The 60,948-nt window shown below is 48.5% G+C and overlaps 1 protein-coding gene across 1 annotated transcript; it reads left to right on the top strand.

The window, feature by feature from the left end:
- Window positions 1-16,438: 16,438 nt before the first annotated feature.
- Window positions 16,439-19,407, top strand: LOC147122862 (protocadherin-16-like). The gene has a single exon (XM_085961443.1). It carries the CDS (start codon window positions 16,847-16,849, stop codon window positions 18,818-18,820), a length of 1,974 nt encoding a protein of 657 aa, XP_085817569.1. The 5' UTR covers window positions 16,439-16,846; the 3' UTR covers window positions 18,821-19,407.
- Window positions 19,408-60,948: the final 41,541 nt, after the last annotated feature.

Here is a 60,948-nt window from a genome sequence, read left to right as displayed (position 1 = left end):
ATAGCCCACCAGTACGAATTGTCCCCTCCGGTCAATTTCAATATCTATTCTTGAGTTGTCTTGCTCCAAAACATAAAAATGCTTTAGGGGGGAGTTCAGTCACATCACAAGCTCACTGAAGCCCTCAGACAACAGGGGAGTGTCGTACCCAATTGTGCCACATAAATGTGCAGCTCATACTCAAGTATCTAATTTACTGTCAGTTTCACTTGAGCAAGGGTTTTGATATTGAGTAAAACGTGTTGGTTGAGGGGACAGGTCCTGTTAGACCCGTAAAGCATGGTAGTTGTGGTATATTGTGCCTGAGTCCATTTTATCATTTCAAAATGATCCAAAATCTAAACAGTGGTATTGTTGGACTGACAGGTTTTGTCAATGTTCAATTTCTTATTTCCCCAAATACTTTCTTCCTTGATACCCAGCAATTGGCAGGACCACCTAGACTGCTCTCAACCAGTTTATTTTAATGAAAATGTAATTATCCTGTTTAACTTCAGGTAGATTTACCCTTCTCGTATCTTATCAGCTCCAATTTCAGAAACAAGTGATTCCCAGGCTAGGTGGTTTACATGGTGTTTTAACATTAGCGACAGAAGTGCTGCAATTGATTTACAAGGTAACTTCCATATAACAAAAGAAGAGAATTCATTGTGGCTCTGCTTAAGAGCCCAAGGGGTTAATTTGTCAAATCATAATTTTCCTTCTGTCACCGTGAGGAAATATTCACTTAAAATTAAGAAACTTAAATTTAATAATGTCCAATATCTAAATTTCATTCATCGATACTAAAGTTGTTGCTTCGTGAACTTAAACAGCCATCAGTGAAAAGGGTTAACTCCTTTGCAGGTTTTTAAGAAGGCGGAGCAAATAGTCAGACGCACGCAATTGCGTCACTTCACGTAAATTTTAAACTCTTTCCCGATCAAAACTTTTTTTTCCAAGTCTATGAACCTTCAAAACTTCCTTAGCAATTAAAAATCCATTAAAACAGCAGAAATCATTAGTAACGCTGTCATCATTAACTTTAAATAAAACATTCTTATCAGTGTGGCCACAATGTAAGTCGGGTTTTTATAATTTAATAGTTAACCTCAATAATTCCAATTTATTTCTTTGTTCTTTCTTCAGATGCCTTTTCAAATGGCTGTAAAAATATTGAATACAACTGGAGAAAAATGAGTTTTCACATTTAAACAAATCAAACTGTTTTGGAAAATTCACGATAGCAACCGCAACTCCAAGGTTAAATCTTAGACTGAAACTTAATCTTTTGTTAAACAAACTCTTTGTTTTCCTCAGTTTTTTCACACCAGCTTAACTTAAATTGTAGTTCAGTTTTTTTTTCCAATTCTAGGTGCACAATCTTATTCACACATTCTTAAAACTTCCAAAATCCAAGACAAGACTACAAAAGGTTAAATGGCTTTGAGCTCTATGCACAGCAAAGTGGGTGGAGCTAAAACAAACATAACAGACACTTGAGGCTGGATTCTGCCAGTGCGCTTAGTGCAGATTTGGAGGTAGGTTCTCTGTCAAAATAGCAAAGATTGTCAGTGGGCAGGAAACCCGCTGTCAACCCACCTCCACGCGAGTCTTCTAGGTGTCGGTTCTGTCAGGCGGAGAACTGACTCGACACCAAGCAGTGGGGGAGACACAATTGAGATCATTCAATGGCTTGTAAACAGCCAACTTAATGCTATTTTGAGGCTTCCTTCCAATTTTACGTGTTCCCCCACGGGTTACCCGCTGCTCGGAGAACACGCCAGCTCATCCTGGCGCGAGTTGAGTCTGCTCTGATGTATCTGATAAGCTGACAGCTGCAAAAGTGGTATAAAGGGTACCATGTTGCAGATGGTCAGTTTCAGAGAGCAGAAACTGTTGGTTACTGCATTTGTAAGACATATAGAGATTTCTTTAGCTTGCAAGTGTTTAGAGCCAACTGTATGTCCAGTGGCACCTCATTGGAATAACCTCTCTCACCACTGACAGATCACTTCTGTCATCTCACCTGCAGCTGCCATCTATTGTAGCAACATCGGTGTCCTTGAAACTATCTCACCTTGCTCCTCTGATTCCTTCCATGATCAGCCCCAACACCAACATCACCAGACACACATGCAGCACCAACAACACCACCAATCTTCTCCACCATCACCTGATGCTGCACAGGACACAGGGCATCAACCCCTGACAACATTGCTGCCTGGGCGGCCAGCTATTGCATCACCATGACCAGATTCACTTGATGCTATAAACCATATGATGCACCAGGTTGACAGCATCCCACACCAGCACCCCTTTAATGTCCAAGCCATTCCATGCACACTCATCACTATAGCAGGGGGTGGGGGAAGTTGTGTCTCAACATTCACTGGAACTCAGTAAGACACTTCTCAAGGGGCACACACATCTGTCCAATAAGGTGAATTGTTGAAAATATAGATTTCACTGTATGACAACACATTACCAGAGACTTCACATGGACATTGGCTAAACCTCTCAAATACCAACCCTTATGTGTTGTTAGTTGGTATGCTTGCAGAAGGATGAGGGTCAGTGTGAGGGGTGGTGAGTGAGATGGGGAAGTGATAATGTAGATAGAGAGGGATGGGTGGAGGTGCAAGGTAAGTTGGTGTGAGTAAGGATGTGCAGAAGGGTATGGAAGGCAGAGTGATGGGGATGTGATGAGTGGCACAGCAGGGTGAGTTTGAGTGTGGCTTTGCAGTAACATTTCATGATCCACTGAGATCATTGAAAGGTTGGCGCCACTGCAGCCTGGTCCTCCTGTCGACATCCTTGCTTTTGCCCTCCTGTGCAATGTGCAATCAGACGGCGTTGGTGTCCTGGGGAGGTCTCTTCTGCCCTTGGAAGGGAAGAGAACCTCCTGGCGTGCTGTGACTCCCTCCATAAACATATGGAAGGGGTCTTTGGAGAGCCTGGGTGCAACCATCCACCTTTGTGCAGTGCTTGTCAGTGTTTGCAGCACCTCAATGCTGTAGGACACTGACAGAACAACTGTCAAACTCAATGTGACCGTGGTCCCTTTAAGGAAACCAGCTGATGACGTGTCATCAGACCCGCTTCCTGTTAATTGGCCGGGAAGCCCACAGGGCCAATCAAGGAAAAATCCCTTTGACAGAGTGGCTGCAGCCGGGAGAGGGACCGAAACCCGGCAACCAGCTATCCCGCCACCGCAGAGAAAATCCAGCCCTTGCTTTTAAAGACTGACTTTCAGACAAAAGAAATATTGTAACTTCTTAAACATTCATACTGAAAACAAAAAAAAACCTGAAGAACAGCAGAAGAGAGACATGATCTTCCCTTTTCTCCTTTATTCCACCAGAACTATTTTATCCTTTTTCCCAGAAGCCAATTTTCAATTTCTGATGTTTTCTACTGAATCGCATTCTGTACTGATTACTGCCATTGGGAATCTGGGAGAGTAGGGTGGGTGTCTCCCGAACTAGCAGGGCACACGCGAGGATGACTGAGCTGAATTTGCGATAGTCATCTGGTTTTCTAACCGACCAAACTGGGGAGCTGGTCTTGAACATGCCTTTGCGAACAACACTAAATGATTTGGATGAAAATGTAAAAGGTATGATCAGTAAGTTCGCAGATGACACGAAAATTGGTGGGGTGGTAAATTGCGAGGAGGAAAGCCTCCGGCTACAGGACGATATAAACGGGTTGGTCAGATGGGCGGAAAAGTGGCAAATGGAATTTAACCCTGAAAAGTGCGAGGTGATGCATTTTGGATGGACAAATAAGGCAAGGGAATACACAATGAGTGGTAGGACCCTAGGAAGTACAGAGGGTCAGAGGGACCTTGGTGTACATGTACATAGATCCCTGAAGGCAGCGGAGCAGGTAGATAAGGTGGTTAAAAAGGCATATGGGATACTTGCCTTCATTAGCCGAGGCATAGAATATAAGAGCAGGGAGGTTATGATGGAGCTGTACAAAACGCTGGTGAGGCCACAGCTGGAGTACTGTGTGCAGTTCTGGTCGCCTCACTATAGGAAGGATGTGATTGCTTTGGAGAGGGTGCAGAGAAGATTCACCAGGATGTTACCTGGGATGGAGCGCCTCAGCTATGAAGAGAGGCTGGACAGGCTGGAGTTGTTTTCCTTGGAGCAGAGAAGGCTGAGGGGGACCTGATTGAGGTGTACAAAATAATGAGGGGCATAGATAGGGTAGATAAAGAGGAACTTTTCCCCTTAGTGGGGGGGTCAATAACAAGGGGCAGGAGATTTAGAGGGGATTTGAGGAGGAACTTTTTCACCCAGAGGGTGGTTGGAATGTGGAACTCAATGCCTGAAAGGGTGGTGGAGGCAGGAACCCTCACAACATTCAAGAAGCATTTGGATGAGCACTTGAAATGCCATTGCATACAAGGCTATGGACCAAATGCTGGAAAATGGGATTAGACTGGACAGGGATGGATGGGCGGCGCAGACACGATGGGCCGAAGGGCCTCTTTCTGTGCTGTAAAACTCTATGACTCTATAACACTCTGCTTTAGCTCCAAGGGAAGGGATCCTTGTATAGTTGTCTGGATTGAATTGTCAAAGCCCAATAAAACTTGGGGCACGTTCTTTGTAGGATCAGGGTGGGGATCGTGAATGATGGTGGCGGAGAAGCTGGAGTCAACTAACATTAATTGTTGACGGCCTCCAGAATCAACAGTGCGACTACCGGTCTCTTACTACCATCATATCGGAGAGGGGACGTTACCTCCCCAAAATGCCTGCAGGAGTCACAGGGGAGTCGTTGGCTCGGGTTGCTGATGCACCGCGGCAACCGGTTGAGCCCCCTGACCAATCTGCATGGCCCCTATAGCTGCCTCCATCTTCTCTAGTCACTGCTTGATCAAGTCAGGACTGGTCTGTTTCGGAGGAGTGCGGCATTGACGGGCATAGTGTCCTAGGCAATTGCAAAGATAGCAGTGTACCGAGACACTCTTCTCTGGTGTGGGGGCTTTAGAAGGCCCTGATTTCTGGCCAGGCAATGGGCCCTCGACGGCTGCTACTTTAGCAGGTACTCTAGGGATATTGGTGTGGATCTGCTCCCAAGCAGTCCTGGAATGGGTGTGTATTTGCTCCCAAGGGGTGTCTTTGGAGACGTAGATGTACAGCACATTATGGACCAATGGTTGGAGACCATTCAAAAAGAGGGTTTTGAAGCCCGGGGAGTTAAAGTAGTCACCTCCGTCATCCCTAGGTCATGGAGCTTATGAACGAAGGCATTTGGGCTTTCGGTAGGGCCCTGCTTGGTACTAGCCAGGAGCTGGTGGAAGTCGATGTCCTCCCCCGCTAGTGTTTTACATAGGTCCATCTCAATATCTTGTATCGCGCCCTCCTCCAGAACATCCTGATCCATCTCGTTTTAATTCTGAGGAGCATGCAGCCAGGAGGACCTGTTTAAGGTCGTCCCTTTCTAGTTCTGGATGAGTGACCTTAAAAATCCTCCACTGCTGCCTGAAGTCTAGGGGGCCGGTGTTCATGTCCACCGTCCCTAGGTCATCCTTTAGTGCCCTGACCTCAACGGCGGTAAGGGGCCTATGCGTGGTCATGGTGACTGTTTCTCCACCCCCCCCCCCCCCCCCCAGTCATTAGTAGTCGAGGAGGTGGGTTGGATGCTTCCCACCTCCTCTTCAGTCTGGTGCTGAGGCTGGCAGGCAGCATTGGCCTGGGTGACCACACACACTGGTATTGCCTTGTTTGCCTCACCATCCTTGTACAGTGGAGGCGGAGCAGAGGAGGTGGCGTCCTCAGCTATGTTGTCTCAACAAGGGCCAGGATCTCTTGGTTTGATTTTGGAGACAGCTGCCACTACTGCCCGCTGTTGGCCGATCTGTGCCTGAAGCTGTCGGATTTTTGCTAAACACGGTGCGTGGTCTGCTTCGGGGGAGGCGATGGTTTGCCGCCAGTCTAACTCCATCAGAGGCCCCCTTGCATCTTCTAACTCCTCACCTTCTCTGCCTGTAACTCGATATTTCGTTCTAATATTTGTTCCAGCTTTTCCTGTTTATAACGTGCCTCGTCATGCCCTTTCTTTTCCCACCTCAACTGATTGTGCAGGATGGCAATGCTTTCCTGCCAACCTTCGCTTTTTTCTGTAGCTTATCTGCCTGTTCTTTTAACTCTTTTGTTTTTTTTGTTTAACTGCAAGGCACACAAGTGTGCTCCGTAGGCTAACTTATCTCGGCCTTTTTCCAGCCAAAGCTCGCATTTCTGGACATCCTCAGAGAGTCTGTCAAGAATGCAATTGTGGCGGATCGCCACCTAAACGGGCGCAATCCACTTTTCCGTCCGTGGACAATAAATCGGGCACCTTGCCTTTAAGAAGCATGCTGCCTTTAAGGCATGACAAAGGAGCGGGCGTCGCCCTCAGTGTGTACACAAAAGCGCGGGCGTCACCCTCATGCTGTTTTCGGGTTTAGCAGAGAGAAGAGCTGGGGCAGCCATCTCTCAAGAGAATGTAATAAAAAGCCATGTGTTCCTCAGATCGGTTCGGCCTCCATTCGTGTTCCGCGGCAGCCTCAACATTGGTGACCCCGATGCTCAGAACGTATTCTGAGCACTGCAATGGCGGACACGAATGCAGTTTTCGTGAAACTGCCGGAGTTTTGGGAAAACCAGCCCGAAGCCTGGTTCCTTCAAGCTGAGTCCCGATTCCGGCTGCGACACATCACCACAGATGGGATGAAGTATGACTACCTCGTCGCATCACTCGGTAGCTCCACAGTCACGAAGGTCTGGATAGCGCTGCAGAACTCACCAGAGGAGGGCAAGTATGCACATCTTAAGGTCGCGCTCCTTAAAAAATTTACGACCTCGACATACCAGCGAAACTGCCGCCTCCTCGACGTTCCAGGCCTCGGTGACGCCTCACCGTCAGACCTCCTCTCCCACATGCTCTCACTCACCGACGAGAGCCCACCCGGGTCCCTCTTCCACACGCTGTTCATCCGCCAGCTACCTCCCAGCATCCGCCCGGCGATCGTGGCGTCCGGCCTCACGGACCGAGAAGCCCTGGCCAACGAGGCCGACAAGCTGCTGTCCGCTCACTCCAGCCGTGACGTCGCTCCGGACCTGGCAGCCACAGCCTGGGCGCGCCCCTCACCGGCCACCACGCGGCCACAAGGCCCAGCCATGGGGCCCACGGGGCCTTCGCGCCCCACAAACCCGGGCTGTTACTACCACGCACGGTTCGGCACCAGGGCACAACGGTGCACACCTCCCTGCTCCTTCAAGTCCGCCCCCGTACCAGCCCCCACGATGGCCGTGGGCCACGCGGGCTCCCTGCTGTACGTCACGGATGACAAAACCGGCCGCTGGTTCCTGTGCGACACTGGAGCTCAGCACAGCATCATCCCGGCCTCCGCCCTCGACATCCAAGAGGGCGAACGAGGACAGGCGCTGGCTGCTGCTAACGGCTCGGACATCCGGACATACGGCACCCGCACAGTTACCCTCGACCTCGCTGGTCGCCGCTACCGATGGGAGTTCATCACTGCCAAGGTATTCTCCCCTCTCATCGGCGCAGATTTCCTGTGCGCCCATGGCCTACTGGTAGACATCCCTCGACACCGCCTCGTGGACATGAACACCATGTCCCCCATCCTGGGCGCCATGGCCCCCCGTCAACCCGCCGACATGGCGTCACAGTGCCACGCCCGGGCCACGGATGACTACTCGGCCCTCCTGGCTGAATTCCCGGCCCTCACCAACCCGACCTTCTCCGCGGAGGTCGCCAAACACGGGGTGGAACACTTCATCCCCACCACAGGCCCCCCAGTGTACGCCCACGCCTGCAGGCTGGACCCGGCCAAACTGGAGATCGCGCGGACCGGGTTTGCCACTATGGAACAGCTCGGCATCATCCGCCGCTCCAACAGTCCCTGGGCCTCCCCACTCCACATCGCCCCCAAACCAGGCAGGGGTTGGCGCCCCTGCGGGGATTACCGCCGCCTCAACGACGCCACCACCCCTGATCGGTACCCCGTGCCGCACATTCAGGACTTCTCGACTAGACTGGCCGGCTGCTCAGTCTTTTCCAAAGTTGACCTGGTGCGCGGCTACCACCAAGTCCCCGTCCACCCCGCGGACGTCCCCAAGACGGCCGTAATCACCCCCTTCGGGCTTTTCGAGTTCCTGCGGATGCCCTTCGGCCTCAAAAACGCGGCCCAGGCATTCCAACGGCTCATGGACTCGGTCCTTCGGGACCTGAAGTTCCTGTTCGTCTACCTGGACGACATCCTGGTAGCCAGTTCCTCCAAGCAGGAACACCTCGAACACCTTCGCATCCTGTTCGGGCGCCTCAGCGACCACGGGCTCATCCTCAGCCCAGCCAAGTGCCAGTTCGGCCTGGACAAGATCGACTTCCTCGGCCACCACATCACCCATGCTGGGGCCATTCCCCTGCCTACCAAGGTGCAGGCCGTCCAGCAATTTCCCCGCCCCACCACCATCAAAGGACTCCAGGAGTTCCTCGGGATGGTGAATTTCTACAACCGCTTCATCCCCAAAGCGGCGTCCCTCATGAGGCCCCTGTATGAAGCCCTCCGGGGCAGGAGCGGCAAGATGGCGGTCGAGTGGACGGCAGACGTATCAGCCGCCCTCAACTCCACCAAGACCGCGCTCGCCAACGCCACCCTGCTCGCGCACCCACGGCCCAATGCCAGAGTAGCGCTCACCACGGATGCCTCCGACCACGCGGTCGGCGCCGTGTACGAGCAGTGGGTCGACGGCGCCTGGCAACCACTTGCCTTCTTCAGCCGCCAACTACGCCCCCCGGAGGTCAAGTACAGCACCTTCGACCACGAGCTCCTCGCGCTGTACCTGGCGGTCCGCCATTTTCGGTTTTTGCTGGAGGGCCACCCCTTCACTGCGTTTGTCGACCACAAACCCCTGACATTCGCAATGGCAAAGACAACCGACCCCTGGTCCACCAGGCAGCAGCGCCAGCTCGCGGCAGTGTCCGAGTTCACCACGGACATCCAACACGTCTCCGGCCGAGACAACGTGGTAGCCGACTGCCTCTCCCGCCCCGCCATCCACGCCGCACACCTGGCAGTCGACTACGCTCAGCTCGCAGCAGACCAGCTCACGGACCCTGATCTGCTCTCCGCACCTACCAACCTACCAGGGCTATGTCTGGCCGACGTCGCCTGCGGCCCGACCGCAGTCACGGTCAAGTGCGACATATCCCTATCTCAACCTCAGCCCGTCGTCCCAGCGCCGCCGGGTATTCGAGATTCTCCACAACCTCTCCCACCCCGGCGCCCGCGCATCCATCAAATTGGTAGCCAACCGCTTTGTTTGGCGCGGCCTTCGCAAGGATGTGCGTACTTGGGCCAACTCCTGCCTAGCCTGCCAACGGGCCAAGGTGCAGCAACACACGAAAGCACCCCTCGAGGAGTTCACCATCCCTTCACGTAGATTCGACCACATCCACGTGGACATCGTCGGGCCGCCGTCGCAAGGCCACACGCACTTGCTGACGATCGTCGACCGCACCACGCGCTGGCCCGAGGCAATTCCACTGACCTCTGCCGACATCGCCAGAGCCTTCGTCAGCACCTGGGTCGCACGGTTCGGCGTCCCCTCCGACATGACGTCGGACAGAGGTCCGCAATTTACCTCTGAACTCTGGACCGCCATCGCACGCAATCTCGGGGTGACCATTTACCGCACCACAGCGTACCACCCCCAAGCCAACGGACTGTGTGAGCGGTTCCACAGATCCTTGAAGGCATCTCTTCGAGCCAGCCTCCAGGACGGCGCCTAGACCGACCGACTCCCGTGGGTCCTCCTCGGCCTGCGCTCTGTGGTTAAAGAAGACCTCCACGCATCGGCAGCAGAGCTCGTGTACAGCCAGCCACTGCGCGTACCCGGCGAGTTCCTGCCAACCGCCACGACACCCTGGTCAGCCGACCAGCAACGCCACGACTTCGCCTCACCGGCGCTACAGTTCGCCCCGGTGCCCATTGCCCGGCACAGCGAATCCACCTCACACGTCCCGCTAAGCCTGCACCAGGCACGGTTTGTTTTCGTCCGGCACGACGCCCACTGCGGACCCCTTCAACCCCCGTACGATGGGCCCTACAAAGTGCTACAGGCTGGGGACAAATTTTTCGCCCTACAAGTGAGCGACAGGACTGAAAAAGTGTCGGTTGACCGACTCAAGCCAACACACTCGGAGCCCGGTGAGCAGGTCCCAGTAGCTCGTCCACCGCCACGCGGCCGACCTGCCCTCAAGCCAGTACACCCGGCTACTCCACAACCGGCCGTTCCACATCCACCGGCGTCCTACAAGAGCCGCTCCGGCCGGCCCATCAGACCGCCGCACTGTCTCGTCCACACCTCCTAAGCGGATTCTGGGGGAAGCTGTGTGGCGGATCGCCACCTAAACGGGCGCAATCCACTTTTCCGTCTGTGGACAATAAATCGGGCACCTTGCCTTTAAGAAGCATGCTGCCTTTAAGGCATGACAAAGGAGCGGGCGTCGCCCTCTGTGTACACAAAAGCGTGGGCGTCGCCCTCATGCTGTTTTCGGGTTTAGCAGAGAGAAGAGCTGGGGCAGCCATCTCTCAAGAGAATGTAATAAAAAGCCATGTGTTCCTCAGATCGGTTCGGCCTCCATTCGTGTTCCGCGGCAGCCTCAACACAATCGTAGTTCCCGTCACACTCCTCTAGAATTTTTAGAATGTCCGTCACCCCAGGCACGCTGGTCTTTTCTATCAGGCTATCTATCAACTGTTCCCGGTGATATTGCCAACACCATTGTATTTCTGGTTTCATTTATTTGACACGCTCCCGCTAACTCTGAATTCCTACCCAATCTAAGCGTCAATCACGCATGGTAGACCAAGTCTTCCCGGCTCTCTCAACACTGAGGTCCATATGACTCCCGCTCTGTGATCCTACTTCTGACACCACTGTAAGAATTTGGATCACAGGTCACACACAGATTACCCAAAGGGTCTTAGATGTCATAGGTCACTTTATTAAGGAGCAGCAGTTTAAGTTAAGTACAGTATGCAATAGTAGACATACAACCCGTAACAGATAAGGATGGTTTACCGGCTGCGGAACGGACAGACGGGCATGGAGGCAGAATGGTGGTTTCGGATCCCTGCAGCCTGCGGCAGTGGTCTCTTCCTCTTTGGTCATCTCTCGAGTTGGCGGAGGTGTTGGCCGAAGCCAGCATGGATATCCACCTCAGGGGTTGAGCTTGACCAGGGTGTTAAGCTGAAGCTAGGGTTGAATTCGCCCTGAGGAAGCTTCCTCTCTCTGACCTCCCCGGGGAAGCTCTTCCCCTCTCTGCCTGTTTTTCCCTTTCGGCTGCCCGTTTATATACCTTATATATATATATATATTCGGTGGGCCGGTGGATACATTATGTCAATCATTTGTTACCCATTCAATTGTCTAATTACAGAGGAATAGGTACCGATGACAGCCCCCTCCCAGCCTCACGAGGTCATTTTCCTCGTCTTTGTTCTAAAGGTCTTGTTTATCCTACGGCTGCTTGCTGCATCCCTTATCAGGCCTAGCTATACCCACTCGAAGGCCTGTTTTTGTATTCTGACCTCCTAATTCAGCTCTCTGTACAACTTTTTCCTGTGATGACTGGAATCCTTCTGTGTCATCAACTTAAGCAAACTGCTGAGCTAGGGAACCCATAACAGACTTATATTTTTCAATCCACGATTTCTTACAAATAGTTGGTAGAGGATAATGCTCTGGCTTGATAGCCTTCTTTAAGTCCTTGGGATCTAAGCAGATGCATACTGTGCCGTTCTTCTTAGGTACGACTAACATCGAACTGATCCATGGAGTCGCCATTATTACAAGAGTGATGATGTCCTAAATAACAACAGAAAATGCTGGAATAACTCAGCAGGCCAGGCAACATCCGTGGAGAGAAAATAGAGTCAACATTTCGAGTCAAACTCTTTGTCAAGACTGGAAAGGCACAGGAAATGAAATAGATTGAGGCCAGGCTGGGAGAGAACAAAAGAGAAGTGAAGAGGCATTAAGAGGTATTCATAACGAGATGAGATGGTGATAAGGCTAGTGGAGACAAAAGCTCTAGATTAGGCGTGAAATGTGCTGGCAGAATGAGACAGCTGCCATGTGGAAGAGAAAAAAAGGGGGGAGGGGGGGAGGAAAAGGGCCAAAACAAAGGTGTGGATAAAAAATAAGTAAAAATGTAATAGGGGCCGAGGTTATGATCTGAAATTGTTGAACTCGATATTGAGTCCGGAAGGCTGTAAAGTGCCTAATCGGAAGATGAGTTGCTGTTCCTCGAGTTTCTGTTGTTATTTCGGATTTCCAGCATCCGCAGTATTTTGCTATCATACTAGTGATGTCCTGTCTGATCAGATCATCCAAAGTTTCCTTCAGCTTATCACTTAAAGCCATTGGGACATGTTGGACTGAATCTACTGCCTTGTCGAGCCTGATTCGGTACACTCCCTCAACTCGTCCTACCCCATCACTGAATAGCCGAGGATGCTTCAATGTTAAATACTCCTTGGTTAGTGGCTTGTAGTCATTGATCATGTATACTGTTACTCCAGTAGAGGGTGTTCTATTAATTTCATCATTATCATTGTACTTGATGATCTCCATGCCCAGGCCGGCCTTTTTACCCAGCAGAGGACTTATAGTCATGCTATCGATGAGTTTACAATCCAGCTTACACTTATAGTTACCACAATGGACCAGGATTCGTACTTGTCCTCTCATGGGGAGACACCCTTGTTGCATTTTCCCAAAAGCAGGGCACAGCTCTCTCTGTGGAACTTGTGTTTCTTCCTGCAATTCCAGCACTCACAAGTCTTTGGGGGTTCTTTAGTGTTATCCTGAAGCTTGCCTCTGACACGCCTTAGGGTGTCCTTGGCTTTCTGTACTGCACACATTCTGTCCACTTACTCACCGATGATTTTGAGTTGCACCATCATGCTTTCAGATGTGTGACAAATCTCGCCCGTCTTCAACAAGGTTAGATTAGCCTTTCGATGCAATCTCTCTCACACGCTCGAATCTGCAATCGCAAACACAAGTCGGACTCGGAGTAACTCTTCTGGCATATGGCTTGGAACTTGCACCCTTTGGCCAATTTTTGTAGTGCTGTAAGATACTGGTCGTATGTTTCACCAGTATCTTGCATTCTCCTATTGAACATATATCTCTCAAAAGGAACATTCTTGCGAGGTTGGCAGTACTGAGAGCTTCATCAGCGCCAGCTCTATCTTGTTTCTGTCTCCATCCACAGCCCAGTCCATCCATGTGCAGTAGACTTCACGCACTTCTTCCCTGATCACTATGAGAAGTGTCGTTATCTGTACTTGTTCCAGCTTCTGGTCAAGCTCTGTCGCAAGAGAGTAGTTTTCCCAGGCTCGCTCGGATCTTTTCCACTTTTCTGCAGCACTCGCGGCGTGCATTTCGAGAGCCAGAGGTGGAGGTAGAGCACATCCAGACGCCATCGTGAACACGCTTTAGTTTTCGTGTAACTTTTAAAACCGCGTAGGCTACTGTTATGTCCACCAAAATAAAAGTGAAAGTTACTTTAAACATGCACTACCACCGCTGCCAGCATGTGTTAATATTCTTTAAATAGTAGGCATAGCCATGAGTTGTTAGCAAGAGTATCAACCTTTTATTAAGCATATAACATTAGTGAACTTACAGGAGTTGCAGGAGCTCCGAGGCTGCTGCTTCACTGGACCACACATACACACAGGAGAGAACCTGCTTAATCACATGATGACTCAGATTCCACACACATACAACAAATGTGCACACCGTGTCACAACTCCCGGGTACCAATTTTCCAAAGGGGACATAATACAAGCGATGCCTAATAAGCACCTTAACCAATATTACACCGCAGGACGTTCCACCTTGAAGGTGGCAAGTGGCATACCGATTTCACGCTGAAAAACTTGCCAAAATGCAAATGAATTTCTACCCTTTGTCCCTCCCTTCTGACTTCTGTTTCTCCCACCTAAATTTCATCTCTCCCTCACTTTCATCTGCCCACTGACTTTTGTCTTTCCCCTCACTTTTTTCTCATTTGATCTTTCTCCATCTCTATCCTTCCCACTTTTGTCATTCTCTTCTTCCTCCTCACTATTGCCCTCTTTACTTTCATCTGCCTCCCCCACTTTAAATCTCTAATGTTCATGTCTTCCTCTCTCATTTTTTTTGCACTCAATATTGTCTTTTCCCTTCACTTTCATCTTGCTCTACTTGAATCTCTTTTCTCTTTCCCTTCATCTCTCCCCACTTGTCTTTCCTCTTCCACTTCCACTTTCATGTCTGTCTTCCTCCACATTCGTCCTTTTATTCCCCTCATCACTTTACTCTCACCCTTCTGTCACTTATGCCCTCACTTTCATCTCTTTCCTCCTTCATTTTTGTCTCGCCCTTTCATTTTTACCTCTCTCCCCACTCAATGTAATCTCTTTTCCCCTCACTTTCATCCCTTTGTCCTCAATTGTATCTCATCTTCTTGGTGCTTTACTTTCCTCACTGGAATATCCTCCTTCCTGTCCACCTTGTGACATCCTTGGCAATTTCCTGAACCTGAACTCACCTCTACTGACTTCATTGCACTCACTCCAGACTTCTATTGCCTCTATTTCACCCTCAAGATCAACTCCCACACGGAGTCGAGTTATGCCTCATATGTAGCCTTGAGACCTCTGAGGTCTCAATCACCAACAGGACTCTCCAATCACTTCCTCATTTCTCTTCCCCTACATATCCATTACCCACCTGAAACATCTCTACTTTTACCTTCCATCCCTGGAAAAAACAATTTCCAACTACCTCAAAAGTCAGACTTTGCCTCCATCCCTAACCTAATATTAACATTAGTACAAATGCAAAATACTGCAGATGCTGGAAATCTGAAATAAAAACAGAAAATGCTGGAAATACTCAGGTCAGGCAGCATCCGTGATGAGAGAAACAGAGTTAACATTTCAGGTCTTTGACCTTTCATCAGAACTGAAAAAAGTTAGAGATGTAACAGATTTTAAGCAAGTGCAGGGAAAGGGGGAGGGGAGGAAAGAACAAAAGGGAAGGTCTGTGATAGGATGGAAGGCAGGAGTGGTTAAATGACAAAAGGAATGATTGTACAAAGCAAAAGGAGATGATTATGGGACAAGGAACAAAAGATGGGTCTAGAAGAGATGTAAATGGGTAGAGCAGAATCATAAACAGCTGCCATCTGATAGGGGCAGAGGTTATGGTCTGAAATTATTGAACTCTATGTTGAGTCCAGATGGCTTTAAAGTGCCTAGTAGAAAAATGAGGTGCTGTTCCTCAAGCTTACATTGGAACAGTGTAAGAGGCCGAAGTCAGAGTGAGTGGGAGTGGTGCGGAGAATTAAAGTGACAGGCGACTGGAAGCTCAGGGTCATGCTTGTGGACTGAATGGAGGCGTTCCACAAAGCAGTCACCCAATCCTCTTACACTGTTCCAACGAAGCTCAACGTAAGCTCTTCTTGACCCATCTTTTGTTTCTTTACTTGTTCCATTACCATCTCCTTTTGCCTTGCACCATCATACCTTTTGTCCTTTAATCACTCCTGCCTTCCACCCTATCACAGACCTTCCCTTTTGTTCTTTCCTCCCCTCGCCCTTTTCTCTGCCCCTGCACGTTCTTAAAATCTGTTACATCGCTAACTTTTTCCAGTTCTGACGAAAGGTCATCGACCTGAAATGTTAACTCTGTTCTCTCTCCACAGATGCTGCCAGACCTGCTGAGTATTTCCAGCATTTTCTGTTTTTATTAACATTAGTACTTCGGTCAATCTACTCCACAAACATCTTATCTCCACCATTGAAGCCACCTTTCTCCTCATATTCTGGAGGGTCTCCCACCTTTACAACAGGCACCTCTGTGGCCTCAAAGCTATAGGCTGCAAGCTTGAACACATACAGGGAGTGAGTGGACTGACTCTCTACTGCCACATCTGCTTTAATTATCTCGAGCATTATCAGCATTCATTTTCCACAGCCAAATCCACTTACTACTCCAAAATCATCTGGGAGACCAGGAATAACTCCAACCTATTCATTACCAACTGTCTTTTTACACAGCGAGTTGTTATGATCTGGAAGGGTGGTGGAAGCAGATTTAATATTAACTTTCAAAAGGGAATTGGATACATATTTAAAAAGGAAATATTTGCAAGGCTATGGGGAAAGAGCAGCCACGGGACTGGGACTAGGCACAGACACGATGAGCCGAATGGCCTCCTTCTACTCTGTATGATTGTATGTACTTGGCCGTGATTAGCTTCTCTCATGCAGATTACGCATGGAATTCAACAGAAGCAATACAAGTCCGTCTCTGTACTTCTTTCTTTAACCAGCTGGAGTTTGTCATGTGTCCCATGCGCCAGTCGCTGTAATTGGCAGCGAGGACAGCAGGCGAAAGCAAGAAGCTGAAGGGATCACAATAGGTGCAGGTTCCGTACCCAATATTTACTGTAGTCAGTCTTAAAATCGTGACTGAGCAGATTTGGAGTTTAAGGAGTAAAAGTTTTTGATCATGACGTATTGGGACTCAGCGAAACTGCAAGAAATAGACACAAATGATAGACTTTGATAAAGTTTACTTAGCAGCCCAAGTCGATTTTTACACAGGAATTCAGCACCACGGTCATTCAGAGCAAGTTCGGCTGCTTTGATATGTTGTATTATCGGAAACACGTGAATACCAGGTAGATACGGAGCATGTGAAATTTCATTTCCTCTTGGTGAACGCGATTCCGTTTATTTATTAATTATATAAAGAGCGCCGAAGACCGAGAAAGAATGGCAAAATATTTTTACCATTATCGGAAAAAATGCCACTATGAATTCCTCAGATTATTCATTCAAATTGTGCTATTTTTGGGGACTGGTCAGATTGTCCTATCACAGAGATTGAGTTTGTCTATAGACGAGGGACAACCACCTGAGACTATAGTGGGGGATATCAGCTCTGTGCTCCCCGCTGGGACACCAACCAGTGGCTATTTCATTTCGGAAAGCAAAGAATCTGTTGTTTTTAGTGACCTAAACGTCGATGTGGACACCGGAATTATAAAAACAGCAAAAGTACTAGATCGAGAGACTACAGATCGATACGAATTCGTGGCTGTAACTTTAACGGGGCAGATGGTCAAAGTGGAGATCTTGGTCAAGGACGTGAATGACCACACGCCGGTCTTCCCGAGGGATAAAATTCAACTCAATATCTCGGAATTAACCCCGATTGGGACAAGATTTCAACTGGACGAAGCCTGGGACCCAGACACGAAAGAGTTTAGCACCCAAGGCTATGCGATCACCCGAGGAAACCCGGGGACATTTCAACTTCAGTCCGAGAAAGGGGTCAACAGCCTCCGTCTAGAGCTTGTAGTAACCGGCCCTCTGGACCGGGAGACCGCTGACTTTTATTCGCTCACCCTCGAGGCTTTCGATGGGGACAGTCCTCCGAAGACGGGGCGGATGCAACTAGACATTAAGGTATTGGACGAAAATGACAACCAGCCACGGTTTAACCAGACCGAATATGAAGCGTGGATTTGGGAAAACGCGGCCCCGGGCTCCCGGGTCTTTCAGGTCCAGGCAAGCGACCCGGACCAAGGGAGCAACGGTTTCATCACGTACGAGATCAACCGCAGGCAAAGCGACCCGAACGGGCACTTCACCATCGACGGGGAGAGCGGCGTGGTCCGGGTGCAGAAAGCTCTGGACCGGGAGAGTCGCCCCTCGCACCAGCTGGTCATCCGGGCCCGGGACCACGGCTCCCCGCCCGAGCTCGGCAGCGCCTTCCTCACCGTCCGGCTACTCGACGTCAACGACAACAGCCCCTCCATCAGCGTCCTGTACCTGAGCGAGAGTGGGCAGGCCGAGGTGTCGGAGGGGGCGGCCCGCGGGTACCTGGTGGCCAGGATCTCGGTATCCGACCCTGACCTGGGGGACGACGGCCCGCGGCTCGGGCTGCAGGAAGAGGACGGCGGCGGGAGCTTCGCGCTGCTCGGCTCGCAGCTGCGCTCGGTTTACCTGCTGTGCGTGAGCGGCGCGCTGGACCGCGAGGAGCACGACTCGCACCGCCTAACACTCAGCGCCTGGGACTCGGCGTCCCCGGCGCGGCGCACCGAGCGCTCGCTCTACTTGCGCGTCACCGACATTAACGATAACGCGCCCGCTTTCCAACAGGCCGAGTACACGGCGCGCATCCCCGAGGGCCCGCTCCCCGGCGGCGCCGCGCTGTTGCAGGTACGCGCGCACGACGTGGATGGCGGCGACAATGGCGCCATTCGGTACGCCATCTTGGAGCACGAGGCAGAGCGAGGCGGCGAGCGGCGCTTTCAAATCGACCCGCTGACGGGGTTCATCAGCATAGCTTCGGCTTCTTCTTCTTGGCTAGACCGGGAGAGTCAGGAGGTGATCCGCTTGGTGGTGGTGGCCCACGACCTGGGGGAGCCGACCCTCTCCTCCACCGCCACCGTCTTGCTGCACGTCGAGGATGTGAACGACAACGAGCCTGTCTTCGAGCGGCAGGTGTACAGCGCGGCCGTGCAGGAGCACACGGGCCCGGGGAACTGCTTCCTTCAGGTGAGCGACAGCCGAGAGAGGCCAACACCCCGGGGGCAGAGAGCGAGAGCGCCAGTCAACAGGGGCCACATACAATGGGAGGGAGTTTCAGATTCAGATTTAGCCCCAGCCCTAAACCATGACCCTACCCTCGCCCACGGCGTTGTCTTTGCTCTTGACTTAGCCGTAGCACATGGACCGTGACATTTTCTTTGTCCTAGCCCTTTATAGCTGCAATGTTCACCTACATGCACCCTGAATAACGTGTGAGTTGAAACTGTACTGTCCGATACTGGCAACAAATGCACTAATTCGTTTTTGCTATTTTAATACAAGCGTCAGTCTGTTTAAAGTAGTGGAGGAAGAATTTTAATTCTTTTTTTACAAATATTGAACAGGGTGGTTTAAATCAATAACAGCAATTTTCATCTATATACCGCCTTTAATGTAGGGAAAAATATCCCAATGCACTTCATCACAGAAATAAATTGGATGCCAAGCCAACAAAGATACAAGGGAGGTGGGGGGGTGACCAAAAGCTTGCTTTTGAGGAAGGGCTTGAAGGAAGAGCACTAGGTGGAGTGGCTAAGGGAATTCAAGAGTTTGGGACCTAGGGGCTGAAGGCAACGGGAGGGATCCTTACAGAGAGGTCAGGAAAGAGTTGCAGGACTGGATGAAGTTACAGAGATAGAGGCAAAGCCATGAAGAGAATTAAACACAACGAGCATGAAAGTGCATTTGTCTACCATGATTACTGTTGCAACAAAGGGTTGTTAGTCCTGGCCAATATTTATCCCTCAACCAACATCACTAAAACAGATTATCTGGACATTATCACATTGCTGTCTGTGGGAGCTTGCTGTGTGCAAATTGGCTGCTGCATTTCCTACATTACAACAGTGACTACACTTCAAAAAAGTACTTAATTGGCTGTAAAGCGCGTTGGGACGTCCGGTGGTCGTGAAAGGCGCTATATAACAGCAAGTCTTTTTTTAGTCCTTCAACAATAACTTTTGCGTGATTCAGGCTTGACTAGTTAATTCAAAAGCAAGTTTATTTAATATATATATTGACTCAACGGTGTTATAATACAACTTGACAAGCAAGAAAATGACAAGCAAGCAATACAGTCTGGTTCCTAGGCTTGGAGTGAACAGTTCCGGCTTTCTAGGTTGCCTGTGGACTTCCGACCATCCCGAAAATTCTAATTTTTAATGGGGGGGGGCGGGGGGATGGTCTATCTTTATACTAATCAGATGCATTAGGCTGCGTGCCCACATCTCTGTTCTTATCTTCTAGTCATAAATTATCCCATCATTCTAGCTTTGCGTTAGCTGACTGCGGATGGTTTGTGGCCCCATCTCTTATCTTGGCTGGAGACACGATGGGCCAGAAATTCGAGTCCCCAAGGTGAGAACGCGTTGGGTACTCACGCATAGGTCCAACAAAAGTGCCGGTTTTGTGCATGCACTGCGCATGCGTGGGAAACCGGAACTTCCGTTCCCTTAAAGAAAGGGGTTCACAGGTCGAACACGTGCGCCGGAGAGGCAGCGCTTACGCCTGGAACTTCCGTTTTTTTGCAGGTTTCTCCGGGAGGGTAAGTCTCCAGGAGCTATGCTTTTAAAAAGCAGTCACAAGGCCTGCTTTTAACAAGGTAAGTGGTGAATTAAGTAAAATGAAAACATTTTTTCCACAGGTTCATTATTTTTAAATACTTTAAAGAAAGTGTTGAGTCTGTGTTTACAAGTGCAGTTATACTGAATAACAGGACACAGACTACAGAAGTAAGTAAACAGGTCTTTAGTGATTGAGGGTCCTCTTTTTGTTTGAACCCAAAAAACCCAATTGGACTGTAAATAAACAAAAGTTCAACTAAATCTTAACAAATCAAATTAAAATTTGATTTTCCGGGTTGATGATGCACTCCAGTCCCCGCGGCGCCCGCCGGTCGCGGAAATACTCAAGCGCACCGGCGGACACCGCGTGCTCCATCTCCAGGGCCACCCGGGCGCGAACATGGCCGCGGAAGAGAGGCAGGCAATCCGGCTGGACGACCCCCTCGACCGCCCGCTGCCTGGACCAATTAGTTGCTCTTTTAGCCAGGCCCAGGAGCAGGCCCACAAGGAGGTCCTCCAGCCTGTCCGCTCCCCTCTGCACCGGGTGACCGTAGATCAAGAGCGTGGGACTGAAGTGCAACCAAAAATCGAGGAGCAGCCCCTTCAAGTAGTGAAAGAGGGACTGCAACCTCTCACACTCCATTTAAACGTGAAACACGGACTCCTCCAGGCCGCAAAAAATGCAGGCGGCCTGGGAGTCCGTGAACCTACTTAAAACCTTATTGCACGGGACCGCTCCGTGCAACACCCTCCAGGCCAAGTCCACGATGGAATAAGGGAGGACTCCCGCATAGAGAGCCCTCCATTGGGGACCTCCGCCACCGCCAGTCGGCAAGACGCCACGCCAAGGTGTGTCCGGACGGTAGACGAAGATGACAAAGTGGAGAGTGTGCAGGAGCAGCCCGTACAGGAAACCGCTCCGCGCGGAATGAAAAGGCACGGAGGGTATTTCCTCGAGACGGCTCAAGTTGTGAGGCGCCGGCTCCCGAGGGGAGTTTCGGGGCCGGGCGCCGATGAGGAATTCCGTCCGGACGGGGTAAGCTCGGACGGGATCGCCCCACGTGCTTGAGCCGCCTCGATACACCTAGTGGAGTCGGGGCCCAGTGCCGCTTTCACCGATTCGATGGCTTCGGCCGCGAGCCGGACGTTGGCCCAGGACAGGCGCCACGCCAGCTCCTCTGGCGCCATCCAGCCCGCTCCTCCGCCATCGAGCAGGTCCCTGACTCTGGTCACCCCGACAGGCACAGCCCTGCCCTCCGCCAGCCGCCCGAACCCGCGTTCGTGGAGGTGCGGATTCCTGAGCAGCGGCTCCCGAAGGAGAGCCGCCGCTCCTGACGGGGGAGAGCTCCGCCTGGAAGCGACGTAGTTCCAAACCCATAGTAGTTCCTGGTAGAAGACAGGCAGCTCCCGCAGGTCGGCACGCCTGCCGCCCACTTTCACAAACAGGAGCTGCGTGTCGTAATTGAGGCCGTGCAGCTGGCGGAAGAAAAACGTCGCCAGCGCACACCATCTCGGAGGATTCTCGACGTACAGGTATCTCTGCAGCGTCTGAAGACGGAAAGTCGCAGCCTGGGTGCGAAGGCACACCAGCGCCTGACCGCCCTCCCTAAGCGGGAGACACAGAACCGCGGCAGAGACCCAGTGCTTCCTTTTGTCCCAGAAGAAGTCGATGAGCTTCTTCTGCATCTTGGTGACAAACGCAGGGGGAGGGATCAAAGTGACCAACCGGTACCACAACATGGCGGCCACCAGCTGGTTTATGACCAGCGCTCGACCCCTGTAGGACAACACTCGGAGCAGTCCTGTCCAGCGTCCTAGGCGAGCGGTGACTTTGGCCTCCAGCTCTTGCCAGTTCACCGGCCAGGCATCCTCGGCAGGGCTAAGGTAGACTCCCAAATAGAGGAGGTGCGTGGTGCTCCAGGCGAAAGGCCTGAACTCCTCCGGCAGGGAGTCCACCCGCCACTGACCCACCAGGAGTCCGGAACATTTCTCCCAGTTGATCTTGGCGGAAGATGCGTCCGAGTAAATCTGGCATTCCCGCATCCTCCGCAAGTCAGCGGGATCCGTGACCGTGAGGAGCATCTCATCAGCGTAAGCCGAGAGGACCACATCCACGCCCGGCCCTTGCAGAGCCAGTCCCGTCAACCTCTCCCGCAAGAGGCGCAGGAATGGCTCCACGCAAATGGCGTATAACTGACCGGACATGGGGCATCCCTGACGCACCCCCCTCCCGAAGCGAAGGGGCGCCGTCAAGGACCCGTTAACTTTAATCAGACACTCTGCGGCGGTGTACAGAAGTCGGATCCGGGCGACAAAATGCGTCCCGAACCCGAGATACTCGTGATCCACCCTGTCGAACGCCTTCTCCTGATCCAGGGAGAGGAAGGCGACCGACAGACCAGCCCTCTGGGAGTGATGGACCAGGTCCCGGACCAGATGGATGTTATCGTGGATGGTCCGGCCCGGGACCGTGTAGGACTGGTCGGGGTGGATCATGTGGGCCAGCACGGTGCCAAGGTGAGCAGACATGGCCCTGGCAAAGATTTTATAGTCCGTGCTGAGGAGGGAGACCGGGCGCCAGTTCTTAAGGAGGCGGAGATCGCCCTTCTTAGGCAGCAGGGCAATGACTGCTCTGCACCAAGAGAGGGGCATCTCCCCGGTCGCCAAACTTTCCCCCAGGACCCGCGCGTAGTCGCCCCCCAAGACGTCCCAGAACGTCCTGTGGAACTCCACGGTCAGCCCGTCCAGCCCCGGGGACTTTCCCCTAGAGAGCTGGCGGAGGGCGCCGGTCAGCTCCGCCAGGCCTAGCGGAGCGTCCAATTTTTCGGCGCCCTCCGGACTGACCTTCGGCAGGTCATAGAGTCATACAGCACGGATAGAGGCCCTTCGGCCCATCGTGTCCGCGCCGGCCATCAAGCCCTGTCTAATCTAATCCCATATTCCAGCATTTGGTCCTCCCACAAAACTCTGCGGGCATCCTCGCTGGACGGATCCGGAGAGAACAGAGCCCCGTAGTAGGCGCGGGTCTCCGCGCTGATTCCCTCCGGATCCGAGACCAGAGATCCATCGTCGGCCAGCAGCCCCAAGAGCTGCTTACGGACCCCCCGTCTTTTTTCCAGCGAGTAGAAGAAGGGGGAGCCGCGGTCCAGGTCCCGCAGGAGCTGGATCCGCGACCTCACGTACGCGCCTCGGGACCCGACGAGCTGCAGGTCCTTTAGCGCGCCCTTCTTCTCTTCGTACACCTTCCGCAGGGCCGGGTCCTCGACGACTTGACCGAGACGGGACTCCAGGTCGAGCACCTCCTTCTCCAACCGCCCGACCCGGGCCTCCCGCCTCTTGGTCGACCCCTTCGTGTACTCCTGACAGAAGAGACGGATGTGAGCCTTGCCCACGTCCCACAACAGCCTCAAGGAGGGGAAGCCCCCCTGCTTCCTTCTCCAGTCGGCCCAGAACCGACGAAATGAATCCCGGAACCGCGCGTCCTCCAGCAGCAGGTTGTTAAAGTGCCAGTACGCGGACCCCCCCCCCCCCCGCGTGCGCAGCGGAACGAGCTCTGCCCACACCAGGTGGTGGTCCGTGCACGGCACCGGCCGCATGGAAGCCGCCGGAACACAGGAGACGTACGCCCGGGAAATGTAGAGGTGGTCGATTCTGGACCACCCTCCTCCAGACCTCACGCTAGTGAAGGCGCTGGAGTCGGGATGAAGATTTCGCCAGACGTCCACCAAGTCGAAGGACCCGACCAGGTCCCTCAACTTCTCCATCGCCGCCGGGCATCGCGAGGGACCCGGACGGTCCCTCGCCTCGAGGGTGCAGTTAAAATCCCCCCCCGAGGATGACGCACTCGCCCACGTCGATGGAGCCCAGAAGAGCGGACACTTCTTCAAAGAAGCGCACTTGCTGCGCACCGGCCTGAGGGGCGTACACGTTCACTAGATGGAGCGACACGCCCCCCAGGCGAACAGTGACCTGGAGCAAGTGGCCCGGCATGTGCTCCTTGACCCCCAAGATCTCCGGCTAAAAATGCGGGGCCAGCAAGATAGCCACCCCGCTGGAATTGTTGGAGAGGTGACTCATGCTGACCCCTCCTTGCCACTCCAGGAGCCACGTGGCTTCATCTCCCGGAACGGTGTGGGTTTCTTGCAGGAAGCACACCGCATACTTCCCGTCCCGAAGGACCGAGAAGTTATTGAATCTGCGGCGCACCTCCCTGCTGCCGTTGATGTTGAGGCTGGCTATGGTTATCTTCATGTCAGAAGCATAGTGCAACCTCTACCTACACCTAACGGGGGGAGGAAGCGCAGCCGCCACTTCCTCAGCAGCCCAGTGAGAAACGTTCTGAGCCGACGCAGCTCGAGCGGGTTCACACCCTCGTCCGCGCCCATGATCTTAATGGCGGCGCGGACGGATACGATGAGCAGCGCCAGCTCCGACCACCTGTCGAGGGCCAGCCGGACCTTATTGCGCCGACCCAGGCACGTGGCCATAAAATCCCGGAGTTCCCTTACGGGAATGAGGGGAGACTCGGCAAGGGGCACGAGGTCATCCATTGCCTCGTCGGCGCTGGAGTCCAAATCGTCCTCCGTGCCCATCACCGAGTCCCCATCCTCCTCCAGGGGGTCGTCACCAGCGGCCGACCCGTCCGCCGTGCCGTGCAGTGCGCAGCGAACGGCTCGGCCGCACCAGCCAGCCCGGCCTCCGCCCGGATCCCACCCCCAGGATCGGCGGCAGAGGATTCCTCCCTGGTCTCCTCTAGGGGTGCTGGGCCAGAAGACGGCGGCGGTTCAGAGCTCCCCTCCGCCCCAGACGCCGGAACGACCGGAGAAACCGGGGAGAGAACAATTCCCAGCTCCTCCAGTACGTCCGGCACCAGAGACGAAGCCAGGGGGCCATCCTCCTCCCCGCCACCAACCTCCGACCCAGCGGATGGGGTGTTTTGAATTAAAACCTCTACCAGGTCAAGCAGCCCCTGGGAGATGTCCGGGTCGCATTGGGCGAGCTCATTATCCTCGAGCTCGCCCGACCCAGACCCCAGGCCGCCCGACCCGGCGAGGGGTAACGGCACCGATAGAATGTCAATTTCAATTTCCGACGCGGGTTGTTCCGCGACCCCCCCCACGGGCAGGGTCTCGTCCCCATCCCCGGGAGGCAGGCGCCGGACAGACACATCTGCCTCAGCCTCCCGAGGGACAGGCGACCCCTGCCGATCGCTGGTGATGACGACAGCGGAGGGGGGGGGCGCAGTATCCGCGGCGGGCGACGACCCCCCCTGCTCGGAGGGACCTTCCTCCTCCCGGTCCTCCTCCTCTTCCAGGGGGTCGCGCCTTTTTAGCACTGAGGGAGCGAGGGAAACCTCCATGTCTGCAAAAGCCTCCTCCTCAGCTCCCTCCGGCGGAGCAGGTTTGTCGGGTTCCTCGGGCCCGGGCCCGGCCGAAGGTATTGCCGTTACCGCTGCGGTGGTTGCGGCCACAGGCTCGGGCACGAGGCCCCTCCCGCTCGCGTCTGCCCCGATTAACTCTGCGAGGAGCGCGGGTGTAAGGGGCGCAAGGGGCAAGGGCTGGCCATCCACGGGGGGACCTGCCGTAAGGTGTTTATTTTTTCCCCGCGCCGCCTTTCCGGCCGGACACGCTCCCTCCCCCCCGCCGGAGGCCTTGGTGGCATCGGCCCCCGACGTCAACCGCGCATCAGATGTTCTCGATGCGCGGGCAGATCCGGGGGGAGGAGCGGCGGCGGCGCCAGCCTCGGCCGCACGAGATGATCCGGCGGCCTTGGAGGTGGGGCAGTTTTTCCTGATGTGCCCCACCTCCTTGCAGGCCTGGCACCGCACACCGTCCGACGTCCAAAAGACACAATAGGCGGTCACCTCGTGGAGGACGACGAACGCCCCGTCGGTGTCCTCCTCCCGCGCCAGCTGGATAAACAGCTGGCGCCGGAAGGAGAAGACGTGGCGAAGGCTGGCCTCCCGGAAGCCGAGCGGGATGGGTGCGATCCCCGACCTCACCTCCCCAAGTTGACCTAAATGGGGAAGGAGGAGCTCACCAGGAACATAGGGCGGGACGTTGGAAATGACGATCCTCTGCGCGGTGGCCTCGAGAGGATCCACCGGCAGGAAGGTCCCGCCCACGGTGAGCCCCTTGGCGACGGCCAGGGACACCGCCCGCTCCGACCCCAGGAAGAACACAGCCTTCCCATACATTTTTGAGGCCGCGACGATGGCTGAGGGGCCGACAACCCCAGCCATGGCTTTAACGCAGGCCTCAATGGTCATTGTGAGGTGAGTGTAGCTCTTCACCCCAAGCTTTTTTGTTATTAATCTGAATGGTGACGGGGCAGCAGAAGCAGCGGGAGCAGCTGTGGCTGCCACTCCTGCATAAGTCCTGGCTTGCCCCGCCACCGGCGAAGATGCAGTCACCATTATGGGGTGCTTTTATAAGGGCTACACTCGCCCCAAGTCACAGGCCTGAAGGTTTTAATGGCCTCAGGTATTTTTTGGTCCTCTATTGAGCAGAGGGATCTGATTAAAATGAAAACACACCTCTCCCCTTATTGATTGAAATTGGGAGAGGGGCCTTCTCCCCTCTGCTCAATAGGCAATTAAAAAAGAGATGAAAATGAGGTGCCTCAGAGAAATAGGCAGAGAGAGACAAAGAGAGAGAGAGAGGGGGTGTGGGAAGGAGGGAGGCCGCAAGTGCAGTGTTGCCACTCAGGATGGTGGGTGGGTGTTGGCAGGGGTGCACTCTCCGATGGGATTTAAAAGTCTTTGGTGGTGGTGGTCTTCTGGCAGGGGGAGAAGATGTCTTCACCTGGGAAAGCTGGAGATGCGCAGGCTAAGTCCTGCAGCAGGTCTTAACGATGCAATTAATGGAAATAAAGACTTCACCTAGGCAGCTCCAGCTGTCCCAGGCCAGGCAATAGAAGGGGTGCTTATTAGTGGTGTGCATGGCCCAGCTTTTAACAAGAGCCACACACACACACATAGACACCCCTTGATGATCCGGCCTTGTTTCTTCTTTTCTCCCCCCACCTAAAATACAAAGTCTTTGGGAGAGTGCCCCAAATAACACCCACCTGTAGATGTTCAGAAGAGGTGCTTTTGTTCTTCCCTCCTTCCAAACAGTTGGTGGTGGTTGGTTGTTTCTCTCCCCTCTCTCCCTCTCCTGAAGTGGAGACCAATTTGGGGAGGCAGTAATGGAAAGGCCTCTTCCCCTGGTTGGTGTTGTTGCTGGCCTCCTTTCTCCTTCTCCTCCTCTGTCCTATCTCTCCAGGCACCTCAGTTGCTGTGATGATAGTGGAGGAGGTGGAGGTGGTGGTCTATCGTTCTCCTCCTCTTCCTGGTCAGGAGACCGCCACTTTCCACTCTCCACTCTCTTGGTTTGGCTGCTCCTTCTCCTCCTGCTGACTGAGGCAGCTGCACAGCCAGAAATGCTGGAACAGAGGGTCACTGAAGACTCTTAGTGATTGAGGGTCAGGGCGGAACTGAGGTACACTTTGCTCCGCAGTGTTTATATACCGGTGTGGTCACCACCGCTACTACAATGTACAGGAGCCGTTAAAAAGTAGTCCATCACCTTAAGGTATCCTCTTAAGGTAGTACAGGTTACTTACACTACAATTCCTCCCCTTTTAGCTTAACAGTGGACACCCCCAATTAATACACTACATGGATAACATATATACAATTTACACACAAGAACTGTCCAAAGATTCAGTCTCTGAGGAGGCCTCCTGATCCGGCCCGGATAATGCCTTTCAGGGATCTCTGGTTCCCGTTGCTGGGGTGACTCATCCACTTGCTCTCCTATGGATTCAACATCATCCAATACATTCGAGTCTGAGGTAGATGCTACAGGCTCAATAGGTTCTTCAACTGGTGTCTCTGCCGTAGACATGGGGTCGACCCTTGTTCTCGATTCCACAAGTTGGTCAGCATGACGTCGTATTACGTTCTCTCCAACGTCTATCGTGCACATCAAGGGTCCCTGTCGTGCACGAATTGTCCCAGGTTGCCATTTATCATCCCTATAGTCCCTGGCCAACACTGGTTGTCCTATTTCAAAACTACGAGTGGCCTTTTTATTTACATGCTGGAATTGCTTGTTTTCGACTTCCCGTCGCACATTGGGTTTTAACAAATCCAACCGGGACCGCAACCTTCTGTTATAGAACATTATGGCAGGGCTTTGATTTGTCACTGCATGCGTGGCGTTTCGATACGCCATTAGGAAATTGTCCACCTTGTGTTGTAGTGGAATATGATCTTCACTCATGGCCTTTATCGCCTTTTTGAATGTTTGTACAAATCTCTCGGCCAACCCATTTGTAGCCGGATGATATGGGGCAGATGTATAGTGTTTCACCCCATTCTTTTTCATGAATTTCTGGAATTCTTCTGACACGAACTGTGGTCCGTTGTCTGAACATATTTGCTCCGGCAATCCATTCCTTGCAAATATGGTTCTTAGAACTGCAATCGTCCTCTCAGAGGTAGTGGTCGACATCTTAATCACTTCTGGCCATTTAGAATGTGCGTCTACTGCTATCAAAAACATGGAATCCATGAATGGACCTGCAAAGTCGATATGCACACGTTGCCATGGGGCTGAAGGCCATTCCCAAGGATGCAGCGGTGCAATTGGAGGTGCGTTCTGAACTTTTTGGCACCCTGAGCAGCTTTTAGTCAGATCCTCTATTTGTTTTTCGATACCTGGCCACCACACATAAGCCATAGCAAGGCTTTTCATCTTGACTCCCCCCCAGATGACCTTCGTGCAATTCTTTTAGAACTCTCTCCCTTAATTTAGGAGGAATAATCACCCTTGTTCCATACATCAATGTTCCTTGACATACGGACAGCTGTTCTCGTCTGGCTGAGAATGCTGGTAACAGTGGTTCGCCATGTGCTGGCCATCCCTTCACTGTCAAGTCGCAGACCCGAGACGGTGTCGGGTCATTTCGGGTCTCTCTCTCAATACCCGCATTGGTGACTGGTAAGCATTCGATGATGGTCGAGTGAAATATCTCGACAGGGTCAACTGCCGGTGCCTCTTCCGCTGTAGGTAGTGGCAGGCGCGACAGCCCATCAGCATTTCCATGTTGCTTTGTACCTTTGAATTCAATATCATATTGATGTGCCCCTAGGAAAAGGGACCATCTCTGAAGCCTCTGCGCCGTCATTACCGGAACACCCTTCTTAGGGTTGAAAATGGAAACCAATGGCTGGTGATCTGTCAGCAGCGTAAACTTTTGGCCTTGCAGGTAATGGTTAAATTTCTTAACTCCCCACACGAGGCTGAGAGCCTCCCTATCTATCTGAGCATAGTTGCGCTCAGCGGAGGTCAATGATCTGGATGCGAAAGCGACTGGCCTTTCCGAGCCATCTGGAAACTTATGTGAGAGCACTGTCCCGATACCATATGGAGAAGCATCACAAGCTAAGCGAATAGGCAGCGTTGGGTTAAAGTGAGCCAACACTTCCTCAGAGGTGATCAGTGCCTTGCTCTTTTGAAAAGCCCGCTTACAATCATTGCTCCACTTCCATGGTATTCCCGTTTGCAAAAGAGTGTTTAGCGGGTGTAACACCGTGGATAAATTTGGAAGAAACTTGTAATAGTTAACCAACCCGAGGAACGACCTCAACTGGGATACATTTTCCGGTGCTGGAGCTTTGACAACAGCTTCGATCTTGTCAGGTGACTTATGGAGCCCCTCCTGGTCAATGACGTGGCCGCAGTACGAGATTCGCTTTTGAAAGAACTCGCATTTCTGGCGATTACCTCTTAGCCCATATTCTTTCAATCTGATGAGCACCTGCTCCAAATTCGCGAGGTGATCATTATCGTTATCTACTGTAATCAGGATGTCATCCAGGTAGCATTGTGTGCCTGGGATTCCCTGCAATACCTGCTCCATGGCCCTTTGCCAAATCGCTGGAGCCGATGCCACTCCAAAAACCAGCCTATTATACCGATATAAGCCCTTATGTGTGTTGATTGTGAGATACTGTCGTGACGCTTCATCAACTTCCATCTGTAGGTACACCTGCGCCAGGTCTATCTTGGTGAAGTGCTTCCTGCCAGACAGCGAAGCGAAGATATCTTCAATCCGCGGAAGCAGATATTGCACCGTGTGAAGAACTGGATTAACAGTGATCTTGAAATCGCCACAGATGCGAACCTTCCCAGGTTCCCCCGGCTTGTTGCTCAACGAACGCTTCATGACAGGAACAATGGGTGTAGCCCATTCTCTCCAGTCCACCTTGGACAGTACCCCTGAACGTTCTAGCCCTTCCAGCTCTGCTTCCACAGCAGGTCGTATCGCATAAGGCACCGGTCTGGCTTTGAAAAATTTTGGGTTTGAATGTTCTTCAACCTTGATGGTTGCCGTAATTCCTTTCAGTGTTCCAAGTCCCTGTTGGAACACCTCCTTAGCATCGTCTAAGATTTTGGACAGTCGTTTAGGTTTGACGTCGTCCTCCTTACAGGCATCCACAGTCAGTGCTTGTATGGAATGCCAGTCCAAATTTATTCTCCGGATCCATTCCCGTCCCAGTAGTGGCGGACCTCCATCAGGTAACACATACAAGTCCATTTTCTGACTTTCTTTATCATTGTAGGCCACATTTACTTTTATCTTTCCTTTGGGGTATACTATTTGCCCATGTCCTGGGTGTCCTTGTGCACCAGTCGCTGAAGGTAAGCATGCAGGTGCAGCAGGCGGTTAAGAAGGCAAATGGTATGTTGGCCTTCGTAGCAAGAGGGTTCGAGTACAAGAACAGGGATGTCTTGCTACAGTTGTACAGGGCCTTGGTGAGACCGCACCTTGAGTATTGTGTGCAGTTTTGGTCACCATACCTGAGGAAGGACGTTCTTGCCATGGAGGGAGTGCAGTGAAGATTCACCAGGCTGATACCTGGGATGGCAGGAATGACGTATGAGGAGAGATTGTGTCGATTGGGCTTATACTCACTGGAGTTTAGAAGATTGAGAGGGGATCTCATCGAGACCTATAAAATTCTGTCAGGTCTGGACAGACTAGATGCAGGAAGGATGTTTCTGATGGCCGGGGAGTCCAGAACCAGGGGTCATAGTCTAAGGATAAGGGGTAAGCCATTTAGGACTGAAATGAGGAGGAATTTCTTCACCCAGAGACTGGTGAACCTGTGGAATTCTCTGCCACAGAGGGCGGTGGAGGCCAGTTCATTAAGTATATTCAAGAAAGAGTTGGATATGTTTCTTGAGGCTGAAGGGATCAAGGGATATGGGGAAAAGGCGGGGACAGGGTACTGAGTTTGGATGATCAGCCATGATCACATTGAATGGCGGAGCAGGCTCGAAGGGCCGAATGGCCTACTCCTGCTCCTATCTTCTATGTAATCTCTGTATCCCTCAGGGGAATGTGCGAGAATAACCTTTTGTAATCTTGCTTATTCATGACCGTTAATGCCCTGGTTCTGGTCATGCGTTGTCCTTCCGCAACGATAGCACTTTACTGCGTCCAATGCCATTTCATTGGTGCTGAATTCCAGTGGCCTTTGCTGTATCTCTGCAGCGCCCCGTGCTGCTGCCTCGTGGGATGCTGCAATGCTGAAAGCTTTGTGCAGCGTAAGATCCTTTTCCTCTAGCAGTCGCTTCTGGGTTCCTTCCCTTAGGAGCCCACACACAAACTTATCTCTCAGTGCGTCTGCTAGTCCTGTTCCGAACTGGCAGTACTTTGATAACTTTGATAACTTGCGCAGTTCTGTTAGGAATTCAGCGTTGCTTTCTTCTTTAAGTTGAATTCTTTTGTAGAATTTAAATTGTTCCGCTATCAGCAGCGGCGTGGGGTTTAAATGCGCTTGCAGGATAGTAACAATATCCGCGAAACTCTTCCCTACCGGTTTGTCTGGGGTTACCAGGTTCCTTAATAACCCGTACGTCTTCGCACCCATCGAGTTTAATAGGGTTAGTGCTTTCTTATCATCAGGTACATCATTCGTTGTACAGTAAACTTCGATGCGTTCCACATAAGTGGCCCAATCTTCCACATCGTTATCAAAAGCAGTGATGTTACCCGTTTTTGGCATCCTTGCTGAGTTTCTCCTTTCCCTTCGGATATTATTTAATATGATGACTTTAAAAAAAAAAAATTAAATTTAAGATGGCGGCTTTTCCCGCGCTTGTCTTCTTCCCCCGCCGACTCAAGATGGCGATTCCCGCGCTGTTGCCGTCCACGCCTCCCAGCGGCCCTTCCTGCCTTTATTTTCCTTGCACTGCTGCTCTTGTTGCCCTGCCGCTCCCGCGGTCCTTGTGGCCATAAAATGCTTTTCTGGCTGCTGCCCCAATTGCAGTCCGGCCCCTGACACCAGCTGCGGTCGTGTTCTCCGCCCTTTTCTTCGTTTTCCCTCCCCTTCTCCCACTGACAACTCGGCCGACTTCCCCCTCGTGCCGCTCGATCGGGCTTACCCGCCGCTGTCGTAGAAGGGATGATCACTGCCTGTTGCTGATGTTGGACTTCGTGGCCAGAAAACCAACCCGGGTTCCCGATGGCCTCCCGTGCGATGCAGTGCTCAGCAGGATGTTGAGGGCGGATGCCCTTTTTCGACGCCCGTTTCTGAGGACGAAGCTTCCTTGGATGCAAAACTGCCGCTAGGTACGATCAGACTCGTCGCCACTGTTGAGTCTGTGTTTACAAGTGCAGTTATACTGAATAACAGGACACAGACTACAGAAGTAAGTAAACAGGTCTTTAGTGATTGAGGGTCAGGGCGGAACTGAGGTACACTTTGCTCCGCAGGGTTTATATACCGGTGTGGTCACCACCGGTACTACAATGTACAGGAGCCGTTAAAAAGTAGTCCATCACCTTAAGGTATCCTCTTAAGGTAGTACAGGTTACATACACTACAGAAAGGTAAGTTTATTTTTAGCCCCTTTAGAAACTGTAATTTTTTCAAAAATTTAAATTATTGTTTAAAATAGTTATTTTATGTAATTTATAGTTATTATAAAAATGTGATTTAAAAAAAAAAATTATTTGAAGTTTGTTATGTTTTGGGGCTGAATTGTATTCATAGACTTGACAGGTCTTCCTGTCAAATCTATGAATACAGATTCCCTGCTACCATTGGCTCTCCATGACCCACGTGATCCCAGGGGACGCTTCAAATTAACTGCGCCCTTGGGATACGCAAGCACTGCGCGCCGGCAGTTGGAGCAGGCCCAGGATCGGAATCCCATGCGGGCCCACAGCACAACGGCCGGCGCGCTAGGTAAGTGTAGGTTGGAGGCTTGCATCCGCGGGAAGCCTCCCACCCGAATTTCTGGGCCAATGTTATCAAGTTACTAATTATTTATGGCCTTGGTGCCTTCAAATACTACAAATGAGAGCATTTTCCCATGTTGGGCATATGGGTCTCCTAGCAAACAGCTTTCTTATTGAGGTAGGGTTGCAAAGGGGTGGAAAGTTTCCGGTAAATTTCCGGCAATTTTCCACGGGAAGTTTAGCTTGGGAATTTTGCCCAAAAAAGCACATGCTAGCATAATATTGTTTTTTTTGTATTTCTTTTTTTTCCACAGGTCCTCTCTTAAAATTACTAACAGAGATGGAATCTTAATTATTAAGGAATTTCTTAATCAATATATGTTTATCTTCTTACTTGGCTTGTTTTAATAATTACAAGTTTTGTGTGTGACTGTGAACAAATGTGTCCTGATTGGTTGGATGAGCGATTAGCTCCCTCTATTTGTAATATTTGCATATCGAATTGTGATTGGCCTGCAGGCATCTGTAAGACTGCTATAGTTTTTTTAAGATCCAGGTTAGGGGTCCTGAGGGAAGTCATTTTGTTTTCTGCTGATGTTGTGATGATGCAGTAAGTAAATCAGACTTTATACCAAATAAACCAGTTACTTGTTGAACTCTGTTGTCCTTCAATTTAAAATATACAAAATAATACACGATTGGTGATATAGCGTCGTGTGTGTACAGGTCATGCTTCCATCACATGGAGCATCAGCAAAAATGTACTCACCCTGTTGCAATCATGCTGATCGACCGCAGTTCGACACAGAGATGAATGCCCTTTATTTCTCTGCATAGAACAATGCCACGTTTACCGTTGGATGTGTGGAAGCATTTTACCCCAGGCATTAAAGATGGAAAGACTGTGTACATGTGCAAACACTGTAGAAAGCCATATGTGAAGAATGCCACAAAGATGCAGCAGCATTTATCCAAATGCAACAACTTCACTCAAAGCTCACAGCAGTCAGCCCAGAGTTCCTCTGCTTCCATTCAAGAAGATGATGGTTCTCATTCAGCATCAGGCTCCTTATCATCAGCAACTCCTGGCCCACTTGGAAGGTTCTTTGATACAATGGATAACCATAGCCAGAAGAATGCAGATGAGTGCCTTGCTCGAGCTGTATATGCAACAGGATCACCCCTCATGCTCACAGCCAATGTGTACTGGAAGAGATTTTTCAATGTTATTCGCCCTGCATACTGTCCTCCCACCAGACATGCTTTGTCTACTTATTTGCTGGAGGCTGAGTATAACAGAGTCCAAGGAAAGCTCAAAGAAACGATAGCGATGGCAGACTGTGGTGCAGTTATCTCAGATGGGTGGTCAAATGTACGAGGGGAGGGCATCATAAACTACATCGTCTCCACTCCTCTCCCAGTGTTCGTCAAGAGCACAGACACGAAGGACAACAGACACACAGGCACATACATTGCTGATGAGCTGAAAGCGGTCATCAACGATCTTGGATCACAAAAGGTCTTTGCAGTAGTTACTGACAATGCTGCGAATATGAAGGCTGCTTGGGCTCAAGTGGAGGAGGCCTACCCTCATATTACGTCTATTGGGTGCGCAGCTCATGGGCTTAACCTGCTCCTCAAGGACATAATGGGTTTGAGAACCATGGAAGCACTGTACAAGAGAGCCAAGCAAGTTGTTAAGTATGTCAGGGGAAAACAGGTAGTTGCAGCAACCTACAACTCCAAGCAAATGACAAAGAACAAGAACATCACACTGAAGCTGCCCAACAACACTAGATGGGGTGGTGTTGTCATAATGTACAACAGCCTTCTGGAGGGTAAGGAGTCGCTGCAAGAAATGGCAATATCCCAGTCTGGGGATATGGAAACCACCATCAAGAAAATACTGCTGGATGATGTGTTTTGGGAGAGAGTGGTTAGCAGCCTTAAACTACTCTCACCAGTAGCATCTGCAATTGCTCAGATTGAAGGAGATGACGCTGTCTTGTCAGATGTTCTCAGGCTTTTTACTGATTTAAAAGAACAAATCAGCATTGCCCTGCCCACATCCCTGCTGCTCAAAGCAGAGGAGAAGGCAATTGTTCAATTCATACAGACGCGTCAAGAATTTTGTGTCAAGCCGATTCATGCTGCAGCATACATGCTGGACCCAAAGCATGTTGGGAGACCAATACTTTCTGGAGAACAGATCAACAGCGCTTACAGTGTGATTTCTACCCTCTCACACCATCTCAATCTGGATGTGGGCAAAGTTCTGGGAAGTCTGGCAAAGTTCTCTACCAAGCAAAGTCTTTGGAATGGGGATGGGATATGGGAATCATGCAAGCATATCAGTGCACATACCTGGTGGAAGGGACTTTGTGCATCTGAGGCCCTGTCACCTATTGCATCGGTGCTACTCCAAATCCCACCTTCATCAGCGGCCTCTGAACGAAACTGGTCACTTTTTGGGAATACGCATACAAAGGTGCGCAACAGGCTGACTAACGAGAGTGGAGAAACTGGTGGCTATCCGGGCGAACCTACAACTTATTGAGCCAGATACAGAAGTGTCCACCACACAGCTAGACACTGACACAGAGGAGGAAATGGACACGTCAGAGTCAGAGAATCAGGAGGAGCAATGAGGAGTAGAAGACTCAGAAGACTCATGAGTAGAAGACTCAAAGGGACAAAATAAGGACAAATTACAGGCTAAATAAGCTGACGCTCTTTTTATTTTATTTTAGATGGGTCTTTTTTGTGGGGGTTCAATAAAGTTCAAAATTATAACCTAAATAAAGTTTTGAAAGCCTGTTTTTATTTGTATGGAACAGTATGTCTATTTTGACGACAAAGATAATATAAGGGTCAGAGACAAAAACCATCAGTGTGCAAAAAAATTCAAAATTCCCAAAAATTCCCATGGAAAGTTTCCTCTTTTAAAAATTCCCAGAATTTTGCAACCCTATATTGAGGTAAGGGTCACCTCTTCACCTGGGAGTTATAGTTTTGGAGATTTCAGCATTCTCTGTCTCTTAGCTTCTTTGTTCACAAACAGGGTCAAGATTCACTCTGGCTAAAGTGTGGAAGCAAAGCAAGCTAGGATATCTTGACTATTGGCTTATCTTTAAACCATTTTCATAAAATATTCTAAGGAGAATTTAAAATTGGAAGCATTGGGGTATCGGAAACCAATGTAGTTCAGCGAGGGCAGAATTGATTGGTGAGCAGGAGGACCTGGTGTAAGGCATGTGATACGGTCAGCGGAGTTTTGGATAAGCTGAAGATTACGGGGGCGGCGGGGGGAGGATGTAAGTTCAGCTAGGAAAGAATTGAAATATTCGAGTCTGGAGGTGGCGAAGGCATGGATGAAGATTGTTGATGCAGGTGATGTAACAGGAGTGGAAGTAGGAAGTCTTTGTGAGGGAGAACATGTGTTGGAAGCTCAGTTCAGGGTCAAATGGAACATAGAAGTTTCAAATAGTCTGCTTCAGCCTGAGATGTTGGATGGAATTGAAAGCAAGGGTACAGATTTTGTGGTGGGAGCGTAATATGATGGCTTTGGACTTCCTAATGTTTAACTGGAGGAAATTGAGGCTCATCCAAGACTGGATATTGGACAATTTAGTTCAGGACAGGTGGTGGAGAAGTAGGGTTGGGTCTCATGAGTATACATGTGGAAGCTGACCTTGTCTGCAGATGAATTTGCCAAGTGGCAACATGTAGATAAGGAAGAGTAGAGGGCCACTCCAGAGGTAGAAGTGTAGGGAGGGAAGATGAGCCATTACTGGAGATGTATTGGCTATGATTGAAAATATAAGATAAGCGCTGTATGTAGGGCACCATCCACAGGCGCTCATGTATTCTCTTCTCTCTTTCACCCTTTTATCTGTATTTCTCATTTTGTTTTCAATATGCCTCAATGTGGGATTTGTGTATGTTCTCTTGTTACAGAAAATATACACAGTATTTCTGTTAACATTTTTTATATCGGGTATGGTAGTGTAATGGCTATGGTATGGAACCAGTGACCTTGACCTTGAGGTTGTGAGTCATGAAATTGAATTAAATAAATCTGGTAATTTATTGTCTAGCACCAGGAAAACTGATCATCATAGGTTCTATGTTATTGTTTAAAAAAAACTTCAGAGAAAGGAACTTGCCACCCCTACATGTGACTTCAGTTCTACAATATGCCCTCTGAACTGGCTTAGCAAACCACTCTGTCCAATCGCTTCAACAGACATTTTAGCAATGACCCAGACATCAGATTAGGACAAGACTTGTCAATCAAAGTCCAGTTGACCCTGCAAAATCCTCCTCACTAACATTGAGGTGTCTCAGCCAATATCCCAGACACCTCCTTCACCATCTTTATGTATGTCCCATCCCTTCCCAAGAAATCTCATGGCCTCAAGTCAAACAAGACCAAAGAAATCTTCTGCTGATTATCATCTATTAGTAATTCAATGCGCATCCAATTTAAACACCACTTGAGGAACCATGAAGGGAAGCAAGGGTACAGAATATGAACTGGCTGGGACTTAAGTGCCCACCAGCAATAGTGATTCTGTAGTACCATTGCTGGCCAAATCCTGAAGGACATAGCTGCCAGACTGGACTTGCATCAGCTGGTGAGGGAACCGACACAAGAGATTAATCTATATGACCTTGTCTTCACCAACCAACTTGTTGTAGACACGTCCATCCACACTAGCATTGGTAGGAGTAACAACTGCACCGTCGTTGTGAAGACAAACTTGTCTTTGCTATTGCTGTGAATTCTGCCATGGACCTGTGTCCATAGCAACTCTTGCTTTCTCTCCATTCTGCTTGATTGCTTTTTGCAATTGCCAAATTGACTTGGCAAAAGTTAGCAGGTCCGTGTGGTATTGGTGATTGAGAGAGTTCAGGTTGTTCAGAGGAATACCCTAAATTGTGCAATTCTCATTTAATAGTGTTAGTGGCAGATTTAGGATGATGTGGCTGGCTATATCTCATTAATGTTTAACTTGTTTCAAATGCAGTCACTAGGTTGCAAGTATATTCAAATCCTGGTCAGTTTGTGTGATCTAACTGCTATTGACTGATGCTGCTCATGCAGAGCATGGATTGTCAATAATATAAGCTGAGGAAGTGAATGGATTGTGGGGTACAATTCCAGTTAAAAACGCAAAAAAATGGCACTACTGGAAGAATGGAAAGGAAAAGAATGCCTTTGAGACAGAAGAAACAAAACATTATTGATTGGATTGTTAAAGGTAGGTGTCTGAAGGAGGAAAAGCAAAAAAAAGGTTACGGTGCATTGGTACTGCAACGTGGCATCCGTGTGAAACAGTTTCTGTAGTCAGTGCTTGACTTGACATTGGTGCTAAGTGGATTGAGACTCCCTGAATGATAGCCTAACTCTGTTTTGCTTTAGAGGCAGAGCAGGTTCTAACTCTGGATTTACACTGCACACTGATGCCAAGCTTACAGTCTAAATTCACTCTAATAAAGGCCAGAATCTTTTGCAATAAGAACCATTACTAACAAGTGGTGAAGATCTAATAAGCTTGGAGACTATAAAAACATAGTCTAGTTCAAGTAAAAGGGAGCAAAGCAGCAGTTGGCAGCAATAAAGTAAATTAGATTCATGGGGCAGAAAAATGCAGAAAGAAATGGGGAATTTGGGGAACCTTATTTCTCAGTAGTGCATCAAGAATTTAAATCATAGAATCTTACAGCACAGAAGGAGGCCATTCGGCCAGCCATGCCTGTGCCATCTCTTTGAAAGAGCTGTTCAATTTAGTCCCACACCCAGCATTTTCCCCATAACCCTGCAAATTAGTCCTCTTCAAATACAATTTCCTTTTGAAATTTCCTATGGAATTGATTCTACCACCCTTTCAGATGGTAGGTTCCAGATCTTAACAATTCTGTGTGGAAAAAAAAATTCTCCTCATTTACCCTCTAGTTCTTTTGCTAATTATTTTAAATCTATGACCTCTGGTTACCGACCCATTTGCTAGCGGAACTAGTTTCATAGAGTCATAGAGTTTTACAGCACAGAAAGAGGCCCTTCGGCCCATCGTGTCTGCGCCGCCCATCCATCCCTGTCCAGTCTAATCCCATTTTCCAGCATTTGGTCCATAGCCTTGTATGCAATGGCATTTCAAGTGCTCATCCAAATGCTTCTTGAATGTTGTGAGGGTTCCTGCCTCTACCACCCTTTCAGGCATTGAATTCCACATTCCAACCACCCTCTGGGTGAAAAAGTTCCTCCTCAAATCCCCTCTAAATCTCCTGCCCCTTACCCTGAATCTATGCCCCCTTGTTATTGACCCCCCCACTAAGGGGAAAAGTTCCTCTTTATCTACCCTATCTATGCCCCTCATCATTTTGTACACCTCAATCAGGTCCCCCCTCAGCCTTCTCTGCTCCAAGGAAAACAACCCCAGCCTGTCCAGCCTCTCTTCATAGCTGAGGCGCTCCATCCCAGGTAACATCCTGGTGGATCTTCTCTGCACCCTCTCCAAAGCAATCACATCCTTCCTATAGTGAGGCGACCAGAACTGCACACAGTACTCCAGCTGTGGCCTCACCAGCGTTTTGTACAGCTCCATCATAACCTCCCTGCTCTTATATTCTATGCCTCGGCTAATGAAGGCAAGTATCCCATATGCCTTTTTAGCCACCTTATCTACCTGCTCCGCTGCCTTCAGGGATCTATGTACATGTACACCAAGGTCCCTCTGACCCTCTGTACTTCCTAGGGTCCTACCACTCATTGTGTATTCCCTTGCCTTATTTGTCCGTCCAAAATGCATCACCTCGCACTTTTCAGGGTTAAATTCCATTTGCCACTTTTCCGCCCATCTGACCAACCCGTTTATATCGTCCTGTAGCCTGAGGCTTTCCTCCTCGCAATTTACCACCCCACCAATTTTCGTGTCATCTGCGAACTTACTGATCATACCTTTTACATTCTCATCCAAATCATTTATGTAGATCACAAACAACAAGGGACCCAGCACCGATCCCTGAGGTACCCCACTGGACACAGGCTTCCAGTCACAAAAGCAACCTTCGACCATCACCCTCTGCCTCCTGCCACTCAGCCAGTTTAGGATCCAACGCGCCAAGGCACCCTGGATCCCATGGGCTCTTACCTTCTTGACCAGTCTCCTATGCGGGACTTTGTCAAAAGCTTTACTGAAGTCCATGTAAACCACATCCACAGCATTTCCCTCATCCACCCCCGTAGTCACCCCCTCGAAAAATTCAATCAGATTTGTCAGACATGATTTACCCTTGACAAAGCCATGCTGACTATCCCCGATTAATCCTTGCCTCTCCAAGTGGAGATTAATTTTGTCCCTCAGAATTTTTTCCAATAATTTCCCCACCACAGATGTTAGACTCACTGGCCTGTAATTCCCTGGTTTATCCCTGCTACCCTTCTTGAATAATGGTACTACGTTAGCTGTTCTCCAGTCCTCTGGTACATCCCCTGTGGCCAGAGAGGTTCTGAAAATTTGTGTCAGAGCCCCTGCAATCTCCTCCTTTGCCTCCCACAGCAGCCTGGGATACATCTCGTCCGGGCCTGGGAATTTATCCACTTTTTGGCCTGCTAAAACCGCTAGCACCTCCTCCCTCTCGATGCTAATATGTTCAAGTATGTCACAGTCCCCTTGCCCGATTTCTATGTCTGCATCGTCTTTCTCCATAGTGAACACAGATGCAAAAAATTCATTTAAAACCCCGCCTACATCCTCTGGCTTTACACACAGATTGCCACTTTGGTCCCTAATGGGCCCTACCCTTTCCCTGGTTATCCTCTTGCCCTTAATATACTTATAAAACATCTTAGGATTTTCCTTTATTTTGCTCGCCAGTGTTATTTCATGGCCCCTCCTCGCCCTCCTAATTTCTTTTTTAAGTATGCCCCTGCACTTTTTATACTCCTCTAGGGCTTCTTCCGTCTTTAGTCTTTTGTAACTGCCAAAAGCCCCCCTTTTATTTCTAATGCATTTTTGTATATCCCTTGACATCCAAGGTTCCCTTTGCTTGTTGGTCCCACCCTTGACCTTTACAGGAACATGTTGGCGTTGTACTCTCTCTATTTCCCTTCTGAAAGTCTCCCACTGTTTTGATGTGGATTTTCCTATAAGCAGCTGCTACCAGTCCACTTTGGCCAGATCCTGCCTTATCATATTAAAATCGGCCTTCCCCCAATTTAGAACCCTTATTTCCGGGCCGTCTTTGTCTTTTTCCATGACCACCTTAAATCTCACCGAATTATGGTCACTGTCGCCAAAATGCTCTCCTACTGACACTTCCACCACTTGCCCGGCTACATTCCCCAGAATTAGGTCCAGTACCGCCCCCTCTCTTGTAGGACTTTCTACATGTTGGCTCAAAAAGCTCTCCTGGATGCACTTTAAGAATTCTGCACCCTCTAAGCCTTTCACACTCTGACTGTCCCAATTTATATTGGGGAAGTTGAAATCCCCCATTATTATTACCCTATTATTTTCGCACTTTTCTGAGATTTGCCTACATATCTGTTCCTCTATCTCCCCCTGACTGTTTGGGGGCCTATAGTACACTCCCAGCAAAGTGCTTGCCCCCTTTTTGTTTTTAAGTTCTACCCATATGGCCTCATTAGAGGAACCCGCTAATATATCATCCCTCCTTACAGCAGTAATTGACTCCTTAATTAATATTGCAACACCCCCTCCCCTTTTACACCCCCCTCTGTCTCGTCTGAAGATTCTATACCCCGGAATATTGAGCTGCCAGTCCTGACCCTCCCTCAACCATGTCTCCGTGATAGCAACAATATCGTACTCCCATGTGTTCAACAACAACTTCAGTTCATCCACCTTATTTGCAAGACTCCTTGCATTAAAATAAATGCCTTCCAGCCCTGCCATATTCTCTTTTGCCTTCACATATTTGCTCTGCCTTCCCAGCTGACTTGTTTTTCCCTCTGTATTTGGCTGTAAATCACCCCCTACTATAGCTCCACTCTGTACCCCAACCCCCTGCCAAGTTAGTTTAAATCCTCCCCAGCAGTGCTAGCAAACCTCCCCGCAAGGATATTGGTTCCCCTCTGGTTCAGGTGTAAACCGTCCGACTTGTACAAGTCCCACCTTTCCCAGAAGCAGACCCAGTGATCCAGGAAACTAAAGCCCTCCCCCCTGCACCATCCCTTTAGCCACGCATTCATCTGTTCTATCTTCCTATTCCTATACTTACTAGCACGTGGCACCGGGAGTAATCCAGAGATTACAACCTTTGAGGTCCTGCTCGTTAATCCTTCACCTAGCTCCCTAAATTCTTGCTGCAGGACCTCATCCCTCTTTTTACCTATGTCGTTGGTACCAATGTGGACCACGACCACTGGCTGTTCACCCTCCCCCTCCAGAATGCCCTGCAGCTGCTCAGTGACATCCTTGACCCTGGCACCAGGGAGGCAACAAACCATCCTGGATTCACGTCTACGGCCACAGAAACGCCTATCTGTTCCCCTTACTATAGAATCCCCTACCACTATTGCTCTCCCACTCTTTTTCCCCCCTTCCTGGGCAGCAGGAGCACCCCCAGTGCCAGGAAGTTGGCCGCTGCTGCCTTCCCCTGGTGAGTCATCCCCCTCAACAGTATCCAAAGCGGTATACTTGTTTGAAAGGGGGATGTCCGCAGGGGTTCCCTGCACTACCTGCCTGCCTTTGTTGCTCCGCCTGATGGTCACCCCCTGTGCTGCCCTACCCTGAGGCGTGAACAACTCGCTAAACGTGCTATCCACAAGCCTCTCAGCATCGCGCATGCTCCAAAATTCATCCACCCGCAGCTCGAGCGCCACAATGCGGTCTACAAGTAGCTGCAGCTGGATGCATTTCCCGCACACATGGTCGTCAGGGACACTGGCAGCATCCCTGACTTCCCACATAGAGCAGGAGGAGCAGAACACGGGTCTGAACTCTCCTGCCATGACTTACTCCTTTAATTAATTTTTAAAATTTATTCAATACCCCAGTTACAGGTATGCTCTAGGGCGCTTTATTTACCAACTATCCCCACTACACCACAGAATTTTAACACCACAGAATTCAAGCTTGTATTGAAAAAAGAGAAATACTCACCAACCAATCACCTACCTGCTCCCTGGTGACGTCACACACTGATTACTTTTTACCTCTCTCCCCGCTGCTGAGTTGGTAGGCCTCGCCTCTCTCCGGTTTTTATACCGGTCTCACCACGCTGCTCCCGCTGGTCCCGACTGGTCTCGGGCCTCGCCTCTCTCCGGTTTTTATACCGGTCTCACCACTTTATACCATTCCCTCCACTTACTCTAGCAAAACCCCATATAATTTTGAATACCTCTATTAGGTCTCCCCTTAACCTTCTCTGCTGTAAGGAGAACAATCCCAACTTCTCCAATCTAGCCACATAACTGAAGTCCCTCATTCCTGGTATCATCCTGATAAACCTCCTCTGTACCCTCTCTAAGGCCTTGACATCCTTCCTAAAGTGTGGTGCCCAGAATTGTACACAATACTCCAGCTGAGGGCTAACCAGTGATTTGTAAATGTTTGGCGTGACTTCCTTGTTTTTCTATTCAATTCCTCTATTTACAAAGCCAAATATCCCATATGCTTTCTTACCGCCTTATCAACTTGCATTGCCACCTTCAAAGATTTGTGAATATGCATCCCCAGGTTCCAATGCTCTTGTAGCCCCCTCATAATAATACCATTTATATTGTACTGCCTCTCTGTTGTTTCTCCCAAATTGCATCACTTCACACTTAATTCACATTAAATTACATTTGCCATGTGTCTGCCCATTTCATCAGTCTGTCTCTGTCCTCCTGAAATTTGCTACTATCCTCTTCACTATTTACTATGTTACCAAGTTTTGTACCATGCAAAAACTTCAAAATTGCACTCTCTATACCCAAAACTAATTCGGCAGGGGACTGAGCACCAGGATATAGCATTAGGAAGGAGAAACAAGGTAGCATTGGGAAGGAGAAACAAGAAACACGCACAAAGGATTGGGAGAGACAGATAGCACAAGAGTAAGAAATAGTACGGTATTAGGTGAGGTCAGACTGAGCGAATACAAGAAGGTCTAAGATAGGCTACTGCATGTGTGTGAATGCACGAAGTGTGGTAAATAAGGTTGGTGAGCTGCAGGTGCAAATAGACACATGGGAATATGATGTCCTGGCGATAACTGAGACCTGGCTCAAAAAAGGGCAGGATTGGGTACTAAATATTCCTGGATATAAGGTGTTCAGGAAAGATAGGGAAGGAAAGAAAGGAGGTGGGTGGCAGTATTGATTAAGGAGAATATTACAGTGCTGGGGAGAGAGGATGTCCTGGAGGGGTCAAGGACAGAATCTATTTGTTTAGAGTTGAGAAACAATAGAGGTGTCACTACACTACCAGGTGTATTCTATGGGTTGCCAACTAGTGGGAAGGATAGAGAGGAGCAAATTTGCTGGGAAATTACAGAAAGGTGCAAGAACTATAGACTAGTGATAATGGGGAACTTCAACTATCCTAATAGAGACTGGGATAGTAATAGTGTAAAGGGCAGAGAGGGGTAAGAATTTCTGAATTATGTTCAGGAAAACTTTCTTGATCAGTACGTTTCTGGCCTAACGAGGAAGGAGGCATTGCTGGATCTGGTTCTGGGGAATGAGGTGGGTCAAGTAGAGCAAGTGTCAGTAGGGAAAATTTAGGGAACAGTAATCACAGTATCATAAGGTTTAGATTAGCTATGGAAAAGGACAGGGAGCAATCTAGAGTTAAAATACTTAATTGGAGGAAAGCCAACTTCAGTGGGTTGAGAATGGATCTGGCCCGGGTAAATTGGAATTAAAGATTGGCAGGCACAACTGTAATCGAACAATGGGCTGCCTTTAAAGAGGAGATGGTTCGGGTATAATCGAGGTACATTCCCATGAGGGGGAAAGGTAGGGCAACTAAAGCCAGAGCTCCCTGGATGATGAACGAGATAGAGAGTAAGATGAAGGAGGCGTATGACAGATGTTGGGTTGAGAATACAAGTGAGAACCAGGCTGAATATAGAAAGTTCAGAGGGAAAGTGTAAAAGGAAATAGAGGGGCAAAGAGAGAGTATGAGAATAGATTGGCAGCTAACATAAAAGGGAATCCAGAAGTCTTCTATAGGCATATGAATAGTAAATGGGTAGTAAGAGGAGGGGATGGGGCCGATTAGGGACCAAAAAGGAGACCTACGCATGGAGGCAGAGGGCATGGCTGAGGTACTAAATGAGTACTTTGCACCTGTCTTTACCAAGGAAGATGCTGCTGCCCAAGTCATAGTGAAAGAGGAGGTAGTTGGGATAAAAATTGGTAGAGGAGGTACTAGACAGGCTGGCCGTACTTGAAGTAGATAAGTCACCAGGACCGGATGAGATGCATCCTAGGATGCTGAGGGAAATAAAGGTGGAAATTGTGGAGGTACTGGCCATAAACTTCCAATCCTCCTTGGATACGGGGGGTGGTGCCAGAGGACTGGAGAATTACAAATGTTACACCCTTGTTCAAAAAAGGGTGCAAGGATAAACCCAGCAACTACAGGCCAGTCAGTTTAGCCTCGGTAGTGGGGAAGCTTTTAGAAACGATAATCCGTGACAAAATTAACAGTCACTTGGACATGTGTGGATTAATTAAGGAAAGCCAGCACAGATTTGTTAAAGGCAAATAGTGTTTAACTAACTTGATTGAGTTTTTTGATGAGGTAACAGAGGGTTGATGAGGGCAATGCGGTTGATGTGTACATGGACTTCCAAAAGGCATTTGGTAAAGTGCCACATAATGGGTTTGCCAGCAAAGTTGAAGCCTATGGAATAAAAGGGACAGTGGCAGCATGGATATGACATTGGCTAAATGGCAGGAAACAGAGAGTAGTGGTGAACGGTTGTTTATCGGACTGGAGGAAGTTATACAGTGGGGATCCCCAGGGGTCGGTACTAGGACCACTAGTTTTCTTGATATATATTAATGACTTAGACTTGGATGTACAGGGCACAATTTCAAAATTTGCAGATGACCCAAAACTTGGAAGTATAGTGAACAGTGAGGAGGATAGTGATGGACTTCAAGAGGACATAGACAGGCTGGTGGAATGGGCAGACATGTGGCAGATAAAATTAAAAGCCAAAAAGTGCAAAGTGATACCTTTTGGTAGGAAGAATGAGGAGAGGGAATTTTAACTAAAGGGTACAATTCTAAAGGGGATGCAGGAACAGGGAGACCTGGGGGTATATGTGCACAAATCGTTGAAGGTGGCAGGGCAGGTTGAGAAAGCTGTTGAAAAAGTATATGGGATCCTGGGCCTCATAAATAGAGGCGTAGAGTACAAAAGCAAGGAAGTTATGATGAACCTTTATAAAACACTGACTCGGCCTCAACTGGAATATTGTGTCCAATTCTGGGCACCGCACTTTAGGAAGGATGTGAAGGCCTTGGAGAGGGTGCAGAAAAGATTTACAAGAATGGTTCAAGGGATGAGGGACTTCAGTTACGTGGATAGACTGGAGAAGCTGGCGTTGTTCTCCTTAGAGCAGAGAAGGTTGAGGATATTTGATAGAGGTATTCAAAATCATTAGGGGTCTAGACAGAGTAGATAGAGACTGTTCCCATTGGTGGAAGGGCCGAGAACCAGAGGAAACATATTTAAGGTGATTGGCAGAAGAACCAAAGGCGACATGAAGAAAAACCTTTTTACGCAGCGAGTGGTTGGGATCTGGAATGCACTGCCTGAAAGGGTGGTGGAGGCAGATTCGATTGTGGCTTTCAAAAGGGAATTGGAAAGTATCTATAGGAAAAAAAAATTCAGGACTACGGGGAAAGGGCGGGGAGTGAGACTAGCTGAAGTGCTCTTGCAGCGAACTGGCATAGGCTCGATGGGCCGAATGGCCTCCTTCTGTGCTGTAACCATTCTATGATCCACGTCATTTATAACAAGAAAAGAAATGGTACTCATCCCGACCCCTGGGGGGACCCCACTGTATACTTCTCTGCAGTCAGAAAAACATCTGTTCACCACTACTCTCTTCCTTCTATCCCTTAGCCACTTACCACCTTTAATCCCATGTACTTCTATTTTACGAATAAAGTATGTTATGTGGTATTTTATCAAATGCCTTGTGATAGTCTATATGTACGACACACAAGTATTACTTTCAAGAAGATTTCCTCTTTGTCTCTAATCGGCATCACCATTAAAAAAAATATCCTTTTGCTTTTTAAATGTTTATAAAAGATTTTTGGGTTTCCTTTTATGTTACCTGCTAATCTTTTTTTTCTCGTTTCTCTCTTTGCCCTTCTTATTTCCTTTTTCAATTCCCTGCTGCATCTCTGTATTCTGCCTGGTTTTCTACTATATTCTGTACCTGACATTTGTCATTAAATCATCTTTTTCTGTTTTATTTTAATTATTTCCATTGTCATCGAGTGAGCTCTAGCTTTGTATGCCCTATCTTTCCTCTTTATGGGAATATGATTGGTTTGTACCCGAACTATCTCCCCGTTGAAGTCCCATTGCTCATTTACTGTTTTCTTGGCCAATCTTTGTTTCCCTTCTCAAAACACTGAAATTGGCTCTCTTCCAGTTGGGTATTTTCACCTTTTGATTTCTTTGTCCCTTTCCATAACTACTTTAAACCTAATTATTTTGGGCCAGCTTTTGGTTTCAGTGGCAAACAAGTGGCACTTGCCCACAGATGTTGTATAGAAACATAGAAGATAGGAGCAGGCCATTCAGCCCCTTGAGCCTGCTCCACCATTCAATGAGATCATGGCTGATCATCCAAACTCAGTACCCTGTCCCTGCCTTTTCCCCATATCCCTTGATCCCTTTAGCCTTAAGAAATATATCTAACTCCTTCTTGAATATATTTAATGAATTGGCCTCAACTGCCTTCTGTGGTAGAGAATTCCACAGGTTCACCACCCTCTGGGTGAAGAAATTCCTCCTCATCTCTACCTAAATGGCTTACCCCTTATCCTTAGACTGTGACCCCTGGTTCTGGACTCCCCGGCCATCGGGAACATCCTTCCTGCATCTAGTCTGTCTAGTCCTGTTAGAATTTTATAAGTTTCAATGAGATCCCCTCTCATTCTTCTAAACTCCAGCGAGTATAAGCCCAATCGACCCAATCTCTCCTCATACATCATTCCTGCCATCCCAGGTATCAGTCTGGTGAATCTTCGCTGCACTCCCTCCATGGCAAGAACATCCTTCCTCAGATAAGGCGACCAAAACTGCACACAATACTCAAGGTGTGGTCTCACCAAGGCCGTGTACAACTGCAGCAAGACATCCTTGTTCCTGTACTCGAACCCTCTCGCTACGAAGGCCAACATACCATTTGCCTTCTTAACCGCCTGCTGCACCTGCATGCTTACCTTCAGCGACTGGTGCACAAGGACACCCAGGTCTCGTTGCACTTCCCCTTTTCCCAATCTATTGCCGTTCAGATAATCTGCCTTCCTGTTTTTGCCACCAAAGTGGATAACCTTGCTTTTATCCACATCGGGCAGATGCAGTATAATCACCCAACCTGCCCAAATCATACTGGAGTTTCTCGGCATCCTCCTCACAGCACACATGCCCACCCAGCTTTGTGTCGTCTGCAAACTTGGAGATATTGCATCTAGTTCCCTCATCTAGATCATTAATATATATTGTGAATAGCTGGGGTCCTAGGACCGATCCCTGCGGTACCCCACTAGTCACTGCCTGCCACTCGGAAAAAGACCCGTTTATTCCAAATCTTTGCTTCCTGTCTGCCAACCAGTTCTCTATCCAAGTCAGTACCTTGCCCCCAATCCCATGTGCCTTAACTTTACAAGCTAATCTCTTATGCGGGACCTTATCGAAAGCCTTCTGAAAGTCCAAATACACCACATCCACTGGTTCTCCCTTATCTATTTTACCAGTTACATCCTCAAAAAAATTCCAGTAGATTAGTCGAGCACGATTTACCTTTTGTAAATCGATGTTGACTTTGTCCGATCCTGTCACTGTTTTCCAAGTGCTCTGCTATTACATCTTTTATAATGGACTCTAGCATTTTCCCCACTACCGATGTCAGGCTTACCGGTCTATAGTTCCCTGTTTTCTCTTTACCACCTTTCTTGACTAGTGTGGTAACATTAGCTACCCTCCAATCCATGGGAACTGTTCCAGAGTCTATAGAATTTTGGAAGATGACCAGCAATGCATCTACTATTTCTAGGGCCACTTCCTTGAGTACCCTAGGATGCAGATTATCAGGTCCTGGGATTTAACGGCCTTCAATCCCGTCAATTTCCCTAACACCATTTCCCAACAAATACTGATTTCTTTCAGTTCCTCCCTCTCATTAGACCCTATGTTCCCGACATTTCTGGGAGGTTATTTGTGTCCTCCTTTGTGAAGACAGAACCAAAGTACAGGAAACTTTGTGCTATCCGGCACCGACGGGACCGAGTTGTTGCCATCCCATCAAAACTGCCGGACAAACCGGCGCTAATGTTGAAACATACGGAGATTTTGAGCTCCGTATCCGGCAACAAACCCACAGCTTCTAAACAGTCGGCTGTACCTTGCAAGCGTCTCTGTAGCTTAGCAACAGCTTCAGCGAGACCTTGCAGAGCCTGACTGGTGGAAAAAAAAGCAACGAAAAGAAAAAAAAAAACTAACGAAACGGCTCCTGATTTTTGCCGCTGGCTCGAGCATTGCGGACAGTTAACCTCCGGATAAACCAAAGTTTCCTGTATGTATTTAATTGGTCTGCCATTTCTTTGTTCCCCATTATAAATTCCCCTGATTCTGACTGCAAGGGACCTATGCTTGACTTCACCAATCTTTTTCTCTTCATATATCTACAGAAGCTTTTACAGTCCGTTTTTATGTTCCCTGAAAGCTTACTCTCATACTCTATTTTCCCCCTCTTAATTAATCCCTTTGTCCTCCTTTGTTGAATCCTAAACTGTTCCCAATCCTCAGGTTTACTGCTTTTTCTGGCCAATTTATATGTCCTCTCCTTGGATCTTATGCTATCCCTAATTTCCCTTGTTAGCCACGGTTTACCTCCTAACTCCCTATATTCAGCTTTTAGGACCTCATCCCGGTTTTTACCTATATCGTTGGTACCTATATCGTTGGTACCTATATGCACCACGACAACTGGCTGTTCACCCTCCCCCTCCAAAATGCTCTGTAGCCGCTCCGAGACATCCTTGACCCTTGCACCAGGGAGGCAACATACCATCCTGAAGTCTCGTTTGCGGCCGCAGAAACGCCTATCTATTCCCCTTACAATATAATCCCCTATCAGTATAGCTCTCCCACTCTTTTTTCCTCCTGTCCTGTGCAGCAGAACCACCCACGGTGCCAGGAAGTTGGCTGCTGCTGCCTTCCTCTGATAAGCCATCTCCCTCACCAATATCCAAAGCGGTATATCTGTTTGAGAGGGGGATGGTCACAGGGGACCCCTGCACTACCTGTCTGCGCCTACTACTCTGCCTGGTGGTCACCCATTCTCTTTCTGCCTGTGCAGCCTTTACCTGCGGTGTGACCAACTCCCTAAACGTGCTATCCACAATGTCCTCAGCATCGCGTGTGCTCCAGTGCGGTCTGCCAGTAGCTGCAGCTGGATACACTTCCTGCACACATGGTCGTCAGGGACACGGGAAGTGTCCCTGATTTTCCACATAGTGCAGGAGGAGCCGAGCTGTGCTGCCATGACTTACCCTTTAATTCAAATTAAAGTAAATCAAATCAATCCCACCAATTACACTACAATTAAATGATATACTCAAGAGCCCTTGTTTAACAGCAGTCCCTGCTACACAACCGAGACCCTAGAAACTATAAACCACAAAATTTAAGTTTGGAAAAAACGAGAAAGAGAGAAATACTCACCAACCAATCACTTATCTGCTTTCTGGTGACGTTACACTTCGATTACTTTTGACTTCTCTCTCCCGCTCTCGGAGCTCTGAGATTGGTAAGCCTCTCGGGCCTCGCTCTTTATGTTCTCAGGCTCTCGCTCCCGCTCCCTCGTAGGTCCGCTGCCTCTGCTCTTGGGCCTCGCTCTTTATGTTCTCAGGCTCTCGCTCCCGCACCCTCGCAGGTCCGCTGCCTCCGCTAGGATTTTGCACTGGAACTTACTGTAAATTAGAGAGCCAAAACTGCGTGATGCCCTCTACAGGGGTTCTGGGACCTTTGTGAACAGCATAAGCAACTATATATCTCCTTCACCAATCAGATTGCAGAATTGTTGATGAGCAATGCAAAGTTTGAACCAATAAATGTCAGTTAGAATATTTAATTCAATGCCAAATCAGGTACAGGAAGCGAAATAAAGAGAAGGAATGAAAGACGTGATTAAGACAGAGATATGAGACAGAAATAAAAAGATTAAAAAATGTTTATTTTTTAAAATTAGTAAAAATTTTATTAGGCAAGAGTACTAAAGGTTCCGGAACCAAGGCGGGTAGATTGAGTTCAGCCATTAAATGATTGAATGGTGGAACAGGCTCGAGGAGCTGAATGGCCAACTCCTGTTCCAATGTGCCACGAGGACATTGGTCCCAGCTCTGTTCAGGTGCAACCCGTCCGGCTTGTGCAGGTCCGTCCGGCTTGTGCAGGTCCCTCCTGCCCCAGAACTGGTCCCAGTGCCCCAGGAATCTGAAGCCCTCCCTCCTGCCCCACTTCTCCAGCCACACATTCACCTGCACTATCTTCCTGTTTTTGTACTCACTATCACGTGGCACTGGAAGTAATCCAGAGATTACCACCTTTTGAGGTTCTGTTCTTTATAATCCTTTTCCTAGCTCCTGAGCCACTGCCTGTAGGACCTCAACCCTTTTCCTACCTGTGTCGTTGGTTCCAACATGGACCATGACTTCTGGCCCTTCTCCTCGAAGAATGACCTGTACCTGTTCAGTGCTAAATAGAGCAAGTATTTTTGTAATAGTCTTTCATTTTAGTATTAATACATTCAGTAAAATTTAATTCAGTATAGGCAATCTAACTAAGCAAATAAGTACTCCACTGTGAAACTGAAGGCTTGTGTTTTATTTTTGGGAGCGAAAGAGAAGTTCTTAGGCATATATTTTGCAATCTGTGCTGTTCCCACATGAATGCTTAAAGGACTTAATGTGTTAATGGCTGCATTGAAAAAGTACCCAGAAGAATTTAGTACAAGTCTATTGAAGTTTCGTGCAGGAGCAGCACCAGCCATAAAATATATCCCTTGTTTCAGAAATGATTCACAGCAAATACACCATGATTATTCAGTCCACACGTGTAATGTAACAGATGATCTTCATTAGGAAAGGATTTATACCCTGGATTACTATGATTTTCTCACTGTTATGGTTATTGTTTGATTTTGATTCTGAGCCCTAATGGCTGCTGGATAAAATCAGATTAGAACTTTAATTGCTTACAAATTAAATCGTTAAAATGAGTAGAGACCTGAAACATCATATATCCCAAAAAACAATTTAATTATAGCTTTTTCAGCCCAAATATAATCTTACACTAGACACAAAGGTATAATTGAAAGTTAGAAGAAAGAACTTGTATTTATAGAGTGCATTTTGCAATTTCAGTATTGCACTGAAGGGTCAGTCCAGGTTGTGTGCTGAAGTATCCGGAGTGGAGCCTGAACTTGGTACTCTTGCCTCTGAGTCAGAAAGTCACATCAGTGAGTTAAGGCTGACAGCTTAACTTGCAATGTGTTTAAGCTTGAAGTATTTATTGCAAACAAGTTTAATTGGTATGAAAATCTTAAATTTATTCTCCAGAGGCAGCTCTCAAAAATTGTATTTGGGAGCTTCCTTTATGAAGTAGCACAAAAAATATATTGAAACTCTAAAAGTACTGCTTGTTGAAGATGCTATATTGCTGGAATAATATATTGTAGTCACCAAAAAGTAGGGGAGTTCTAAGTACTATGTTCTGCACAGGTATAAACATGACTGAACCATATCCCAATATTAAGGATGTCCTTTGGAACAATAAAATGTGACAATGAAGGTATATTCACACTTCATTTGTCAATATACTACATCCTAAGAGATGATATCCAAATCCAATTTTTTAATTTTCCCAGGAGTATTCCTTTAAGTGTAAGCTGATTTAGCAATTCTAGTCAACTAACTTTGGTTAGTGGATTGTGCAGATTAGCTATAAATGGGAAAAAATATGTAGCCTATTAAATGAGGTTGAATTTTTTTTTAAATGGAGAAAGACAAAACTTAATATAGTATATATATTCCCTACACTCACATGCTTTTAAATTACATATTGGGGTTAATTTTACAAATTTGTGCTTTTGGTATAGAGTCTCCCCACTAGCAGTTCATATCAGGAATTTGGGCGAGTGTCCCTCCTGATTTCCCATCTATTCGTTTTAATGGATAGAGTGTCGTGGAGGTGGCACGCAAATTCACAATCTACAATCTTCAGACAGAGATCTGTGAATTTGTAAAATGATATCTTTAGTTTTAAACCTTCATTTAATATTATTTATGCAAGATCATTTTACAAATTTGCGCATCCAAATTCCTGATGTGCACTTTTGGTGGATGAAGCTTCATGCCAAGAGTGCAAATTTGGAAAATTACCCTTTTTTTTTTTTAAGTAAAGTTAGATTTTTGGTGCCATGTTTACGGAACCATGTCAAATTGGTAATCCTAAAGAAACATAGCTTTAGGATTATTAGATCAAAGTAGTTCAGAGGTATTTATTTATAGATATGCACAAGCTCATTATTGATATTAAAAATATGCTTTGGGATTTCTGAATCACTTGAGCAAGTATTACAGTGAGCTCATTGTTTAACTATGGATAGTAAATACAATGTGCATGTTTGAATTGACTAAACAGTATCCTGATGTGACTGGAAGAGGTTTGATTCTACAAATTTTACCCTGGTTTCTGGGAGATTGTAGCAGGACTGCCTAGCGGCCTGGCTTTATCACGTGTGTAATCCCTTTCTCCTTTCCAAAAAATATATTCAGAAAAAATCTATAGATACATTAGGTCAGTAACCCATAATATGATGCTCAATTGGTGTCTTAGTAATTTAGTTATGTTGTACATTGTTTCTCTCACTCTTCTTCATTACCATTGACCTAACCAATAAAGTGAAAGACACAATCTATTGCCAATGTTTGTGAAAGAGTTCCTCTTTTCAGAGGAAAGCAGCTATGATAATTGAATAAGAACACTGTTGATGTGATATGTGACATGAAAAATAGTTGACCCACTACCATCCTTTCAGTTTATTGTTCTTTCCTACTAATCTTGAGTTGCTTCAGAAAATAAGGGAAATTGTACTATTAGTAATGCTGTGAAACTGAAAGCTTTGGCAACAACATAAGTACCTAGAGGTGAGAGTTTGATAAAACCTTGTTTTATACATGCAGCAGTTTTGTTAGTGGTTTTACCTCCATTTGTAGCTTTCCTTTTTCTATGGCAAAGTCAATCCAAATTAGAGCACAGCTGATTAAAGGTGACAAAATGGAGCCTGAATCCTGAGATTACAACATTTTGATAGTAGAATTCAGCTAGCATTAAATGTAAAATGTACTGTTATAAATAGGTCTTAGAGATATATGGAATTAAACTTTAAGGCCTAGAAATTGGATTAGGCCTGAAAAGGGGCGGTGTCAAGGGCCAGCGCTATTTGCCTGCGCCTGTTGAAAGTGGTCCAGGCAGCACGCAGACTGCTCATTATAATGGGCTGTAATTTGCGGCCCCTACGGGTGCGTAAGAGGTGTGTACATACCCGTAGGGGCTGCGCAAGTTCCGGGTTTAGGCATGTGCTGCGCATGCACTAAAATCCGGAACTTGCAATCTGTCAAGAATCTTGACAGATCGCATGCATCCCTGGGAAAAGGGCATCCGTGGGTGACAATTTGCTCAGCGAATGCCCGTGATATTCTTGCGTCTGTACCAACGTAAGAGTTTTAAAAAACAGAAAAATAAAATGTTATCAATTTATACATTTAAAAACTTGTAAGGTAAGTTTATTTTTAGCCCCTTTAAAATGTGTAAAAAAAATTTAAATTACATTTTAATTTTAAATATTTAATTAAATGCCATTTTTATTAATTTTAAACGTGATGGTTTAAAAAAAAGTTATTTGATGTCTAGGTGTATTTTTTGGGGTATTCCCATTCATTCTTATGGGGTTTCCATACATATGGAATCCCCATAAGCATGAATGGGGATTCCCTTCTGTAATTTTTTGGGCCGGCCCAGGGGCGCTCGCAACCTGCCTACGCCCCGGGCTACGCAGGCCTCTGCCCGCGTGTACCCGGAGAGCCCCAGGACTGCGAGTCTCCATGGATCCCAAGGCCCCAGGTACGTTGGCATTTTATTTGCGGATTGGAGGCATTTCCACGCGGGAAGCCTCTGACCGCAAATTCAGGGCCAGTGATTGCATCGCTGATTGGCTTAGCGCGGAACGGGTAGGCCAATATCTGGTGCAGTCCAATGGCCAGTATTGTTTGGCCTAGGCTCTCTGTACTACTTAAAGGGGAGGTGCTTTGTTGCAACACCACCATATTGTCAGTCAGGCTGAAGACATGGCTCAGCAACCTAGAGAGGGAACCTGAAGGTTCTCGGATGCTGCACTCGAGGCCTTGGTCGTGGCCATTCAAAGAAGGCGGACTATACTGTTCCCGCAGTGTGGTAGGAAGCCGTCCAAGGCTACGTGCAGAAGGCTCTGGGAGGAGATAGCTAACTCCGTCACGGCCACCAGTGTGGTCCCAAGGACCTGGATCCAATGCTGAAAGAAGTTTAATGACCTCACGTGGCAGGGCAAGGTGAGTGAAGGCTTCAGCAAATGCCATATCTCATCATCTGCACCACAAACCTCACACACTGCACCACACTCCCATCACTCACCTACCAACAAATCTCTACCTATTACTACTCATACCTTACAATCATGACTTCACTTCACCCTCACAACCTTACCACTGCTGCAACACTCTCACCAATGTGGAAGTACAGTTTCTCACTTAGACACAAAATGGCTTCCTGGGCATAGAATAAAAACTTAAATGGTCGACAGCATGATTCACTAACCAGTCTCTAGGGAATTAGACAATTTAGGAATGCTACATACGTACTCCTTATCTGTAATAAGCTTACAAAGAGCCTCATTCACCAAACAAATAGCCAAGGACATGATAAGGTAAACATCGGCCCACAGGCCCAGTTGATACAGTGAGAGAACAGAAGGTACAGAGGGATCCCATAATAAAGGATTAGTTAATCTTATCCCAAGGTATTTCTGTTCGTTATTCTAACGCAGCCCGGAATACGTTGTTTCAGTAATTCGCAAGGTCTGTGCCTTTGTAATCAGGTATGATTCAATACTATGTCATGTGGCATAGAAAGCCTGTTTTGTTTCTGTACTGTATAAATATGTTACAACTTCTGTATTACTTTGAAGAGGTCTGATGTAGCCCTTGACTACACAACTCTTCCCTTGCAAGCAAATAAAGCCTGTCTTTAATGATACTTTGTGTTTAAAGAGTCTTACTCGGGAGTCGAGACTTCGACAAATGTTTGTTTTGTGGTGACTCTCATTTCAGCTTTGTGCCCAGGAGGATGCTGTGATGTTCCGTGACACAGGGATGGTATGATGGGGAGCTGGGGTTTCCATTCACCGGAATCGGAGTACGATGAGGCCTTCACGGACAGCCCATCCGGAACTGGGATCTGCTGCCTGCCTCCTCCCGTCCTTGTCCTTGTCCCTCCTCTTCTTCCTGAGGTGGTCCCGCAATCCCTGGTGGCAAGGATGGCCAAGTTGTGAAGCATGCAGCAGATCACCACGAAATGAGACACCTGCTCCGGCGAGAACTGGAGCGGTCAAGGCAGTGGAACCATTGCTTGAGCACCCTGATGGTCTGTTCGATGATGTTCCTGGTAGCAGCATGGCTGTCATTATATGAGTGCTAGGCACGAGTGGTGGGGTTGCGGAAGGGAGTCATCAGCCAGGTGCAGAGCGGATAGCCCTTGTCTCCGAGCAGCCACCCTCGGGTTTGACATGGTGGCTGGAAGATGGCTGGCACACCGGACTGGCGCAGGATGAAGGCATTATGACTGCTGCCAGAATAGCAGGCATTCACCATCATTGATGCGCTGGAGTGGTCGCACAACAATTGCACAATGAGTGGTAGCCTTTGTGGTTACGGAACATCTCAGGATTGGTATCTGGTTCCCGCAAAGCCATGTGTGTGCACTCGATGGCACCCTGCACCACGGGAAAGCCCGCTATCCTGGCAAAGCCACATGCGCACTTGTCCTGCCTCTCTCTGTTCAGAGAGAAGACAACGTAGTTTGTATAGAGCCTCTCTATGACCTCCCGGATGCAGCGTTGGACAGCAAACTGGGAGATGTTCGCTATGCCTCCTGCTGCAGAGTGGAAGGAGCCACTGGGAGAGCTCTGAGGCTGCAGATCTGATTGCAGGAGGTGGCAGAGTTCTGTGACCACTTTCTTGGTGAAGTGAAGCCTCTGAAAACACTGCTTAAGCGGAGGAAGGAAAAGTTCTCTCGGAAGACCCTAGGTGGATGAGGCCTCCTATTGATTGCTCTCCTGGCCCCCCTCCTCCTCCTCCCTCTGCGTGCATCTTCTCTTCGCTGCCTCTGCTCCCTCTCCCGAAGATACTCGAGCGCGAGGGGGACTGCAAGTAGAGCCCCCATGACTGAGCAGAAGCCTTTAAATGAGAATGAAGTCATTCTCCACTTGCACCAGCACTCCCTGTCACCTCAGGAGCTCGAAACTAGAAAGCTGCAAGAGTTACAGAAAGTTACACAGAGCCAATCAAACTGAGAAACCATGTCAGCTGCAAGTTGTTGATGATGATCCCTTTAAATAATGCTGCTGGAGGCTCCTTCCTGCTACTGAACGCTTGGTCAGCTGGTCGTGATTAAGAGAGGGCGGTAGGTGGAGCGGTGACTGCGAAAATGGCAGATCATGTGTCAAGTGATCGTTGCACAGTCATTGACCTCATGATCTGCCTAATCCAAAAATCTGCAGCGAGTGCACGCTTTGGCAGCGCTACCGACCTGCTCATAATGGCGGGACCCGCCGAAAGCGGGCGGAAGCTACACGGCTGCCATTTTTTTCTTCAAAACTGGCCTTAACGGCCAGCGCTAAACCCCCAAATTTCTAGGCCTAACTCTTTGTCCTTGCGGTCTATGGGGCCCAAATTCAACATCGTAGACCCCTGTATTCCTACGTTAAATGTATTCTACATATTAGGATAGAACTTCTGATCAATGAAGTTCACATCCGAATGCTTAATACTCTTTTACTATATTTGTGTGTATGCCATTTTTATGCAGGCAATAAGCCATTTGTTTTCATGGGGTTAATGCCTATGTGAATTTATCAAGAATATGCCATCCTAAATTCTTCTCCCATTGGGTTTTCAACAGGTTGGTCCAAACACCTGCTAATGTGAAACTGCTGGTAAACTGTAGCAATTTCTTCCCAGAACCAGTTTGGGTGCAGCCTTTAAAAGCTGCAGGTAGTTAAAAGACAGCATCACTTCTCAGCAGGATGGCAGAAGGAGTAGCAGCCTGGTGGCCTCAGCAGCTGGAAGGGTTGCCAGATTTTCCCATAAGTCAGTGAAGATTTTGCAGTCCGAAATGAAGACCAGGAGAGACCATCTGATGGGCTCTGAGGACAGGAGAGTATTGTTTGCAAGCTGTCTCGAGTGAGATGGCAGAGGCAGTCAGTGCAACCTCCATCACCCCATGAATTGCCACACAATGTAGAAAGAGGTTTAATTACCTCAAGGCTCTGATGCTAATAAACGTCCTCTACCACTCGTACAGCTTCACTCGCCGCCTTGCCTATCTTACTCTTTCTCAGCACGAGTGTCAGGGAAACTCACTTCTGCTAAGGGACACCTCTCAAGACTCAAATACCTTCACTCAAAATCACTCTCCCCTCACTTTGCCTGCCATCATCGCGGCAACTATGACCTCACATGAGGCAAGTCTCACTGATACTTGCAGGTCTGTAAAATTGTCTTTTCTCCCTTTTTTTTTTAAAAGGGAAAAAAGTCATACAACCAGCAAGGGCACCTGGGGAAAATCATCTCACAGAAAACCCCAAGTCCACAGGAAGAGGAGGCATTGGAAATAGTAGGTCCCATGTGAGGTCATATATGCTGTGATGATGAGACGTGATGGTGCCTTGTCCCTTGAAAGGTTTCCTTGAAGACTAGCAAAATCCCTTGTGTACCATTCGAAGATCCATCATACTCCGTGTAGCCATAAGTGACTCCCAGCTTTGATATAGCATGGGTTAAATACACAGTAAAGTTCCACTAACAGTGCTCCTTAAGGGCAGACCTTTCACCCCATCTGTTTGGGCTATATTAGTGGCAGAGTTTAAAGGATAGTTTTTAAACTTAGTTTACCATCCTGTCCTCAAAATACAGTTACAATTACAGTTGCTTTATTGGCATCAATTGATAAAGCAGGTGACTTGAATGGCAATAAAAATGATTGGAATTGCACTAAGAAAATAGAGATATTGGTAACTATTGTATGTGTTAAGGCTTGACTGTTAGAACCTGAGGAGGTGGTAGAATAGGAAATGGGGCAGGGGGGGGGATTGATCAAAGATGATACTTTTCAGCATAAGAGATAATTGCCGACTTTGCGCTGCAGGCAGGGAGCTTTGCCTGCCAGTAACGCATATTGGAAAATCCAGGCAAGTGCTATGCCCAATTTTCTGACCATGAATTTAAGTGTTGAGAAAACTGCATGAAGTGTGCACCTGAACTTCTGATATGTGCTGTTGATGGGCAAGGCTCCTTGCCTGCAGCACAAACTCCAAAAATGATACTTACAGACTGTTGTATATTGAGCTGACACTGGATATTCTCTTGGGTTCAGCAGATCCTGCATCCCACATTTACTGCCCAATATCTAGCATGACCTAGGGAACTGTAATAATAAGACCCCTTATTGTGTGCATTAGATAATGTGATATTGAACGTGTCCCATGTGTGTTTTTCCTATCTTTCAGAAAGCAGAGTGATGAGCACTCAAGTGAAACAAAATCAATTGTAAACCAACAAGTTTACTTTACATGAAATACATAAAAGAACAGAAAAATGTTTTTCACAAGTTTTATCTATTTCCTATCGCTGTTCGTAGCTTCAAAAATAATGAGGTACACAAACTGCCCTTGACAAAGTTTACTTCATTTTATGAGTCAATATCGCTGACTGGCACTAACTTAGAAAGCGAGACTTCTTTGCCTCTCACACTGTCCCAGACACATTCCTCCTGAAGTCTTTTTCCACAGAGAGAGAAAAAGAGAGCATGCCAAAAGCTTACCCTCTGCCCATCATCATAAAATCTCTTGAAGGCCAAATAGGCAAAAATCTCAAAACATGACACAACTCTCTCC

The sequence above is a fragment of the Somniosus microcephalus genome, chromosome 2 (genome assembly GCF_052327205.1).
Source record: "Somniosus microcephalus isolate GS21.2 chromosome 2, FLI_Smic_1.0, whole genome shotgun sequence".
NCBI classification, from domain to species: Eukaryota; Metazoa; Chordata; class Chondrichthyes; order Squaliformes; family Somniosidae; genus Somniosus; species Somniosus microcephalus.
The sequence above is the reverse complement of the archived record's forward strand: the minus strand, read 5'-3'. Positions and strand labels throughout refer to the sequence as shown.

Excerpts from the sequence above, each read along its gene's own strand:
- LOC147122862 (XM_085961443.1), top strand. The coding sequence starts at position 16,847 with ATGGCAAAATATTTTTACCATTATCGGAAAAAATGCCACTATGAATTC.